Below are 60,948 nucleotides of genomic sequence, written 5' to 3' on the forward strand. Positions count from 1 at the left end.
TCCCCCTCCCCTCCTCTCCCCTGCACTCCCCCCCCCCCCCCCCAGGCTATACGTGCCATCAATGGCACCGAGTCGCAGGAGACTTCTGCAGAGGAGTTCACTAACCGAGTATTCGACAAGATCGACATCAACGGAGACGGTTTGTGTTCCCCGCCACTTTGCTCGTTCATAACGGACAAACAGCCATTTAATATTCAAAATAAAGGCCTTGCCTCGCAAACAGTGTGGAGTGAGCCACTTGCCACTTGCAATGTCTCCCCAGAAACTTTCCTCTGATTGGCCGATATTTTTCTTGTGACAGGTCAATTGCACACACAGTCTTCAATGGTATGGCTATAATGGTAGATTAAACATTTTTTGTATCTGCTCTATGGATCTCTGTTTTAACTGTCTATAGAGGCAGGGACTCTGGCTAATGCTAATCTCATATCTGACTGGCTCAAAAGGTTCAGTGTGCCAAACCGGTACTAACACTTTCAACCTCCTGTCCACTAGGGGAGCTATCACTGGAGGAGTTTGTGGAAGGGGCACGGAACGATGAGGATTTCATGGACGTGATGATGAAGAGCCTGGATCTGTCTCACATAATGGCCATGATCCACAACCGCAGGAACAGCGTTTAAACTCCCCCCCCCCCCCACACCCCCCACACCCTCCACACCCCCCACACCCTCCACACCCAAACCCCCGGCCTCAGCCTCTCCTCCACCCTGTGACTCTCTGTGCGTAACAGGAGCCCCCTGCTGGTCAGACTGTGTCCCTGTCCACAAGTGAACATATTCTGCATATGCAGAATTACTTTTAAAGCGCAATGAATCTGAAACGATCAACGTGTATCTGCCAATACAACTAATCAATTTTTGGATGTACAATAAAAATACGACGCTGAAATGAGTAGTTGTCAGTGACTTTATTTCCTACATTAGCCTTGACTCATTTCCACAAATGTAAACTGACGGTGTGCCCACATCCACAGACTGCTAAAAGACTGACACGTTAAAATAGAACATTAAGTACAACAGATGACTTCACACCAACCTGGGAGGTGATGCGGAGGGTGGGGATGAGCTGTCTGCCGTCTGTCTGTCCACACTGTAAGAGACACAGAGAAGCGGTGAGGGGATGGCTTGAGAGCCAGCTGGTGAAACAGAATAAGTATTAAACCTCCACCATAAGGAAAGCATAAGACAATTACAATTACAGCAAGCATTAGTGTTTGTACGGGTGTCTGAGTCGCACTGGTACTGTGACTATAACCTTGTCTTAGAACAGTCTGCAAATGTAATGCATTTCCCCACAGTCCCTTAATCATGACAGAGAAAAATCACACCAATTAATCATGCCCCAGAGTAATTTACCTTTACATCTGGGCCTTCAGAAAAAAAACCCTGCAAATGGATGATATATTCTCTTGATAAAGAGTAATGGCTGGGACGAGGCCAAAACCCCCAAAATCAATAAATTTAATTTTGCAGCAGGGACACGCCCACACACACCTCAGCGTGCCAGGCTGCGAGGCACTTAATGTTGCCGTGGCATCTGCCGAGCGAGAGGATTCGCTCGAGTGAATCTTGTGGAGCCGGACACTGTACAATGACTCACGCAATCGCTTCGAAGGGAAAGGAAATGATGCCGATGTGCTCGGACAATAAATACATATTCGTCAGTTCAGTGAGTCAGAAATACCGTCTGCTCAGTCGCACATTCCACAGATACACCGCTACATTTTTTTGGCTGCACACAGCCCAATTTCTCTGCGAGTAGTATCTCCTTGACAACTACAGACTGTCCTTAAGGATGAAAAATTTAAAGACCCAGACGCTGTATAACGTGCACACCAACCGCAGGAAGGCACGGCAGCATCTATAAGCCTGTTAATGCATATACAGACATGATGCTGACAACAGAATAAATTTAAGCTTTCTCAGGGTGATGATGACTGCCAAGATGGTGGTGCCAGTGATGACGACGATGATGATGATGAGGACGTGGGGGCCCTTCTCCTCATTGCAGTTTGTGATAAAGCCACGTGTCACACACGCTGATTTTTTTTTCCGATCTTAATGGTGACGTCAAACTGTCAGTAACAGCAGAGTAGGGCACGTCTGTGTAAATGAAGTCAATTAAAGGGTGAGTCGAGTGGAAGAAGCTACACTGTTAGCTGATGTGGATCAGTGGCATCACTGCATCAGTTTGGCATTCCAGTACGGAAGGCCATTTGAGTAAATAACAAGACATTAATGTCGTGTTAACAGGACGTGTTAGCACGTAATATTTTTCCATATAATGGAAGGCCAAACACAACAAAAATTGACACGTGAACGTGCATTTTCTGGTTGTGGCCAATGAGGGACCTTGAATCAAAGCCGTCATACATATTCATGAGGATGGTTGCATCGTTGATGTCGAACAACAACGCAAGGGAGCACGTCGTGCATAAATGACTGATGTGGCCGTCTACGCACATGCTAGGCACTGATGGCAAGCCGTTTTAACATTTAATCAAACCACACTCCTATCTCTAATTACATTTTAGATATCCATAATATCATTTCTCCTAGTCAAAATTGTATTCTCACTAGTCAGAATGGTAATTAGAGATATCTGCAATGCCATTCTTACTAGTAGAAACAGATATCTACAACTTTATTTCCCCTAGTCAAAATCAATTTAAGATATCTTTAAATCCTTAAAAAGTATAAGTGGCCGTTTTAACATTTAATAGCTAGACTGGATGTGTATTGCAGATATCCATAATTCAATTCTTCCTAGTCAAAATGAACATTTCAGATATCCACAATTATATATTCTAGATATCTGAAATTGCATTTTTACAGGTCATAATGCCAATTGTGGGTATCCCTAATTACATTTTTACTAGTCACAATGTATTTTGCATATTCAAAATTACATTATGGATATCTGGAACGGTTTTTTATTTTGGATACCTGAAATTGAAATTATGACTAGTGGATGGCTATGCGTAATATGCGTAATATGCATAACGTCAGTAATTTATGCACGACGTGCTCCCTTGCGTTATTGTTCGACATCAATGATGCAACCATCCTCGTGAATATGTATGACTGCCTTGATTCAAGGTCCCTCATTGGTCACAACCAGAAAATGCACGTTAATGTGTCGATTTTTGTTGTGTTAACGCGTAAAAATATTACGTGTTAACACGGCCAAACTCTACTTGTTAACACGCATTTTAATGTCATGTTAACGCGACATTAACGCCTCGTTATTTGCTCAAATGGCCTTCCATATTCCCGGATGCGCCTGACGCGAGCTTCTGTCTGTTGTCATCACTGACGCTGTGCACCGACAACGCTGTGCCATCCTCAGACAGCGCCACAAAACCTTTTTCGTTGCAGACCCATCCAACATCACAGCAACGGCTCGACCAGAGAAAGGGGTGAATATGCACATTCCTGCACGTTGAGCAAAAAGAACCATCTTTCTCATCCACTGCGGTGAAGGACACCAACGGAGGGATCTCATCTTCTGTAATGCAAAGCGCACACATTGCTGTTTTTCTCCTCTTTAATTCTACAAGTAGCTAAACCGGGATTTGCAAGAATGCAAAGAAACGCTGGTACATAAGAGAGAGTTGGATCGCCCTGAATATAGCCTTGGTGTTTACCGAGGGGGAAAATACAGGAAAGAAAAAAAAAAAACAGAAAACGGACGCTGAACGGAATATCGACCGTGGACACCATCAGACATAACCCGGTTTCATCACTTTCCACGGATCACGCCTCTCGGTCTTCTCGGCAAGACACGATCCAAATGAAGCTGAAGGTTGTTCATAAAATATCTCCGTAGCAACCACAGGACTGCGTTTGATTTCAAGGTAGATATCAGACTAGTTTATTTGTATTTATCGCTTGCGCTATTTTAGGTTAAAGGAAGGTGATGAACGCTTATTGAGACTATTTTTAGACTACAAGTTCAATGTCATTGCTCCATTCCTGGTGCTGTCTTATTCTGCAAGGGCGAAGCTAGAAGACAGACCCCTGTGTGTACAAATACAGGGCTGGACATAAGGTGATGTGTGGCGAGTTTCCCCATAGTAATCAACGGAAAGATTCAGACGCGTTAGTAGGACAGGCATAGATTGAACACTGATGTGGATTTTGCAAGCCTGCCCCAGCGAATGATGCTGGCAGACGACATGACAAATTTAGCAGGCGCATTTGAATGCACAGCTGTATTATCGACACGCATAAGCTGCCCTGCGCCAACGGTTTGAGTATCGGTAAACAAACACGCCCTTCATTGATCTGTTGATCACCTGTCCGCTTTAGGCTGCTGGAGGTCATTCCAGGTGAAAAATCACAACAAACCGTTACCAGTTGGAAAGCTTGGGGCGATGCTGCCGGCCGTCGAAGCTGCGAAGATCTATCAGACCAACTACGTGCGGAACTCCCGGGCGATCGGAGTACTGTGGGCGATATTCACCATCCTGTTCGCCATCGTCAACGTGGTGTGCTTCACCCAGCCGTACTGGATCGGGGATGGCGTGGACACGCCGCAGGCCGGCCACTTCGGCCTCTTCCACTACTGCGTCGGAAACGGACAGTCTCGGGAGCTGACGTGCCAGGGGAGCTTCACCGAGTTCAGCGCCATCCCCTCCGCCGCCTTCAAGGCCGCGTCTTTCTTCATCGGGATGGCCATGATGCTCGTCATCACCTGCATCGGCTGCTTCGCGCTCTTCTTCTTCTGCAGCACGGCCACTGTGTACAAGATCTGTGGCTGGATGCAGCTCGCGTCCGGTAAGTGACACGTCAGTTTAGCTATATATCTGGTGTATGTTGCGGGGAATTGCTGAATTGCTGAATCTCGTGGCATGCGTAATTTTGGGTTGTCGGGCCATACTCAATGCATCAGGGAAGTTAGGATGATGGGACATCTGTCCAGTTTTCTGGATGTCTCTTGAACACAATGAATATGGTAGAAACAGACCATTTTTGGAATACTCTCCTCAGGACATTGTCCTACAGCAAAATGGTCACCAAATCAAACACCCCCCAATGTCCCGGAAACTTTTTGTGTTATTTTGGTACATAATTATGCAGTTAAAACTGGAATAACATCCTCCCACAATTGCTCACAAATTCCTTGGCTGATTAGCTCGTATCTATGGAGACCGAAGCAGGTCAATACCGATTCAATAGCTGCACTGCAATTAAGTCTTATCCCGTGGCCTTCTGTTGCCAAAACCACTTCCAAACAGGAAGCTTTTCTAAAGAGGGAGGAAACTCTGTATTCTGAGTGAGTGAGTAATGGGAACGGTACCGCTCCAGTCCTGTAAGACGGGAAGATGGAGGCCGGGGCTGAGATATCTGATTAGATGCTATTACGTCCGGGGTCATGGCTCCACCTTTACGTGCCATTGGCTGGTTGATAAGACAGTCCATGATTACCCATCTGGTGATGCGTTTGCATTGCGTACCTGAGGGGAGGGGCACTGACCTGTGTTACAGCTCCTGAGTTGTTGATTGGCAGCACCTCCACGCCTCAGTGGCGGTGTGGAGCTGGTGTACACACCTGAGGAGCACGGTCAAGGCATGGCAGCGTTTAGGATGTCTGGTCTGCCGTCACACAAGCAAAAGCGCTCCTCCATTTTATAACCTCTCACAGGAACCGCGACAGAGCTCAGCATTAGCCCAGCAGAATGACCTTTTTATCTATTGTCTTTGTACTGTCACTCTCCACACTGCACTGCAGTTACCGCTAATTCAGAAATGTGGAAAACATTCAGCGCCTGCTGCTGGCGATAATCATCCCATTCCCATGCTTTTGCTACGGTTTCCGAGCTCGAAGTCGAAATACAGACGTTTCCTCCCCAGTGTAAACACACCGGTTGCTTCCATGCTGGAGGAACAGAAGGCGGTAAACTCATATCTGTCACCGAAATGGCGACTGAGCAAAAAAACGGAACCCGGAGCTGTCATAGGAAAGGGACGGGCGGGCACGAGGCCTGTGGAATGAAACGGAACGAGATGAGGGGCTGTTCGGCTGCGGAGTTCTTAATGAGGGAACAGACCGAGGGAGGGGGCGGTGGAATTTTCCGGGCCGGACTGAAGGCGTCCGTGCTGCCTGTGTGTGTGTGTGTGTGTGTGTGTGTGTGTAAGCAGGAGACAGCCCCGCGCTCATTACCGCCCGAACGGAGTCTCCGGAGTCCGAGGTCGCCATTAGAGAGAGAGGGGGGTGCGCGTAAAACACCCTCTCAGCGTATAGCGCCTTTCTGACCCCGGGAGTGCGCACAAAAGCCGCTAATGAGACACGCGCTGTCCGTTTCCTTTGCTGACAAAATGAGCGTGTGTGTGTGTGTGTGTGTGTGTGTGTGTGTGTGTGTGTGTGTGTGTGCGTGAGAGAGAGAGAGTGAGAGAGAGAGAGAGAGAGAGAGAGAGAGAGAGAGACTATCTAGTATCCAGGCTACTACAACAGATAAGTCAGCTGCAGGATTTAGTCATTGGGCCCAGGTTTGGTTGCAGCAGTGGTGTGCTAGTGCTAGTTCTGCTGCAGCTGCACCCTAGACAGGCCACTTAATCCAGCGACACTGAAGCGGAGACCGATGAGGAACTGCTGTAGCTGTTTGAGAAACATAATTAGGGAAATGAAAGAGATATGAGAGCAGGTGTATTTATTGTATAGTTGTGAGACCCACTTAAAAACCCAGAGCAGCAAGTGCAGCCCCGTGACAAGAGAAGGCAGCAGGGTGTAGTAACGGGCTCGTGTGCTGCATTTTGATATGGGCCCATGAACTGATTTCAGCACACAGTCCAGTTTCACTGCCCTCTCCCTCTATCCCTCCCCCTCGATCCCCCCCCTCCTCCCCAGGCATGTGCCTGGTCCTGGGCTGCATGATCTTCCCTGACGGCTGGGACTCGGACGAGGTGCGGCGGATGTGCGGCGAGCGGACGGACAAGTACTCGCTGGGCGCCTGCTCGGTGCGCTGGGCCTACATCCTGGCCATCATGGGCGTGCTGGACGCCCTCATCCTCTCCTTCCTGGCCTTCGTCCTGGGCAACAGGCAGGACGGCCTGATGACCGAGCAGCTGCTGGGGGACTGCAAGGGTAACGCCCCCACCCCCCCCCAAAAACCACCACACCCGCGCGCACATGCACGCGTGACGCGGTTACCACGGCAACGGGACCATTCCACACCGGGGAAATAATTACATATATGGGAAATAAACCCATATAGCGTATTCAGTTGAATAGTATTTTTTTTTGTTAATTTCAGTGTTTAAATAACGTAGATGTTAATTGGTATATTTCACCCCTGTACCATTTCCAATGCTTAGCAATATTAACAAAGTAGAACTGAAGGCAGAACAGTAGAGCAGGATTTATTGCGGACACGCTGTGTTAATTGAACCCGGGGACCGGTGGCCCGTTTGGATTAACTAATGGACAGTTACACACCTGGCCATGAACCTGTCACAGTGAATCACAGCCACAGTAAAAAATCACTCTGTCAATGCAGCAAGAGTGACAGGGAGGAGCAAACAGACTCCTGTATTCCAGACATCCACCGTACCACATAGCACTGTTTACAGCAATTGCTGTTCCATCTGCCCCCTGCTGGTTGTTACCAGTTTTGCCACTACTTTTTCTATGTCTATCACACAGCCTAATTACTGTCTCTCGTTCTCCCTCTTTCCTTCCCTCTCCTGTTGCAGACAGTGGAAACGCCTAACTCATACAGGTGGGTGCGCCCGCATGTACAAAGTTCAAAGACAAATGACTGAATGAAATGCACCCTCACGCCCTCTGGTGGTAGACTGAAACAACGCAAGGTTAACGATCCAAGAGCATACTTCAAAACACCACTGCAGTAGTGTTAATGCACACATGTTCAGGTAAAAAAGTACAGCTGTAGCAGGAAACTGAGTCTTACCTGAAGTCCAGTGCGTTCGCACAGAATGACCGAAACAAACGCTGTCCACTTTGTTTCCTGTCTGGCAGGATGTTGCGGTCCCCAGTAGGGGGCAGCTGCCCGTGGTTCAGAGGACGGCTGCCCACAGCGGTGGGTGGGGGGGGGAGAGAGGGAGTCGAGCCGGAGAGGAAAGGAGGACAGGAGAGGAGTGATGACTTCATCAGAGGACCGACAGCACCCTCTCAACCAAATGTAAAGAAATTATCTTCCAGAAACTTCTCTGCACAGTCCTTACCTCACACACACGTGCACACACACATGCGCACACACATAGGTGACCTTGTATAAAATAAAACCAAACCACCAAATACGAAAACCACAAGCATATTTATACGTGTACTTCTGAAAACACACTCATGGTCTAGTCGATAAAACACAAAATGTGTATCCCTTTGTGAAGCCAGTGTCTTGTTTATGCATTTGTGCCCATCCCATATCGTACCACAGTCGGTCTGGACTGTAGAACATCAGCCCAAATGTGGCAGTCGGTGCTGTGAGGGGGATGTGGGGTGCAGTCCCATGTCAGGTGGGGTGTGTCGAGGGGGGGGGAAGGACAAAGATTTTTCTGGCCAGGGCGAAGTACTGAGTCCTGCATGCGGGGGGCCGATCGATTGTCCCAGCATTTGACCCTGCAGCGGCCAATCGGATCTAACAGAGGATGGCAGCGCCCCCTAAAGGGTTTACTGTGTACCTGCAGGTCATGAGCCCATTTAGCAGGGCAACTGAACTGACAGCCTAGCCTGGGGGTCAAATCACAGCCAACCATAGATATTAAATTAGCTCTTCAATTATTGAGAAGAAAAAAAGTATTATTCTGCTTCTGTAAATGTCTGTGATAGTTCTGCATATTTTAAGAATCCACTTTGTATACACAGACGTAAAAGACGTCTAATCTGTGCATCGTTGTGTAAATAGTTTGTGTATTTGGCCCATATGCACTACTGGCTCACAGTAACAAGCATCTGAAGAATCCAGCCATACAAGACAATCTAGCAGACCTTTAGTTTACACAAGATACTACACAACACTTCAATAATCTATCCCACAATACATTGCGGTTCACCATTTAAAGCAGTGACAATGTTGATTAGGTATGTTGAATGTGTGTTAGTTTTTCGTCTTAATAGACCTTAATGTAAACGTGATGCAGGGTATTTGTAAAGATCGATATTTACTTGTGCAGTTACTGTATATTCGGGCCAATATCGTAGTGTTCAAAGTGCTTTTCCCTGGTTCCTACGACGGGATCGTTTCAGATATCACAGCTCAGACATCTCCTGCTTCAGAACATCCTACCTCCTCTACAAACCTCCTGTTCCTTTAGTCTGTTCTAAAAACCACCACAGGATCACATTTTAAAGCTTGTAAAACGAAGCACGTTGAATGTGTCTAAAAGTTGGGCGTTGCGAGCAGGCTGTTGGCTGTTGATCCGGCACACTCTAAAAGGAGGAGGATCACATGCTCAGCTGTGAATGACACGGGTGAGATGCTGCTAATGACGCAAAGGCACATCTGCCCTGCACGTGTGTGTGTGTGTGTGTGTGTGTGTGTGTGTGTGTGTGTGTGTGTGAGTGTGAGTGTGTGTGTCTGAGTGCATCCGTACATGTGTGTGTGTGTGTGCGTGCGTCTCTCTGTGGGCAAGCACGTGCGTCTACAAGGGCCGTCTCCATGGCAACACAGGAGAACAGCCCTTGTGACCACGCTGCCGTCTACAGGAACAGGAAACGCCTCGGGCTAGCGGCACAGAGCACCGCTCGGCCTCCGCGACACAGGTGCGCAGGCACAGGTGCGACCAGCCGGCCGAAGGGTGGGGCTCTGGAAACGCAGCGGGAAGTCAGAGAGAGAGGGAGGGAGGGAGGGAGGGAGGGAGGCGGGGCCTGTTCTGATCCGCTGCACTCCTCCTCTGCTACATCCGTTCGCTCTCCTCCGCTCCGCTTCACTGGGGGATTATTAGTCACGATCAAACGAGCCCAAACTCTGGATCAGAGTGTGTGCCGGGGAGCGGGGAAGTGACTCAGAACTGCTCAGAACACGGTCTCACACACTCTCACCCTCACACACTCTCACCCTCACTCTCACCCTCACACACTCTCACCCTCACTCTCACCCTCACACACTCTCACACACACACCCTCACCCTCACACACACTCTCACACACTCTCACCCTCACACACACACACACACACACTCACACACACACTCACACACCCTCACCCTCACACACTCACACACACACACACACTCTCACCCCCACACACTCTCACCCTCACGAACTCACACCCTCTCACACTCTCACCCTCACACACTCTCACCCTCACACACACACACACACCCTCACACACTCTCACCCTCACACACTTACACACTCACACACACTCTCACCCTCACACACTCACACCCTCACCCTCACACACTCACACACACTCACACCCTCACACACACACACACTCACACTCACACTCTCACCCTCACACACACACACACACTCTCACCCTCACACACACTCTCACCCTCACACACTCACACGGCTGCACATCATCCAGGCCAGACCGTTCTTTTTAATAAAAACCAAAATCTGAACCCTGCCACACCCTCTGTATAGCCTGGCAACTGTTGGGGTGGGGGGGGGGGGGGGGGGGGAGGGAGTGCTGGTGGTTCATAGGGATCTGTCTTAGCCCGTCTCCAGTATGTACACCAATGTGAATATTCAATATCTATACAAATCACTTGTAAATAAGAGATATGACTTAATAAAGGTTTTCATCCAATAACTGGACAGTGAGTGCTCTTATTTGGTCACTGAAGGTCCCCACTGCAGTGTTGAGTTATATTCAACATCAGTTGCTCTGTACCCCTGCTCTGTACCCCTGCCCTCAGGGTGCTGGAGAGGCCATTGGTCAGGCTCTCTGTGGAACACGCTCTGCACATCAACCAATCACAGCACAGCCGGTGTGGTATAAAACTGACATCACTGTGATTTTAATGAGCAAGGAGAACAGCAACAAGTGCGGTGCAAGTCACACTTCCACACACACGCACACACACGGACGCACACACATATGCGCACACACATGCACGTGCATGCACGCACACACACATACACACACACGCTCCCACACACAAAAACACACAATATTAATAAGGGGAAAAAAACGACAGAATAAGACAGAAAAGAAAATACAACAGTGCTACTGTCACGGAAACAGTCAGCTTTGCGTAGAGTGCTCCGATTTACAAAATGGGATGGGAGGCATGTACAAGCATAGAAAAGGAGAGAAGCCACTATTTACAGCTATGAAACCATCTATTTTACATTCATTTACACTTTCTACAAATGACCCTTCAAATCCAAAAATAAACGATTAGTTGCCCTGCCTACAGGAAAGACCTCGGCTAGGTTTCACTGACAGCCGAGTGGACATTTGCTTAGGTTCACTCTCTCCTCTCTCACTCGCTCACTCTCTCTCTCACAGACACACACACGTGCACGCACACACACACCAGGCGACAGTGATGCAATCTCCCAGAATATTTTTCTCTCTAAATCTCTGCAGAAAATGCACAGATATCGTTACAGATAGGAATAACAAAAATAATAATTCTGTATTTTCTTTTGTACAAAATACTCTCCCCCCTTTTGCTAAAATGAACCACTAAATAAACAAACGAATGTGTTCACAACCCCAATTCCAAAAAAGTTGGGACGGTAAACGAAATGCAAATAAAAACAGAAAGCAGTAATTTGTACATTTTGACTTGAATTCAAACAAAAACTGTATAAAGACAAGGTACTTCATGTTTCACCTAGTTAACTTCATTGTATTTTGAAAGAGGAAACGATAGATTGGCCTGCCTGCAGTCCTGACCTGTCTCCGATTGAGAATGTGTGGCGCATTATGAAGTGCAAAACACGGTAACGAAGGCCCCGTACAACTGTGCAGCTGAAGACCTGCACATTGGAAGAATGGGGGAAAATTCTGCTTGCTAATCTTAACCAACTGGTGTCTTCAGTGCGTAAATGCTTAATAAGTGTTATTAAAAGAAATGGTGATGTTACACAGTGGTAAACACTCGACTGTCCCAACTTTTTTGGAGCGTGTTGCAGTCATCAGATTTGAAATGAGCGTACGTTTCCAAAAAACAATGAAATTCACAAGGTAAAACATCAAATAACGTTCTGTTGTAGTGTTTTCAATATAGTACAGGGTGAATAGAATTTACATTATCGCTCCTTTTTGCTTTATTAACATTTTCCATACCGTCCCAACTTTTTTTGGAATTGGGGTTGTAAAAAAACGTCGAGGAAAGGACAGGACTATGGAATGTACGACGAAACAGAAAACTAGTAACTCAGACAGATGAACAGACAAACAGGGCTTTCAGCCACGGTCAGGAAAATTAAAAAAAAAGAAATGATAAAAATTGTCTTCAGTTGGAACAGTGCCAGAGAGAACGGGCCACAAGCACCGCCATCCGTCTGTGTTCCACAGAAAGTCTCTTTACAAGATTGTTTTAGTCTCTTCTTTTTTCCCCCTCTTTAAAGAAGTCTTTTAAAAAGCACCCTCGTTTAAGATTCCCGGGTTCCACACACCTCAACGAGCTCGGCGAGTGTTCCGCACACCTCCCCCCCCCCCAGCGAGGGACCCCTCAGCCCCCGCCCTACAGCGCCGGCTGCACTTCACCAGGTAATGTACCTGCGTGGGGGCAGGGTCTGGGTGGGAGGAGTCTGTTGTGGTGGGGGCGGGGGAGGGGGCGGGGGCGTGCCCTGCTGATGGGCCTGGAAGGTGGAGGGGGGTGCAGCGGGGGTCTGGAAGGCCCCGAGGCCGGGGAAATGGGGCGCGGCCGTGAGGGAGGGTCCGGGGGCGGGGGGTGGGGGCGGGGCTTGCTGCAGGGACAGGAGGCAGGCGCTGCTGGGCTGCTGCTGGGGGGCGTGGCTCTGAGGGGGAGGGGGCGGGGGAGGGGGGGCGGAGCCCAGCAGAACAGGGGGGGCCAGGCCGTGCAGCCGCGCGGGGGGAGGGGGCGGGGCGGCGCTCTGGAAGTGCAGGGCGTGGTGAGTCTGGGAGGTGGGGGGGAAGTGCCCGGGGTAGGGCCCCGCGGGGGCAGGGGGGGGTGGAGGGGGTGGGGGCGCGCTCTGGAAGCTGTACTGGGTGTACGCAGCGGGGCTGGTGGGGGGGGCCTGGGGATGGGGAGGGAGCAGCAGGGAGGGGCCGGGGTACAGACCCGGAGCGGCTGCTGTGGGGGGGCACTGGGCTATAGTGGGGGTCAGTGGGGCCACGCTGGGCTGCTGGACGGAGGGTAGGACACAGGGGGCGCTGTCCTCTTCTGACACTGGACCAGCATCAAGAGAGCACGGCTGAGAGAGAGAGAGAGAGAGAGAGGAGGAGAGGGGGGGAGAGGGAGAGAGATTTAATTTCATGCACATTTTCTCTCTGTATTTTCCTGACTGAGATTAAGGCAGCTGAAGTGTTTTCTATGAGGGGAGGCACCTGGAGGGCGGACGGGCTCCTGCAGGGGGAGCTGCACTGCTTCAGTCCTCCTGCCTCCCCTTCTGCGTCTCCTCTGTCTGAAACACACCAACACCAACCTCTTAGTGCGTGTGTGTGTGTGTGTGCCTGTGTGAGCGTGTGTGTGTGTGTGTGTGCCTGCCTGTGTGAGCGTGTGTGTGTGTGTGCCTGCCTGTGTGAGTGTGTATGTGAGTGTGTGTGTGTGTGTGTGTGCCTGTGTGAGTGTGTGTGTGTGTGTGAGTGTGTGTGTGTGTGTGTGTGTGTGTGTGTGTGTGTGTGTACCTGTGTCCTTGTGGTGGTCAGTAAACTGCAGGCTGCGCTGGTAGCTGCGCTCTCTCGCCTCCTCTACTGATGTGGACGATGTCCTGGGAGAGACAGCACACAGGTGAACACAGGCAGGCTAACACACACAGCCTAACACACGCAGGTGAACACAGGCAGGCTAACACACACAGCCTAACACACACAGGTGAACACAGGCAGGCTAACACACACAGCCTAACACACACAGGTAAACACAGGCAGGCTAACACACACAGCCGAACACACCGCTTTCTCCCGCAGGTGAATGGGAGTACTCACCACTGTCCCTCTCCCCCCTCTCTCTCGCCCTGCGGGGGGGTCTCTGTGACCTCACAGGGGTGGGGGGCCTCAGAGGCTGCCCTGCTTGTGTGGGCGTGGGGCTCTGGGGCAGTCTCCATGGCAACAGGGCTGTCCTCCAGAGCTGCGCTGCCCAGTCTGGCCAGAGGAGGCGCTGTGGAGATGGGAGAGCTGCACTCGGGATTGGAGCCGCTCCTCCGAGCCTCTCTCTGCCGCTTCCTGTACTCCAGCAGGGACACCTGCAGGCACGGACACACCTGTACACACCTGTATATACACCTGTACATATACCTGTATATACACACACCTGTACACACCTGTATATACACCTGTACATATACCTGTACATACACACACCTGTACTTTTACCTGTACATACACACACCTGTACTTTTACCTGTACATACACACACCTGTATATACACACACCTGTACTTTTACCTGTATATACACCTGTACATATACCTGTATATACACACACCTGTACACACCTGTATATATACCTGTACACACACACCTGTATATACACACACCTGTATATACACCTGTACTTTTACCTGTATATACACACACCTGTATACACCTGTACACACACACACAGTTGACCAATCAGAATACCCCTGCCCTACATGCTGAAATTCTGCTCACCTTCTTCTTCTGAGGGGGTGTGTGTAAGCCCCCGATGCCCCCCTCTGTCCCATCCCCTCCCAGGGCGCGGGGGTCCTCAGAGGGGGGGCAGCAGGGCAGCCCCTGGTCCAGGGTGTGGGAGGGCGTCAGGTCCCGCAGGTTGGAGTTTAGGGAGGGGCTCGTGGTCCAGGACGGGTAGGAGGGGGTGGGCGGGTCCGTGAGGGGGGCGTCGGCACCGTCGTCTGGCCCCTCCTCCCCCGCCTCATCCTCCCCGCACTCCTGGGGTTGGGGCTGGGGTGGGCGGGGACTGGGCATGCTCACCGGCCTCGTCTCCTGGGGAGGCGTGTCCAGGCCGGGCCTCTGAGCATGGGGGGAGGAGAGCAGCGCGGGGGGGCACTCGCCCTGCCCGGGGAGAGAGAGAGAGGGGTCAGAGACTAGCACACTCTCTCTCACACGCACGCACACGCACACACACGCACACGCACACACACAAGCACGCACACATACACGCAGTAATGATTCAGAGTCACTGCTCACCTCTGAGCTGTCGGGCCTGTGACTCTCCTCAGGGGAGATTTCTGGAGAGGACTCGCTCTGAGAGTGAAAATAAGATAAACAAACATGACTCCTTACAGTGAGTCACAGACCTCAACAATCCACATATAATCCATGAGTAAATGTGTGTGTGTGTGTGTGTGGGTGTGCGCGTGTGTTCTCACCTCCTGCAGGACAGCATGGAGAGGTGCCTGGGGTGTGTGTGTAGGAGTAGAGGGGGCGGGGTCAGAGCCCTGTTCCTCTGCACGGGGGCGGGGCGGGGTGGCCAGGGGGAGGGGCGTCCCGGGCGTGTCTGGCACCTCGCTGCGTGTGGGCGTGGCGCAGGGCGTGGCACAAGGCGTGGCGCAGGGCGTGGCGCAGGGCGTGGCGCAGGGCGAGCCATAGGGCGTGGAGCCCTCAGACACACAGGAGTCCAGCGGGGACAAGCGCCGCTTCTTCAGAGGGGCAGGGAGCTCTGCCACAAACACAGAGAGGAACAGAGTTACACACACACACACACTCTAACACACATACATACACTCTAACACACACGCACACACACACACACACACAGACACACACTCTAACACACACACACACACACTCTAACACACACACACGCAAACACATGCGCACACACACGCACACACACACACACATACACACACACACACACGCACACACGCACACACACGCACACGCGCACACACAGACTCACACACACACAGAAAGGCGGCAGGTACATTACCTGGTAAAGTGCAGCCTGCGCTGTAGGGCAGGGGGCTGTGTGGGTCCCCGTTCAGGCAGGGGCTGAGGGGCCCCTCGCTGGGGGAGGTCAGGCCCGGGTGCCTGGGGGAGCTCTCCTCCTCCAGAGCCTGTCTGAGCCAGCGCTGCGGAGAGAACAGCAGCGTCACACACATATACACACACACACACACACACCTGCCACATACAGACAGACAGACAGACACACACTCACACTCACACACACACACACACACACACACACTCACACACTGAGCACACACACACACACATATACATACACACACACACCTGCCACATACAGACAGACAGACAGACACTCACACACACACACACACACACTCTAGCCACATACAGACAGACACTCACACACACACACACTCACACACACACACACACATAAGCCACATACAGACAGACACACACTCACACACTGAGAACACACACACACACACACATCAGCCCCATACAGACACACACACTCTCACACACACACACACACTCACACACACACACACACACACACACTCACACACTCACACACTCACACACTCACACACACACACACACACACACACACACACACACACACTCACACACTCACACACTCACACACACACACACACACACACACACACACACACACACAGCCCTACCTTCTTGCAGGAGCCGGAGGTGGGCGGGGTCTCAGGCAGCTCGCGGGAGCGGCGGCGCCCGGTGGGCGGGGCGGGCGTGGCGGGCGTGGAGGCGGGGCCGGGGTTGCCGCGGGGACCCAGGAAGGGCGAGGAGAAGCGCACGTAGTGCTTGGGCGTGCCGTACACCTGCGGGCTGCAGCCCAGGCCCGGCAGCGCGTTCAGCTGCGTGGCCAGCACCTCGGGGTCGCTGCTCACCCGCAGGGGGCGCTCCGGAGCCGGCTCCTCCGGCCTCTCGCCCAGCCACTCGCTCACCAAGTGCTGCAGGGACACGAGCGCGCGTGAGGAGCAGGAAACAGACCCAACCTTCTACTGCACCGTCCCCAAGGACATTTAGAGTGCAGCAAGCAGCACAAAACACAACGTAGGAAACAGCACATAAAATAAACAAACACTATAAATGCTAAAATAAAATCAATAGACAAGCAAGACTGCAAGGAGGGCCTCCCAGCTGAGCCAGTATGCAGAGCTGCATTTAAAGTACTGAAGTGTACAAGCTAAAAGAGCCAGGCTATCATCCTTCTGATTGGTCAGTGTGAGGCGCGAGGCCAGGGCAGGACGGCTCCACACCTTCTTGGTTTTGGGGTATCTGTGTGCGGAGCGGCAGGGGGGCGCCGGGGACCCGCTGTGGGGCGGGGTGGCGTTGGGGTCGTGGGTGTAGGTGTGGGCGGGCGGGGCCTCGGGCTCGGGCGTGGCGGGCGGCTGGGCGTCCGGCGGCTCGGCGGGCGGGGCGGGGGCGGGGGGCGGGGTCTCCGGGCGAGGCGGGCGGCGGCTCGGAGCACACGCTCAGGCTGCGTGTGCGGCGGCGCTGCTGCCCCACGTGCGTGCGGCTCCGCGACAGGCTCTTACGCTGCCGCGCCCGGCTCACCTTCGCCGCCATGGACACCGCCACCGGCACCGGCTCCTCCTTCAGCGCCTCCAGCGCCGGCTGAGAGGGAGAGAGCACCCATGGGTCAGTGACTGAGTGAGTGAGTGAGTGAGTGAGAGAGTGAGTGAGTTAGAGGCTGTGCGAGTGAGTGAGTGAGTGAGTTAAAGGGTCAGTGAATGAGTGAGTGAGTTAGAGGGTGTAAGAGTAAGTAAGTTAGGGGTGAGTGAGTGAGTTAGAGGGTGAGTGAATGAGTGAGTAAGTGAGAGTGACTGAGTGAATGAGTGAGTGAGTGAGTAACTGAGCGGGCGGGGGGGTGTACCTGCAGCGCGGCTGGGCTCTCCATTTCGGGCGTGGCGGGGGGCTCCTCCTTCAGGTCGGTCTTGGTGCCGATCCTCTCCAGGGCCTGCTCCCGCCTCTTCTCCCTCTTCTCCATGCGAGCGAACGCCTGCAGGATGGCCTCCATCTTCCTCTCCTCCCGCGTCTGCCCAAAGCAATCACAGAGAGCCCTCGCTTAGCAACGACCAATCAGCGGGCCCAGACAGCCAGTCAACAAGCCCGGGCAGCCAATCAGGAGACCCAAACCAGCCCACCAATCAGCGGGCCCAAGCCAAGCAGCGCAACAGAGAACTCCAATAACCTGTCTGTATGTCTGTTCCAGACCGTCTGTAGTGCTTTTGTAACGATGCGAATGGATCGGGTGGGAACTGGCTAGTTGCAGGTGGTCGGGAAGCTTTGAATTTACTGTTTCAAAGTAAATGCATCTTTAGGAAATAAAGCCGTCTGTCTCAGAGAGGGGGGGGAGGGGTTAATACAGGAAAAGAAGAAACCCCCAGCAGGCTTTAGCCTTAGCTCTGTTTCCCATAGTGCCGTGTTACATGTTTCAGAAAGACACAGTTCCTCCTGTCAAAGCAATAAAGACAACACAACTCAACAGAACAGAGAGAGAGAGAGAGAGAGAGAGGGACAGCAGGACAGCGTGAAGGAGAGAATGAAAGAATGGAGGACGGAGGTGTGGAAGGATGGGTGGATCTGGACCTTCCTGGGGCGTGCGCGTTTAACAGCGCCAGACAGCGAGGGGGGCGGGGTTCAGAGGGGGGTGGGCGTGTCAGTCACCCCGAAAGGGAAGCCCAGATGGGGCACCGCCCCTTGGTGACACTTACCATCTTCCTCCTCCTCTCGGCAGCCTGCTCCTCTGACTCCATCTCTAGGTCATTGCTAATGGAGCTCTGCTCTTCCATATCCTCTATTAACTCAGGCTCCTGCAGAAAGGAAACGGGCTGCATCACTGCAGGCGGTCATGTGACCCTCTCACCAGCAGGGGGCAGGGCTCAGCTGCTTTTCAGTCGTCTGAATTTTACTCGCTCGTTTTAAAACCACAGACCGGCAAAAGCCCCTTTACCAGTCATTATACAGTAAGGCAGGTCCTCAGAAACCATCTAAAATATGCTTAATCTCAGACAAAAAACGGTCTGGGCCCCAACAAATACATCAGTATCATAACAAACACAAAACATAAATATGACCAAGAACCAGAGGCAGAGGCAAGGACCACAGGAGTGAGAAAGAGAGCGCGAGAGAGGGAGAGAGAGAAAGTGAAAGCGAGAGAGAGAGAGAGAGAAAGAGAGCGAGCGAGAGCGGGGGAAGCAAGGGCCAGTCTGTTCTCAGAAGTTCTCTGAACGTCAGCCTGTTCTCAGAAAACGCAAGCAGGGGGCACCATCGTCATCTTTGCCGAACAAGTCACCACGTAACCATGGAAACGGCACATTCTGGGATCAAAGTAACGGAAGCTCCAGCGCTCCATCCTACCACAAAAAAAAGAGTAAGAGCTCATTTTTAGCACCCAACGCACTCAGAGCACGCCGCCGCAGAATCCGCAAACACAAGTGTTCAGCTAGCGCCACTGAGCACAGCCAGAGCAGTGCTAAGCCCGCAGCGCACGTGTGGCTACGGGGGCCGTTATAATGAAGCTGGAGGCTGCATCAGGCACAGGAAGCAGGACCAGCAGGTGAGGGGGAATCGGCAGGAAACGAGTGAATCAGCGCCATCCCCGAGAGCTGCGTGATGAACCGATGAGACGGAGGAGTGAGAGATGGAGGGAGAGATGGGACAGCAGGAGAGAGATGATGAAATGACTGAGTGGGGGGGGGAGAGAGAGAGAGAGAGAGAGAAGGAGAGACAGAGAGAGAGAGACGTACCTGGTTGTTTGAGATGGACAGGCGGAGCGGGGACAGTCTCCTGTGCTTGGCGTCGGAGGGGGCCTTGCCCTTGGCGTTGCCGTTGGCGATGTCGCAGTCCAGGGTGATGTTCTGGTTCTGCGTGGCCTCGCCCTCCCGGGACGGGACCCTGTCTCTGCTGGCCCGGCGGCGCCGCGCGTCGTTCCCCGAACCCAGGTTCTCCGTGGGCTCCGCGCTCTGCCTCAGAACCGGGCAGTGCGGGCTCCCCCTCAGACACGCACAGTCCACCTGGTACTTACTGCAGGGACACACAGGGGAGAGGGGTGTACACCTGCACTGCACCTCACACACACACTCACACACACACACCTCTTATACACACAAACACACACACACACACACAGCCCATACCACTGGTTTAACTTTGACACTCACCAGTTGCCGTAGTCGTAGTCAAAGCCGATGGTGACCTCGCTGCCCTTGCCGATGTGCCTCACAGAGTAGATGTACAGGCGCAGTGTGCCGTCCTCGATCACATGACGCACCTGAGACAGACACACAGACAGACGCAGTGAGGACTGGGGCTACAGGGAGCGTTCAGCGACAGTGCCAGAGACAAGCGCTTTCTGCCGGCGTGCCACAGGGGGGCGCTCACCTCGGCGTTGGGGGTGCAGGAGCGGCGGACGAAGCGGGCCTCGTTCCCGAAGCTGCGGGCGTCCACACACACCTCCAGCCCGTGGAACTTGGAGTAGAAGAGCACGAAGGGGTACGGCCTGGGGAGAGAGGGCCAGAGGCACGGTCACTTAGAGCGGCCAATGAGGAACACACATCTACACACAGCTCTCTGAGCAGCCAATGAGGAACACGCATCTACACACAGCTCTCTGAGCAGCCAATGAGGAACACACATCTACACACAGCTCTTAGAGCAGCCAATGAGGAACACGCTTCCACACACAACACAAGAAGCAAAGAGAACGAAAGACAGAAAGTGTGTGTGTGTGTGTGTGTTTTTGTGCCACTCATGGTACAGCAATGGCCGACTACACAAAGAGGCTGCATGTGTGTGTCAGAGCGCAGTGGTGTGTGTGTGGGTGTGTGTGTGTGTGTGTGTGTGTGTGCGTGAGTGTGTGCGTGTGTGTCCTTGGTTATTTTCATGGTGCACAGTGGCACACACAGACAGATTGCCGTGCGGTCCTCACCTCTTGAAGAAACAGCCGTTGGCTTCAAACTGCTGGCGTAGCATGAACTTCCCCCGATACTCCATGATGAGGGCGTTAGGGGCCAGGTCACAGACCGCCCTCAGAATCCTCCTGTTCCTCTGCACCTGACTCTGACAGGGAGAGACAAGGAGACGTGTGCATGATTGTTACAAGCGTTCTTGTGAGGACTCACCTGTGCAGGGAGTATGAAGGCAGCAGTGTGTGTGTGTGTGTGTGTGTTACAGGTGTTTTGTGAGGACTCACCTGTGCAGGGAGTATGAAGGCGGCAGTGTGTGTGTGTGTGTGTTACAGGTGTTTTGTGAGGACTCACCTGTGCAGGGAGTATGAAGGTGGCAGTGTGTGTGTGTGTTACAGGTGTTTTGTGAGGACTCACCTGTGCAGGGAGTATGAAGGTGGCAGTGTGTGTGTGTGTTACAGGTGTTTGTGAGGACTCACCTGTGCAGGGGGCTTGAAGGCAGCAGTGTGTGTGTGTGTGTGTGTTACAGGTGTTTTGTGGGGACTCACCTGTGCAGGGGGCTTGAAGGCAGCAGTGTGTGTGTGTGTGTGTGTGTGTTACAGCTGTTTGTGGGGACTCACCTGTGCAGGGGGCTTGAAGGCAGCAGTGTGTGTGTGTGTGTGTGTTACAGCTGTTTGTGGGGACTCACCTGTGCAGGGGGCTTGAAGGCAGCAGTGTGTGTGTGTGTGTGTGTGTGTGTTACAGCTGTTTGTGGGGACTCACCTGTGCAGGGGGCTTGAAGGCGGCAGTGTGTGTGTGTGTGTGTGTTACAGGTGGTTTGTGGGGACTCACCTGTGCAGGGGGCTTGAAGGCGGCTGTGTGTGTGTGTGTGTGTGTGTGTGTGTTACAGGTGGTTTGTGGGGACTCACCTGTGCAGGGGGCTTGAAGGCAGCAGTGTGTGTGTGTGTGTGTTACAGCTGTTTGTGGGGACTCACCTGTGCAGGGGGCTTGAAGGCAGCAGTGTGTGTGTGTGTGTGTGTGTTACAGCTGTTTGTGGGGACTCACCTGTGCAGGGGGCTTGAAGGCGGCAGTGTGTGTGTGTGTGTGTGTTACAGGTGGTTTGTGGGGACTCACCTGTGCAGGGGGCTTGAAGGCAGCAGTGTGTGTGCTGCAGGTGAGGCTCTTGGCGTCTCTGGTCTCCTTGACTCTGAGGAGCAGCTGCATGTCCTCGCTGTACTGGTTGCTCTTGGCCTCCTCATATTGCTCCATCCACACCCTCATCTTACTCTCCCACGGGGAGGGGGGGTCCGTGGGGTCCAGCTCCGGAGCAGAGCCCTGCCAGAGAGAAAGAGTGAGACTGAGCGTGTGCGCAAACACACACACACACACACACACACACACACTCACACAGACACACTCACTCACTCACACACTCACACACTCACACTCCATTAAGCATGGGTTCACGCCCAAGAAAATGTCTTCAATGACTTCAGACTTCCAACAAAACCTGACTGAAGCAAAGCAATCTCGAGCAGCACACACATGGGCTGATCCAGTGTGTGTGTGTGTGTGTGTGTGTGTGTGTGTGTGTGTGTGTGTGTGCACGTTTTAAAACTAGTCACCTTGACTCTGGATGACTTCCGGGACCCCTCACGAAACGCCTGGAGGAAAACGGAAAGAGAAAGGAGTCACAAACAGGGAACGGAGGCAGGGGGGTCAGAGGTCGGGGTGAGAGTTCAGAGGTCAGACGGGGGCGCTCCACCTTCTTGGCTCGGGCGGGGCCAGGCCCGGGCTCCTTGTCGCCGCTCTTCTTGCGCTTCTTGTCGACGGGTTTGCTGGGGGTCCGCGTGGCGGTGAGGGTGATGCTGGGGGGCGCGTGCTGGAACGCTGTGTACAGCTCCAGGGGAATCTCATCCCCACTCTCTGTGGCACTGGTGTCCCCGTCTGCAGCACACACACACAGGCACACACAAACACACACACACGCACGCACGCACACACACACACACACGCACGCACACACACACACACACACACACACACACGCACACACACACAAACACAAACACACACAAACACAAACACACAGGCACACACACACACAGGCACACACACACACAGGCACACGCACGCGCGCGCACACACACACACACACACATTAATATATTTTATTTGATTAACTTAGCATCCATGCAGCTACTGACTCAATCAGAAATCCAATCTCATCTACAGACACAGCCCATGAGAGGGAGGGCAGTTGGGGTAATCAGAGTCCGGAAGATTCTAGTCTCAAACGTGCACAAGTGTTTATATTTCGACGCCCTGCTCCTGGGGCATGTAGGGACGCGTTCCCTTCCTGTGACAAGTTTTACAGCAGTTACCTGATAACAGACTACGCTTATCAAGATTACAATGACCCTGTCTCGCACTGAGATTTGAACTGCTCCAGCTTCCTGAGTCACGCCCACCCCTGTCACATGACCATGGTTGCCCTCACCGGACAGGCTCTCCCTCTTCCTGGTCTGCAGCAGGACGGCGCGTTCTCTGTCCAGGCAGCGCGGCTGGCAGCGCTCGCACAGGTACGTGTCGGGGATGTGTTGCCTGTCTATGCCCATGCAGTCTATGTGCTGCCACACACTGCGCACAGAGAGAGAGAGAGAGAGAGCACAGAGAGGGGGGGGAGAGAGAAAGAGGAATGGAGAGGGGGAGACAGGCAGAGAAAGAGGGAGAGATAGAGAGAGGGGGAAGAGAGAGAAAGAGGGATGGAGAGAAGGAGAGCAGAGTTTATATATGTACTGTATTGGTAAGCAACCTCTATGGCATGTTGTGGTAATAAAGCAGAAATGTATTGGAAGTTGAATTGGGTGTGTGGGTGTGTGTGTGTGTGGGCTGGGGTGTGCGGGGGGCGCCTCACCTGCAGCGGTCGCAGCAGATCATGTATCCGTCGTCGTGGGTGAAGCCGCAGATGCAGCGCGTGATGTCGGCCCCGTAGCTGCTGTCCTCCGAGGTGCTGAAGGAGGTGCCGCGCGACGCCTCGTCCTGATTGGCCGGCGCGAACAGCCCCTCCCCGCCCCGGAGCAGAAGGGTGGGCGGGGGCGAGGCGGGCGGCGTGGGCGGGGGCCGAGCGCCATAGTTGTGGTCCTGATGAGAGATGTGTGGGAGGTTAAAGGTCAGAGGGAGGAGCTCAGCCTGGAGATAGGCTGAAGGGGAAGGAGAGTGGGCGGTACTTACTGCATAGGGCAGGCCGATATAGTTGTGTGAGTAACTGGAGCTGCTGCTGCAGATCTGGTAGCCGGACTTCTCCACAACTACAGGGAAGGCCTCTACTGACTCAGGCCTGCTATGAGAGAGCGGAAGAGACTTAGAGAGTGACTGCAGACCTACCATGGACAAATTACACCTGTCTTTAAAAGTCAAAAAGTAAGGCAGAAAACTTCTTATATGGAGCTCCCTCTCCCTCTCACACACGCACACACACGCACACACACACACACAGAGCGATGATACAACAGGCCAAACACGTGAAGCCTGTTTGTAGTTAATCCGATGCCCTGTCGAAGGCATTCTGCCGAGAAGTAACCCACACATTCTCTCCAGAAAAGGACCGGGACTCACAGGCTAAATAGAACAGAGCTTAAAATAAAAGACACACACCACACACACAGAGACAGAGAGAGAGAGAGGGAGGGGGGAGAGAGAGAGACGGGGGGGGGAGACAGAGAGAGAGAGAGAGAGAGAGAGAGTGAGAGACAGACAGAGAGAGAGAGAGGGGGAGAGAGAGAGAGAGGGAGAGAGAGAGAGAGAGGGAGAGAGGGAGGGAGAGAGAGAGAGAGGAAGAGAGAGTGAGAGAGGAGGAGAGAGAGAGAGAGGGAGAGAGAGAGAGAGAGAGAGAGAGGAAGAGAGAGTGAGAGAGGAGGGGAGAGAGAGAGAGAGAGGGAGAGAGAGGGAGAGAGGGGGAGAGAGGGGGAGAGGGGGAGAGGGGGAGAGAGGGAGAGAGAGAGAGAGGGAGGGAGAGAGAGAGAGAGGAAGAGAGAGTGAGAGAGAGGGGGAGATAGAGGGAGAGAGAGAGAGAGAGAGGGAGGGAGGGAGAGAGAGAGGAAGAGAGAGTGAGAGAGGAGGAGAGAGAGAGAGAGAGAGACTCACTCTGAGCCCGCAGCCATGTCCAGAGACGAGGTGTCCGTGGAGCGCACCCCTCCTGGGACGGCCGTGCTCATCACGTTCTCCTACGGAGTGCAGAGCGGGGGGATCCGAAACACCGGGGCGCGCCAGCCACAGCACTCATTGCACACATCTAAGTGCATCCACCAAGCCTGCAGCACAGACACACGCAGAGAGACAGCGAGTCACCCGGGATTCAGCACTCAGAGGAGTCAACACTCAGGATTCAACACGCAGAGGAGTCAACACTCAGAGGATTCAACACTCAGGATTCAACACTCAGAGGAGTCAACACTCAGAAGAGTCAACACTCAGAGGATTCAACAATCACAGGAATCAACAATCACAGGATTCAACACTCAGAGGAGTCAACACTCAGGATTCAACACTCAGGATTCAACACTCAGAGGAGTCAACACTCACAGGATTCAACACTCAGAGGAGTCAACACTCACAGGATTCAACACTCAGAGGATTCAACACGCAGAGGAGTCAACACTCAGAGGATTCAAACCACCGCCATTAGCCAGGCTTACCGAAGGTTAAAAAATTCCTACTGAAAGTCTTGGAACACAAACTGCACAAAGGTGGCCTCTTCAGACACAGAAATCAGATGATACAATAACACATTGTGTCCAGTGGAGGGCGACAAACAGCAGCAGAGCATGGGTCAGAAAAAAACTGCTCTTAAGAGGGCACAAAGACACTAAACACAAACCCGGCAGCATGCCCGCTGTTTCTCAGTGTGAGTCTGAGCAGCACAGCCACCTCACTAACACAAACTGCGCACGCACACCCACACAACTGCATGTTTATGTGTGTGCTTGCGCAAGAGCGTGTGTAATTATGTGTGAATCCTGGTGCGCGTATGATTATGTGCAACTGTGTGTGGACAGTAGCACTCCTCTCTATATACGTTTATAAATGTCCTGGTACCTCGGACAGGAATGTTGCAACGTGTGAAGTCCCACACACCTCTTTCTCCCGAAGTTAATCTCCACACACACACACACACACACACACACACAGAGAGAGAAGCACCCAAGACATACTTGTCTTGAGCGCAGACAGCCAAAACCACGTCAACCAAAACATTCCTTCGGCGAGAGCGCCGCACACACTGAAACGCAGCCAGAAACGCGCTGAATGCTGGAACAAAAAAGGCTACAGTGAAAAACGGTGGAGAGAAACCCGACTCCCCCGCTCGACAGGCCCCGCCCACTTCCACCAGCAAAAAGCTCCAGAGTGTGACAAACTTTTCCAGGAGCTCGCTGCAAGAGCTATGCCACTGCGGCCCCTCCCCAAACTCTCTCCCCACTCCTGTCCTTAATACCGTCTGGACCTCAGAAGAGAAAGGGGGGGGAGCGAGCGGATCCTTGTTAAAAGAAGGCTACACATTGATATTAAACAAAACCACCGCTGTGTTCTCACTTTCAAATCTGAATAACGTTTCAGCATGAAATAAAAATGTAGGAAAATCACTGTTGGAAGCCCCTTCCTGCTATACTTGAACAGCAGAGAGCACCTCACAAGTTCAACCCCTGCTGGGAGGGGGGGGGGGGGGCACTTCTAAAGGGGATCAGACTGGACTCTGGGACCCAGCCAGCTTTCAAAACCCTGGATGACAAAAGCATTTGGAGGTCAAAGGTCGCACACTCAAACTGCACTAAACAGTCTGCCTTTCAGCGAGACTGTGGTCTGTGTGTCCGTCGGTGAGAGAGGCTGGAACAAGCAGACAGACGCAGGGCAAAACTCCCTGCAGATCAGACACGCCCTCTGAGCAGAGCGACTCTATTCCTGCAGAGCTGGTGGCACAGGATCTCTGGAAAGCCAGCCCGAATGCTCCTCAAGTATCACTTCTCCACATGCCCGCCAAGCAATCCCATAATCCTTCACTCCTGGGGACAGTCACTTCTCCATGCTGGAGTCTCCCCCCTCTGCATTGCAAAGTCTTGCATCAAGCTCCACCCACCACCACAGGGTTGCGGGTTCCAATTCTGGCTCAGCCACAGCTGACGCAACCTCAAGAAAGGTATTTAACCTGCATTTGAGAAACATCCAAATGCATAAATAAGCAGAGTGTGGTCGGCAAATCACCTCAGATGGAGCCTCTGGCACAGCAAATCATTTATTACACCTGTGTGGGGCAAAAGTGTCTGGCTGCACAGAGGTACAGAAATGAACAGAAGGAAATTGATACGTTTTATTTTTTGACTGCTTGTTAATCTCCCCCCCCGTGATTTGCAATCTCTCTTCGAGAAAGTACTGTGCTTTTTTGCTTTTTGTATATGCTTCGTAAGTGGGCCCTACATTGTACGTTTGTCACACTGACAAAAACAATGGCGACTGAAAATTGAACGTTGAAACTGAAACCGAGAGAGAGAGCAAGCAGGAGGCCCTGTCACTGCTGGACACCTGCAGCAGCACACACACACACACACACACACACACACACTCACTCACACGCAAACAAATGCACACACAGGCGTACACACACACACACACACACAAACACGCACCTGTGTGCAACGTTACAGCCGAATACGCACTGTCCCGGATTTGATACCACACCGTGGGGCCCGTCACTGTCAAAGGACGAGCTACCCAGCAGACTGGCTGCTGAAAGCCAAAGCAAGGTTCAGCCGGCAGTGCTTCAGCACATAACTAACTCTTCGTCAAAAAATGCCCTTACACCCAAAAGCGTGGCCTGCCATCCAGGTTGTCTGGTCACTTGCACGCCCTTTGGAAACACCAATCAGATGCTTACGAGCTCAGGAAGTCACTGTCTGGTTCATCCCCTGCCCTGCGATACCAGTGCCATTCAGTCGCATCGCTGATCGTGAATATGAGCAATTAAACAGTCCTGGGAAGACGACTGACTCAAAGCCAGGACAGGACCCTGCTGCAGCCGATGCCTGAATCAACGGCTTCAGCTCCATCTCCCACCTGTCATGCATTTCGCTCGTCAGTCAGACTGCCAGTTCAGACCAAGTCCATCAGCTTGTCAATCACGACATCCTCGTTAACTGTGCCAAAGGGCCTCATTCCTGAACACACAGATGTCACTGAATGCCCTTTAATGAGCCAACAGAGCCACAGTCATATTATCATTCTTACTGTTACTGGCATTATTAAAAAGAAGCAGAAAAAGAGCAGCAAGAACAATAAGTCGCAGAGAAGACATCTGACATGAAGAGGTTATTTTGGTCTCCAGGGTGACAGTTTCCCTGGGTCTTATAACATAATGGTAAATGATGCAGCCCCAACTAATTAATGTAGAGACACGGTTCTGCTCACTCCAACATCAACAGCAGGACTGAAATTAACCTTTTCCAAAAAAGCACTACCCTCATTCCTGTTTGAGGGAGGATGCCCAAAGTAACTACACAACGGACACAAGCTGCAGTGTTCTACAACCAACTTTGGCAAGACGGTGTCATTTCGTAAGTATTTCGGTATTTCTACAAAACACTATATTTTAATGTGACTGGACTTGTGCTTTCCAGGGCAACAGCGTTATGCAGACAAGTTGCGTGTTTGGTCCGTGGGCGCTGCAGTAAGCTCGACCGGTAGGGGTGTGGGGATTGAACTCGTTCAGTTATCTTACCATGAAGCCAGGGCGCCATTTTTACAGCACTAAACTAGCTAAAGACAGCAAGAAAATCGTCTGACCGGGAGACCTCCATGCAAGAATAGCCCTCTGAAAACTGTCCACCGCTTGCTTCGGAGGTCGCAATTTAAGTATCTTATAGTAACGTGAGATTTGAGTGCTTATTTTGACGTGAAAACAAGACAACCTTAAGTTTTCGGGGGCAGTTGCAGCATTGGGCATCGTTAACTAGCTAGCTAGCCACGTTAGCTAACGATAGCACCGGAGCTGAAAAGGTCGAAATAGTCATTTAAGGCAGGCGGAAATGCGTTTTGAAGAACACATTAACTATGTAGCTAGTTAACATAACATACTATACTTTATAGCTACGCTTTTTGGAAAGAAACAATCAAGTCAGCTACAGTGGAAACAAAGAAAAACTATCAAATGTATCATAGCTAGTCAACGTATCCTAGGCCAACCAGCCAGCCAACATGACCGTCTCACAAGCTAAATATCCACACAGACACACATTTATATTTAGTACAAAGGTTTAACTGATAGAAAAGCTAATATTAGTTACATAAATACCGAGATAAAGAACTAAAAGTACTTTATGTTCTCATGTCAGTGAAAATCTTCAATAATGTTACCATTGCATGTGGACAGCCGGCTAGCTTGATACATCACATCAATGTATAGCCACACGGCAATACGCTGACAATGCAGGTAAAAGCAACAGTGTTACCCAGTTTCTTTCAACTCCAAACCCCACTCCCTGTCTGAATTAGTATGAATACCTTCTGGATCTAAATTAAGGACTGGAAACGTGGACTAACTTGCTTTTGGTAAACTCCAGCGGGGAAACCCTCGGACCCGAACGCACCGTAAGAATGCCTCCTTTATGTAGCTGTGCAAAAGAACTAGTCTAATACTAAGATAAAGTTAGCTGATGACAACTCTGGTGATATCGTTTTTAATAATCGTTTAAAAAAAACAAACGAACCAGTTCAATGGGCGTACCTAACTGAAAACAGCTAACTAACGTTGACGATTAATCGTTTAAAATACATTCGGATTACGTTATTTAGACGTGTGTGTCGGTGGAGACAGCTAGCTACGTGTTTGAGTTACTCGAATACAGTTAATGTTACTGAAATAGCTAACGCTAGCTAAGCTATGTAAACAAAAGCCCCGTTGTGCTGACTGCAATTTTATCATCTGCACGTTTAACCCGAAATACAGCGTGTGGCCACCTGTACGGTCGCCGGAGCAAAAAAGTTAAAAGTGAGAGGCTAACGTTACTTATATTTGTAGCATACCGCATAGGTAATTAAAATAAATGGTGTACACTTTGCTTTGGTAGATGGCTAACATTAGCGACTCACCAGTCTGCTACGTCAAACACTCGGGTGATCTGAAGAAAGCGGGATTCCGTTTCAAATGTCATATGCTAAAGCAAAACACAGTGTATTTACTATTAATATCACAACAAGTGTAGCTTATATGATCTTTCTCTTGTAAATACTGGCTACCTACGTCCTCTGTTGCCTGAGAAGATGCGGGACAACGTAAATTCGAGTGCAACGTTAGACGAACGCACTGCTGCTCTTCTGGGGTTACGTTAACTCAACGTTGGCGCTTTCCCACTGCCTGTGCAACACATTAGCGGTCAGCATGCATAATGGCAACCTACATAAAAGGTAAACTTATGGGAACAGCAACACCGCGGTAACCAAACCCACTAGCTACAACATAACATTACTTCCAAATCTCAAAGAGCTTCCACAACATGGATTGCCATTCTCCACTTGCTTAGCTAGAGACGGCATTACACCCAGGTTGTAATTTCATTTGATTCTCTTATAAAACCCCTTTTACTCACCTTTAATGTCCACAGTAGATAGTGTATGTAAAGGAACAGGGGACCCGGGTGAGACCCCCGCCGTCCGTGCCTCCACACAACCAAAACAATACTACTGTCTTCACTGCGTGTCCTCAACAAAGGGGAAATGTGAACTTTAACACTGTCCTCCCCCTAGAAAATCTACCCTACTACTTCTCCTAATTCCTAGCACTATCCTGACTCCAGTATTTGCAGTTTTAGCCTGTTTCAAAGGCTTTAATCCTCTGTCCTGTCTGTGGTGACTGTTGGAAACTAGATCCGCTCTTTCCTGTCTCTTTCCCTTTGCAAAAATGGCGGCTCTGGTAGGACTGCCGTGACTCCGCCTCCCCCCTCGCTAGCCCCCCCCTCTCTCAGTCTGAGCCCGACCCAAAACCCTGCGGGGTTCACCCGCCCACGACCACAGGGGCGCAACGGATCACAGTTCGCCAGCGGAAAGCGCGTTCACAAATATCTATCGCTGATTTGTAGTCCAAGCTCCATGTTTGCAACTGAGAATTTCCCCTCACGCCAGAATACGTCCGACATTTTTGTGTGGGGCATTTTATTTAGAGGAGCGGAGGTCTGATTCGAGCGAGGAACGTTATTTTTTGCTGAACAAATAGTAAACATTTGCCCTTAAAAAGTTTTCCATAAATTTATTTGAATGAACATGTAGCTTGGCTTAGTAAATATGATAAATACAATTTACTTATTGTGAAAGGTGTTTTTTCCATTTGTAAACTGAAACTATAGCTATAAAAAGGATAAAATAACTTAATAGATAAAACGCTTTTACAAGCCTGCAATGTACATTCATGAAAACAGAAACCAAAAAAGTTTATGGTAAGCTGTTAGAAGTTACAAATGGCAAACCAGTTAAATGTTCCTGAAGGCAGCATATGCCATTATTGGACTTTCAATCATAATGATTTGTTGTAATATTCATCATGCTTCGTGGCATGAAACCTTGGCCCCCAGCCTTTTCTCTCAGAGATGTTATGTCACGCTTAAAATGGTTAGACAATACAAACGCCGCGCTTCCTGTGGTTTTAAGTGAAACCGAGGGCAGAACTTGACTAGCGTCCCTGTGTTCATTATCGTTGTGAGCTGGTGTATCTCACGCGAGCTGAGGAAGTCAGGTTGCCATGGGACCACAAGATGAATAGAAACAGTGCATGCAACAGACGTCACCCAAGTCAAACAAACACATCCTACAGTCATATCTTTGTTCCAATAGGGCAGGTTTGCTTAAAGGCTGCTCGGCTAAACAAAGAGTTTCTAAGATATAGGTCAGACATGTTAACTACCAAAGACAAACATCTCGCCCCAAAGGACCCGCAGAGCACTAAATACTGCAGTAAAGTTGTCATGTAACCTTCTGCCATTGAATAATCTGTGAAAGCAAAATAATTAAAACTGGTTTAAAGAGTGGCGTGTGGTTAAAGCTTACATACCTGTGGGCCTCTTTAAATTTCACTTGCATGCAGAGGCCTCTGTGTTAAGATTTGTTGGTGAATGTAGTGTTCTGTTTATAATGCTCATCAGTATTCAGAAATGTTAAGCTGAAAACCTGTATTTGATGTATGGTGGCCTAGAAGTGCTAATGTTTTCAGCAGCGCACAAGGGTTACAGTCTGTCTGTTTGGGACATGACCTCTAGTGGAGGAAGTTGTTTATTTGCTTCGTTTCCTGTGTCTCCTTTCCTTCTCATTGTTCCTTTGTGGTGGTGGTTTTACAGCAGCATATAAAGTTGAGTCACTAGCATTGCTGATCAGTTAAGCCTAAATTATGTATTTAAAAAATCCAGTTCCTATCATGCTGTTCCTCTGAACCTGACAAATTTACTTCACAATTTCCAGATTCTCCTTCAGCAAAACTTACTGACTTTATTGGTACAAGAAATGGGACAGTAAGTAATTTACATTTGGTTATAGGCTACAAGTCATTTGGAATTTAAAGTTGTTATACAAGTCATTTGGAATTTTGAATATTGTCGGCTGCATTTATTTTGATGTAATTTAGCAAGAGGCTCCAGAGAGTTGCCTGGACTTGGCACCGTGGAACATCGCAGTCGTATGTTGATTGACCAAGTGACTGACTACAGTCTACTGACTACAAGCGGGATGCAGATTCTGCAGTTTGGAGAGCTGAATACAAGCAGTGCTGCTCCCCCTCCTTCACAGTCCTTGGAGTGCTAGAGAGAGAATATTTATTGCATAACCCCCCCCCCCCCCCCACACACACACACACACACGCACACACACTTTGCAGGATTGAAAATAGAAACTGACAAGCATACACACAAACATATAGATACTGTTCACCTGTAACAACTACAAAAAGAAAAAAAAAATCGGAGCAATATTTTTATTACATTTTTATTTAACCAAGAAGTTCCACATATTAAAATCGGTTTTGCAAAGGATAATAGGGACATCAACTTAACTGTAGACACACATACAATTTTCACATCATATAATTACCTTTTCCCTTAAAAACAGGAGCAGTTTGGGGTTTCCTCTGGAATTGCAGTACAGTAGATAAACGAGGAAGAGGCACTCCAGTTATACCATTTTAAATATTTAATTAGAATGTGACCCCTGAGATATTCACGGGTAAACTGTCTATTGAAAGGTAAAGGGATAATCGCTAGATATTTTAATTATTTTCAGTGCATTTTCTGTAATTACGATTTGGATGTAAAAAGTTAATTTAATTATTTACATTTTCCACGACAAATTTCCTACTATTTCCACATCAGTCTCTGTCCCGTCAGAGTATTGCTATGGTAGTTATCAGCAGAGATCGCATTCAGTACTTTTAAATCTTCATATTCAGGATTACCATCCCTTCCCTGCAGCCTCTTGCGCACGCGTTCTGAGCAGTAAGAAGACAACTCATCCATCGGCTTCTTCTCTCTTCGATTGCAATACAAATCGTTAAGGAAAAGTCGTCGTCCGCCGATGATCTGCAATACGAATCCCATTTCGCCAGAAATGTAGATCTGTATTGAGAAGACAAAGGAGAACACCACCTGCTACGTCCGTTAGAATTTGAGCAACTTGGTGCAAAGGATGTCGCATTATCCCGCAGATCGCGAGATTCCAATTTTGTATTTATAATAATCGTACTGACTCTGACGTGTCGTCGGCATGTTATTTAATAATATATACTAATTACTGGTTAAAATCATTTTAGTTGAGAGTAGAGCTTTTATTTCTTTTTCCAAATAGCGCGTCATCATACTCTGCAGAGACCCCTCCCTTCGCTGCAAAGCTAAGAACTGGTTGGCTTTTGATGACATCACCAGATAGTGAAATGTGGGCGGGTTCTGAGCTGCGAGGGGACAGGGGTGCTAGCGGAGATCATTCTGGATGTTATTCTGGGGAAACACTAAAGAGTGCTCAGTACTAAAGCCGGACCGAATACCTTTCCTTAATGGGAGTTTAACATCAGTTTTGTATATGTATATGTTTCATAACGTATTGTGTTGTTTCAAGTGAAATCTTCCTAACGTGTTTAGTTTCTGATTAGATGTGGCCGTTTCGGGTTCAGTGCTACCACGAAGGAAGGGTGGATCGGCGCGCTCCCGAGAGGAGTACGGAGGAAAGCCAGCACTGAAGGGACACTTCCTGTTTTGGCGATTCGGTGGGGAAGGAAGACAAAGGGCCCTTAAACAGATGATAATTCGCTTCTGCATTTCACTTTCCCAGCACAACCGTGCATAGTTTTTTTTCATTCACAGGTTTTGCTAAATTGACTTAGTTGTTCATGTCCCTTTTTAGATAAGGACTTGGAGTAGCGTTGCCTTTCAAGCTGGGTAAAGTAATTTATGAAGGCCATCTCACTGAATCTGAATGAATATCTGCCTCCTATTCACTTACTTGGTAAAACCTAAAGCATGCCAAGTCCATGCATAACAGTGCACGCTAAGCAGAAGACCTCTCCGTTCTTAAAACATTTATATATGCAAGCAGATACTGTTCCCATAAAATGCAGTTAACCACTATTGTAAAATCTCGCGTCTGGTACATAATTAACTGGCAAATGAGTGAAATCAGTTGTATCGTTACTCCAAGTGTAATAACTGACTGCAATCTTGCTTCAAATACAAGTAACGGTTTCCCACAGATGACTAAGACCTAGCGCTACAATTTCGCAGTGGAATGCAAAACGGATGCCGATGGCCAACGCCCAAATTGAGGTTTAAAGGAGAATTAAAACTTAGTCATATAGCCTACCCCTCCTGCTCTCTGAAGCAAAGGCAATTTATGCGCAGAGCAGTTCTCTGTGGATCTATGTCGCGTGGGCTGCTCAATTCTGGGACTTCCTTTTCAAGCGCCTCCTGGTGTGTGCTAGAGGAAATCAAATACAGGTTGCATTTATGAAATCCCCATTGACGTCATATTTATCCGTAGGTAGATGTTTCGACGAATGTAATCATTTCCAGTTGGAATTTAGGCCAACCTAACTGCTTTTCTGCTGCTTTGGAACAATTGTCCATTAACGAAATCACGAGAAAACCAGGGAAGAATCTTAAACCAAGAAAGACCTGTGTCAATGTGAATGACACACTGGGACACTGTGGTCGGTTTGGTGAAGGTTAACAATTACATTGACTTAAAAACTAATGTCAGCCACATAATTTCTTGGATGATCAAAGCAGTAGCTCTAACAGCCATTCTGAATTGACAGGCTGTCAGTACACTTGAATAATGTCAGAGTTATGTGAAGTTATGCTTTTAACGAAGTTGCCACTTACATAGGAGACTTAACTGTCCCAGGGCCAGGTTTTTACCTTGTTTAGATATGACAGTTGTTCATGTCCTGTGTCCCACGTTATTCAGTGTGAAAAGTGGCAAATCTGAATGACTGTCGCGTAAAGCATGGTTTTAGTGCAGACCTTCAATGGATATTGAGCCATGTTAAATATTAGAATATTCGCAGTACCTGTAGTGAATGTATTTAAAATGGAAACGGATACATGGATCAAACAAATTCAAGGTCTGCATATTGTGCACCCATGTGCTGTGCCAGGATCAAACTATGCCCTTCAGTTGAGGGAGTTTTAGAGCACGCCAAATTTAACTTCAGTGAGAAATTAACACAAATACACACAACTCCCAAGTCATAGTAGACTCATTTCCATAATCGCTATAGGCTACAATAACACAGGCTAATTCACAGGGTACCTTCTGCATTTCTCTAAATATACCTTGTAGTCTTCATTTAGCAAAGTTAGTTATCCGAAAGAAGAAAAAAAAACATCAAATTCATTGGTGGTTACAAGTCTGATTCGAAATTAGCAGAGGTTTATAAATCAAGACGGAAGTGGAATGCTGTTAATGACACAATTGGCATGTTGTTAACTCCTTAAACCAAAAGGTGGCGTCAGTACACAACAAATGTTGCAATTCTCCAATTATTTATGTCAACTTCACTTTATTTACATTAAGTAGTTTGTTATTGATCCCTCAAAACTTAATAAAAACATTTTCCAGGACGATTTTGCATATTGTTTCTTTGCATTTCTTTTTGCATGTTTTTTAAAAATATATATTGTGCAAGAGCGATAAATGCATTTTACCTTTACATGATCATTTCTAAATTCTCAAATATGATATACCTCATAATTGTATTGATGTGGTATTCTTCTATTTTCTGATAAGGCTTGGTTTGGCGTTTCTTACAGGGAAAGATTTCGTCCTTAATATACAAAGAAACGCTCATGACAAAGTCGTGGCAAACCCGAGATGGCATTCTTGACACCCAGGCAATTCATTCAAATGTTTTCCTTTAATGGCGGTGTCTTCATTTGCACTAACACATATACACTCACGCGCTCTGGCCACTCGCTTTTGGTTTAGGCTCATGTTTTTCGGATTTAGCAGATTTGTACTTATATGGGGATGGTCGTAACGAACAGTAAACATGTATGGCAGTATGTAGCCTATTGCTCCAGCATTTTGCTACCTTAAGTTGTGAAATAACGTTTTTCTTCGCCAACGGTTATTTTGCGCGGATGGCCATTGCCATCCATTATTTGCACTCCGTGTGTATTTCATCCTGGCCAGAGTGCGACCTCTTACCAGTCATCCTGCATAATAAGAGACCCTGTTTACGTCACATACATGTTCTGTAGCTCGAGGAAAGCTAACATGCGGCGCAAACTTTGAGAGACGTCCACAAGCGGCAGAACCTAGCGGCGCAGCCTTGCTTGGCCTACATGTTTCCAAATAATTTTACCGACAGATATATTTGTAGATTTCTCTACTGTAACTGTGCATTCTGAAACCCGAGTGTATTTGAAAAGGACGGGACCAAAGCAGACATGGAACTCTCATGCCTGGAAAAGTACACCGTGAAAAATACCGTGATTACATCTCGGCTAGACCCGAACCTCCTGCAAGATGACAGGGTTTTGGAGAGCTTGCTCAGCTTCGAGGAACACTTTCTTCCTCGGGTTTCTTATTTTAAGTGCGTCCAAACCGAAGTTAAACCATATATGCGGAGTATGCTTACAAATTGGATGCTGGAGGTTTGTATCCTTAGCTGCAGATAAGGTTGCACTTCCGCGGAGGACAGTTCGTTTTAGACTAGCAAAACTGAAAGTGCGCTCTCATCCTGTCAAATTTTATTTCAAATGGAGACTGTTCATTTGGTGTATCTGTATAGGCTATTTAATCAGAAGTTTCAAAGCTGTTTAAGCATGGGAGCTTTATTATGCAGAAGCCTGGCTGAACGCAGTGAGAAATTTCGCTTGCCCACTGGAACATAAAGTGGCCACGGGAAAAGCTTATCGTGCAATTGCGTAGCCGACGAGAGCTTTAAAAACATAACCTACTTTAATACTATTTCATAGATATAGCCTACTTCCTTGCCCACGTATGCGCTATCTTAAAAATCGTATCCCTGCACGAAGATATGACCACAACGCCATGTTGGGATTAAACCAAATCATTGCATTTCGTTAGGCACGACTTGGTAGTTGCACAAATCAAGTCTTAAAAGTCGACCATGCATGCTATTGATTAGTCTTTACGATTCGTTTTTACAGTGTTCTTTATTTCTAAAAATAGGCCTTGTTCGGATATTTTCTAAGAAATAGGCTAGCTAGCCTGTTCCAGGAAGAGACGTGACACTCGTTCATGCTGTCACTTCTGTACAGGAACTCATTTTGTAGTTCCTAATATTGCCTAAAATGTTATTAGATGATTAATGTTTTTATTGTTGTTATTTTTCCTTAATGCACAATTGCCGACAATTGGCAAGCTTGAAAATTAGCGCGAAATACTTTAAAAACGCCTAAATTTACTGTGGCATGTGGAAAGCGTCAAAGCCAATAGCAACAAAAAAAGCCTTTTTAAAATAACTTGTCCACAAACGAAAACGACACTGAAATCATGCAACTATTGTCGTTCTATTCCAAACATTCACGAAAGCAATCTCAGAATTGGTTTTTACATTTGGGCTATTTCATTGGTCAACAAACATTTTGGGATGCTGGTGGTGGTGACTGAATTAGACTATAGGAAACTATTAAAAGTTTCAGTGACAAAACATAAATATTTATTCTCCTAAATAAATAACACAAAACAAGCAATTACTCGTATATAAAATATCCATATCTTTTTACTTTATGTTGATGTCACATTCTCATATTTGCAATGAATGGGGCAAAGTAAATAACTAGTCATATTTTAGAATTACTCATAAAAAATAAAAAAAATCAGCCGTAGGTTTTTATGGGATTAAAGGGAATAAGCTTGAATAACATTGCATTGCAGCTGGAATCGAGATACTGACAGGTGATCACGTCTCTTGTGGGGGTGAGGGATGGACTGAGGGGGCCTTGGGGGGCGAAAAGGTGGAGGACCGCTGTTTTTCACCAAGCCGGAGTCAATTGACGTCTCTCTGTTGCAGGTCTGCGAGCGTAAATGCGAAGACGGCGTGTTCACGTTAGCTGTGAACTACCTGGACAGGTTTTTAGCCGTGGTGCCCACTAGGAAGGGTCACCTGCAGCTGCTTGGTGCGGTGTGCCTGTTCCTGGCATCCAAGCTAAAGGAGGCGCGGCGGCTAGCCCCGGTGGAACTCTGCGCCTTTACCGACAATGCCATTAAACCGGATGCGCTGCTGGTAAGAAACCGTCGGCTTCCGCTGTGGGCAGTGTGAAGCCTGCTGTCCCAACCAACTTGAATCAGCTTGTTATAGAGCACCTACAATGGGATTATCCACCTTGATTGATGTTACCTGTGTGACATTTCAATTTGATGCATGATGCCTTCCAGTTACAGCTGTTGCCCACCATCAAATTATGCTATTGGATAAAATAATTTCAAGCTGATTAATGATCTATATTATGGTACTAATGAAAAGTATACGTAGATGTGGAACATAATGCACAACTTGCGTCATTCTTTCAGAACTGTAAGCACTTTTCCTGTAAAGGTCTGATTAGGGTACATTTTATCTTGTTTTACAAAAGTGCATCGCTTTAAAGTAAATTACTGCACTCCAGTAATGGACTGTGAGCTACTTAAGACCGAGGTGTCAAACAGTCCCCGAAGGTCGCGCGCGGTCTGCAGGTTTTTGCCTTGTTTCAATCCGATGCCAATTTAGGTCTTGGAAACAAGGCGTGTGGGCTGTTTAACCAATCATTGACTTAAGTGGATCACGTACATGCTGAGACACACTGAAAACCGGCAGATAGTTTGGCTCAGGACACCCTACTACACCCCTGACTTCAGATGATTCTAGTCTGAATCATCATCTAGTGGCAGGTAAGCGTTTACTTGCCGTGAGGTCGTGTCTGAGCGGTGGCTTACCCCATCGACGGAGGGCCAGCGGGTCTACGGGTTTAGTTATCCTCATGCAGCCATTCATTGTGGTTGATATTCGTCTGTGTCCTCCTGAACATTGTAGCACTTGTTAACAATGGCGAAACGCACAAATGCTATTTGAGTTTTTGGCGTTTTTATATTTCCGCGGCGCGAAAGCGCTTTTCTGCAGTTTCAGTCGTCAGCCACGTTAAAACACGTCGGTCTGTCACGGGGCAGGCTTCCCCTTTTCCGCGTTACGTAAGCAGGTTCCTGCCGCTCTGCCCGCCGGGGGCTCGTCTGTGTGAGGGCAGCGGAATGCAGTTTGCCTGCCGAAGCTCTGTGTAGCCGTGCTGTTGGGCGCAGATGTGGGCGGGGCTATATCTGTAAGTGTCAGTGGACACCTGGGGTGTAAGCAGCTGGCCTGGCCTGGTACCTGGACCCCCCATACCTCTGCTGTGCCTGTCCATTGCGTCATGGCCACCAACTGTTCTGGACATCTACCAGGAAGCAGGAAGCTCTGCCCCTCTGGTCCTCTCCTCCAGTCTGATCTGGACGAGGGGACGGGACTTCCTCTGATGAGGGCGGGGCTACTGGAGAATATTCCTGACTGACACCTCTGGGAAAAGCAGGACATACAGTATGGATGGAGGAGGAGGAGGAGGAGGAGGAGGAGGGAGGTGTGCGAATGCCTCCCGGTGCTTGAATGGGTTCCTACAGCCTCGTGCGTATGGTCTCTGCATGTCTGCCTTCCTGGTTGACAAATTGAAACAGGAAACTGGCGGCCACTTGAACCAGAATCGTCTTTTAGCTTTTTTCTCCCCCCTTTTCTGGTGAGGATTTCCTGTAAAGATGGGCCTGAGGACGTGTGGTCAGGGACCAGTGGCTTACAGGAATACGCAGATGTGGTTCACTGGGCAGGGAAAGAAGGTGTTCCGGTCCCCTGGCCACAGGAATGCAAGAGCAGGATCTATCCCAGATTAGTCACTCAGCATAGCTTACTCATTGCTTTTCCTGAGGAAGAAAACAGGACATTTCTTTTCTTCCAGCACTGACGCCAGGGTAGTTTTTCTTTGACAGTGCTCGGGTGTGTTGATGATGATAGCAGTAGACGGCGGTAGTCAGTTTTGGCAGTTGGTGTTAGCAGTAGCTGTTGGTAGTAGATTTTGGGTGTAGATGATGGAGGTAAATGCTGGTGGTAGATGTTGGTTGTAGATGATGAAGGTTGATGCTGGTGGTAGATGTTGGTAGTAGATGATGGAAGTAGATGTTAGTAGATGATGGAGGTAGATGCTGGTGGTAGATGCTGTTAGTAGATGATGGAGGTGGGAGGTGGTGGTAGATGTTGGTAGTAGATGATGGAGGTAGATGCTGGTGGTAGATGTTGGTAGCAGATCATGGAGGTAGATGCTGGTGGGAGGTGGTGGGGGAAGATGGTGGCGCCCTGGCTCTCAGGGTGTTATGCGCTCTCTCTCCAGCAGTGGGAGCTGCTGGTCGTGGATAAGCTGAATTGGGATCTGGCTGCCGTCGTGCCGAATGACTTCATCGAGCCCATTGTGGCGAAGCTCCCGCTGCCCGGTGACAAGCTGCCGTTGATCCGCAAGCACGTGCAGGCCCTCGTGGCTCTCTGTGCCACAGGTACTCTCCTGGATTTATCTTCCTAAAGGGATATGTGTCATAACCCACACAAATATATACAGTGTGAATATAGGACACGAAGCAGAAACTGAAACAAATGCCCACTGCTCATAATGCTCCAATGTGACATTAGTATCTGTGTGGGGGTCGGTAGGGGCATTAGTATCTGTGTGGGGGTCAGTAGGGGCATTAGTATCTGTGTGGGGGTCAGTAGGGGCATTAGTACCTGTGTGGGGGATGGTAAAGGGTTAATAGTGTGTGCTGGTTGATTGGCGGTTTGGTGATCAGTGATCAGTAAGTGCTGCTCCTGGGTGTGCTGTGCTGTGTTCTCAGAGTTCAGCTTCACTGCGTACCCCCCCTCCATGATGGCCGCCGCCACCATAGGGGCGGTCATCCGCAAGCTGCAGCTGGACAGCACTGACCCGGCGCGGTCCGCCGACAACCTGCTGGCCAAAATGATCCACGCGGAGACGGTGAGTGAGCCGAGCCAGGCCGGGCCAGGCCGGGCCGGGCCGAGCCGAGCCGAGCCGAGCCGAGCCGAGCCGAGCCGAGCCGCCTGCGTTTGCGGAGGAGGGGAGAGCGGGAAACCGCTGAGCGGCCTCCTGCTGCGGAGACGAGTAAGACAGGATCGCTGTGAACCCACCGGCTCCAGCGGCTCCTGTTCCCCAGAGTAGCAGAGCGCTCGGTCAGTCAGTGACTCGAGCCGGCTTTTTGAAACGAAGCCAATGTTCACCATGGGAGCCCAGCCACCCGGCCCGGTACTTCTAACCCCTGAAGGAAGCACTGGGGTTGCCTATCAGACAGAGACTAGCCGGGTATTTTTCTGTAGCTTGACTGAGACCTGGTGTGTGTGTGTGTGTGCGTGCGTGTGCGTGTGCATGTGTTTCTGAGATGGCATGAGGAAAACTATGCGCGCAGTGTCACTGGCTGTGCTGTTTTTAGCAGAATGCTCTTTCATACCAGCCCTATGTCAGCTCTCTCTGTGACCCCGTCCCAACACTTTGACCCATCCCTCTGTGTCCCTGTCCCAACACCCTTTTCCAGACACCCCCTCCCCCACCTGCCCAGGATCCCAGATTGGGTGGGATCAGTATTTGTGTTTTGGTGCAGAGCTGGCACCTCACTGTGAGGACCGCTGGAGAGGGAGCCTCCCTACACGGGCCTGCATTCCTGTGGCGGGACACGGGCTGTTCCAGTACATTTTCCATGGTTTCGTTTTCGGGGAAGAGAATCTGCACTCTGTGGTCAAGGGTCGGGTCTCGGGGGATGTGGAAAACAGGAGGACCGGACCCTCGCTGTTAAGGCAGGGAATCTTCACTCGGAAGAGTCTGAACAGCCAGCTGGCCCTTCTCCGCCGCAACGTTTATCTGGCTTTGCGTTCGCGTCTTTATTTCTTTAACGAAGTGCTTCCTGTCAGTCAAGGACAGCAGGGCGGGGTCCACCGGCTCGCTTCAGCTAAGCACAACCTGCTCGTTGCTGCCCTCTTCTGTCAGCCGGTGTTGTGTACAGCTGCCTCAAGAAACAGAGCTACACTGAAGGGCCACCCTGTTTCAATTAACAGTGAGTTTCAGGAGGTCTCTGTCTGGCCTGTTCCACTCGCCAAAGTGCGTTCTTTAATGCGCAGTGAGACCTCACACCACAGTCTGGTGCTGGTGCTGCTGAGAGAGGGATGGAGGGAGGGAGAGGGAATTACAGTTTAATGTATATTCTCTAAATCTTTGGCGACATATCTGCTTATACTACAGAGAGAGAGAGAGTGTGTGTGTGTGTGTGTATGAGAGAGAGAGAGAGAGTGTTTGTGAGAGAGAGGGGGGTTCAGGGCAGGGGGCACGCAGTTCTACAGAGTTTTTATCCCGTTTGACTTTAGTCAGAGTATAGAATGCCCGGTTGTAATTGTAGGCCACCCTCTTCAGTACCACATCGTTTTCAGTCTGCCCAGCTGCTGAGAAGGGGCACTGTGCAGCTGAGGCAGCTGGAGCAGCTGGAGGAGGCAGGTGGCCACCTAACTGATGAACACTGGGGAAGTGCAGCTGCACCCTGATTTTAAAAAAAACCGTGATCATGTAATCGATATACCGCGGCGTCGTTATAATTAAGCGTCTCTCCCTCTCTCACAGGACCGCCTGAAGGCCTGCCAGGAGCAGATTGAGCGTTTCCTGGTGACCGGTCTGCAGGAGGGGCGGTGGTCACTCAAACGGGCCGAAGAGGGGGCCGACGCCGAGGGGCCGGACCCCCCTGCACCTGTCCTGTGCCCCCACTGATGTTCGGGATGTTCACCTTTGATTCATGTTCAAATTATTATTATTATTTTTTTTTTTTAATTGGTATTTTGTTTACTCACTGTTGTTATTGTATGTGCTTAATATAGTTATACATTATAAGCAGAAGAAGGCTACCCTGAAAGCTTTTGAGCTTGCAATTGCACTGGCTTAGGATTGGTTGTATGGAGTTAGTATTCAGTCTTTTATTATTATTATTATTATTATTATTATTATTTCAGGGATTTGTGAGATAGAGGGAAGGGCATGGGGTAGAATGCTTCATTTGTCTGAGTTACAGTACAGCTGTACTGCTGCTTACTATTAATAGTCATCCACAATTTGGCGAGGGCTGGACCTAGCCAATCAGGAGGAGGGGGTCATGGGGGGGTAGAGGGCATTGCCCCCGACTAAGACCCAATCAGAGAGGCATGGATTTCCTATGCTGTTACTAGGGCACTTAGGAGCATCACATTTCATTCCTAAAGATAGCGCATTCGTTGCTCAAGCTACTGAGCTGGAAATGACCAGGAATATTGCTGCAGATGGATAGACAGACAGTGTTTTAGTATTTAATTTGTGTTCATTTCTTTTTGTTTTCATAATGTTTTGTGGGTTAGTAGGAAGTGCCAGAATGTGTGGTGGTGTGGTGTAGAAAGCTAAAACTGTAGGTGGCGCTAGAGTAGTTCGGTGAGTGAAGGTGCATAGAGAAGGGAGACTGAGTGGCTCCAGGTGGTATGAGACGTGATCAAAGCACTTAGAAAACAACTACTTCCACCAAAAAGTTTAAATTATAGTTTTGTTTTTTTTTTCCTTTTTCAGTCATGTTTTGGAGCTGGTTTCCTCCGGGTGTTTAGGTGTTTCCTTGGTAACGGCTAACTATGAACATTCCAAGGGAAAAGTAGTCAACAGTGGAATGTCAGTCCATTAATGTCAGTCCATTTCACAAGATACTTGAAAATGAGAGTGAATTAATCAGTCAATTCAAATGGGGAAACATACCTCAGTAAATATAGAGACCACAGACACAGTTTACCCTTTTGATTTTGGGTTTTTTGTTTTTGTTGATTTGTTTGATTTGTTGTTAGCTTTAGTTTGGTTCTTCTTACTTGAATTTTGAATGTCTTGCCCCCCCCTACCCCACCCCCGTTTCTGCACTTTAATCCTGAGACGGTCCTCGTCTGGCTGAAGATATGCCGTCCACATTGTGTGGGCTAGCATCAGCTGTTACTGTCCTTGAGCCCAGAGCACTCTGAAAGAGGGTACGTCATGGAATGATGGGGGAGTGGGGGCTTGATTGGTTCATTGTCTGGGACTAGGACTCATACGGTAAGGCACTGGAAAGTTTGAGGCTCAGCTGGGTGTAATGTTTTCATTCCTGCCTTATGAATAAGTGGATTTCCTGGAAAAATGCAGTGTAAAAATACACTGTTTAACCAGGCCACCTTGAATGTCCTCTGTGGCATCGACCCCCCCCCCCCCCCTCCCCAACCCAACCATCACACCCTTAAACTCCTCCATCTTTAAACAAAATGTTGGTCTTTAAAGGCCTGTCAGCTCTTGAACAGCTCTTGAAAACCTCTTGAAATGTTGGAGTCGTCGACTTTGATAACTCCTTGACTTGATTATAGCAACGAATCGTCAATAAATGCAATCTTTTTTTTTTCTTTTTTTTTTGTTGAGGATAGTGGGTCTGGATAGAGTCTGGGTTTAATTTGGCCACTTTGGATCTGTGTTCCAAAGTGACGAAATGATTAGAGCAGGGAGGAGTGAGGAATCCTCGTATCACTTTTTTTTTTCTGCTGCTGCTAAGAAAGAGTGTTTCATTCTCGCACACTGATAACTTTCCTGAGCTGTGACAGGTACATGGAGTGTGCTGCTGCTTAACAGAGTTTTGGGTGATAGCACATTTATATCACCGCCGTATACAACAGGGAACTTGGAGGCCACTTGCTTTCCTGCCTTTGCATTGCCTTGCCGGTTCACTGGGCTGAAAAAATGGCCATGGTGTGGGAAAATGCTGAAACCCCAATTGAACGCGATTGGTCAATGCCTGGGCGTGACAGCGTTAGAGCGGGGTGCTTAAACTGGCTGCTGACCGAAAAAAAAAACTACAAATACCTGCAGACACTGCGGCTCTCCAGGAATTGAGTTTGCCACGCCTGCAGTGGAGCGTTCGGGATCAGTCATATTGCAGATGGCATTGCATATATAAATATATATGTGAGACTGCATTATTTTTGACCAAAACTAATAAAAACAGCGTAATGACGGTATGTAAACTTTTTTCCCTTTTGTACAAAAGTTGAGTCATGCTGAAATTCACTGACCAATGGGATTGGAGCTGTTTCACTCTGTTATATCAATAAGATGTTTTTCCACAGTGAAAATGACACGTGTATATGGTTTTGTGGGTCTGTTTGCTGGGATGCTTTGCTGCTACGATTGCTTCAGGCCAATGCGTTTTTGTTTTTGTCGTCACAATGCGTTTCTGCAGCGTGAGTTTGGTGGCTTGACGGAGTCAGACGTTCCACCAGTTTCAAACGTTAGCACAAGACAGCACTGTTTGTGATTGATCTGTTCTTTATTCATTTATTTCACATATTGCAAATGATATCTATAAATGGTGTTCGGTCAACACATGCACAAAACCACTTATTTTGTTGTTCTACTTCATTTCATTTGATGGTTATTTTTTCTTATTTTTTGTAAAAATAGCAGAGGAGTTTTTTTCCTGTCTGTCACCCCTCTTCTGTGTTGTGGGAGGCACGTGCTGCCCTTAATAAAGAAGCTGCAGTGGCTGCCTTATTTATTTTTAGTTATTTTTTTATTGGTTTTCACACATTACGACGCATGAACAACACCGGCACCCACCCACTTCCCCCCCCACACACACTGCACCTCCTCCAAACCCACCCCGCTACACCCCACTCTAATACCTACACAAAATCACAGTCATGTCAAAAAAAAAGCTCTTCCTGCTGACCAAATAGTGAGCAGAAATGAACGTACCTGTCCAGTGTACATGGTCAATTGGGCTGAAGACTGGGCAACACTGTTGAAATAAGATTACAAGATTGTGGGAGAGTGCCACTGTTAACACATTTAGCGCTGTTACCTTTCTGAACAATCTTGAAATGTCAGCTGGTTCTATTTTAATAGCACTTTCCAGTATCATTTGAAATAGGTAATGAATTAACCTTTAGATCATAACAAGTGGTTCTGGCACGAAAAAAAAACGAATGTCAGCTCGTTTCATATAGGGGAAAAATGCAAGAAACATATTCCACACACAGCCGTTGTCTCACCAGATTTCTCTCGTTGTACATTTTTTAATGTGCCATGAAGTGAATGGCATTTGTTTCGAGATTGATCGGCAGATTTCTGAGTTTATTTTACGCTGACTCGTGTTGTGAGTGGAGACTCTTGTAGGTGTGCACAATCTTTGGTTGCATCACAAACGGAAGTGGCGGACGCATGCTCGCTCGCACGCTGAACGGATGAGAGTCTCTGGACTGATCACAGCGGGACTGAAATCTGCATGGGGCTAATGTGAAGGTGTTCATCGTTAATACATCAAGTGAACAATCATGCCAGCGAGCGCGGACACACAAAACAAGGAAGTGCTTACCTTTGGTTTAACCATGGTCCGACAGTGAGTATCGCGTATTGCGTAATCTTGTATTCTGTGTGCTTTCTGTGGTCGGCAGTTGTTGGGGTTTCAAGTTTCCTTGGGTGTCCTGTCCGAATCGTGGGCAAGTCAAGGGCAACAAGGCAATGCACTTAAATGAAACGTGTATACACTTCCGTTTAAACGGCGAGTAGGCAAACGTGAGCGTTTTTTTGCAAGCTGTTCCATTACACTTCTGAATAAACGCGGGGCTTTCTGGAATATTTGTGGGGATAGCATTTGCAAACTGGCAACAGCGACCGGTTATTGTACGTGATTCTGCTAGGGGTTGCTCTGGCTAATGTTACATTTCGCCTTTGGAGTGTATTCATTCACACAGGTTAAAAAAAAAACTGCAGTCTATCATTGCAGTATCCTGCCTTTGCCGGTGTGGATGTAATACCACGTGAGCCACGCCCACTTACATAGTCAGGGAAGCGTATGTAACCACAGCGCCGCTCCCTGTCCTGCGATTTCCACGCCAAATATGGACTGAATATCCATGCATGTGCATTAAAAATGTGATGTGAAAACGCCTTTCAGCGTTTTAAAGCCATCTGCGCTAAAATGTGATTTTAGGGTCAAAATGATGAATATCATGGTCGATGGGCATAAAACGTCTAATAGCTCCCCTTTTGCTTTTCTAGTGGGGAAACCCAGTACAACAAGGACAAACTGCTGCAAGGTAAATGCATTCTATGCTTATTTACACGATGTCCAGTGATGCCTGACATTCCATCCATTGCCATTGGCCGCTGCAGAGCGGAAGGGAGTGCAGTGTTCTGTCTGCTAACACAGTTACTGAACACAGTCTTAATCAGGTATTCAGAGTAGTGACTGGTGGGCTACTGTGCCCCTCTCCCCCCCCCCCCAGGTCAGGGAATAGACACCCCCTTGTCTGAGACCGGGCGGCAGCAGGCGGGGGCAGCCGGCCTGTACCTCCGGGACCTGAAGTTCACCAACGTGTTCGCCAGCAGCATGCTACGCGCTCGGCAGGTGGGTGCGTCTGCGTGCTGTGTCACAGACTCAGGCTCTGTGGCTGAAAGCGTGCTGTGTCTGGGTTCACCGCTGAGCGGTAGGCGATCCCGGGTCCGAACGGCGGCCATTTTGATGGACACAGTCCATTTTGCCGCTGTGTTTCAGACGGCGGACATCATCGTGAAGAGCAACGCTCACTGCTCGGGCCTGGAGATCGTTTTGGACCCCCTGCTGGTTGAGAGGGTGAGTTTGGGCTGTGTGAAGGGGTGAGTTTGGGCTGTGTGAAGGGGTGAGTTTGAGCTGTGTGAAGGGGTGAGTTTGAACTGTGTGAAGGGGTGAGTTTGGGCTGTGTGTGAGGGATAGTTTTGGCCTGTGTGAGAGAGTTTGTGTGTGAGCTGTTTGTGTATGTGTGTAAGCGTGTGTGTGTGTGTATGTGTATGTGTATGTGAATACTTCAAATAAAGATCTTAAATGGGTGTGTTACTCTCACTGAAGCTGAGCGGGTGTCATTTGGTGCAGAGTTTCGGGATTGCTGAAGGGGGGCCTGTGCAGTGCATGAAGGACATGGCCAAAGCGGCCGGACAGTCCTGTCCCGACTTCACCCCCCCACAGGGGGAGACCCCCGAGCAGGTGAGGCTCTGGGTGCTGCTCTGTGCCCAGTCACCGCACGCACCGCACCTCTGCTCGCTGTGACGAGTCAGTTCCATTTTAATGAAGTCACTCCGGGAGATTAATTGATCTCATAACCTGTAATGTCCGCATAGAATATTATGGATGTTTTCTTTATTCATGTATTTAATTTTAATTCATTTCCTGGATTGACTGAATTAAAATGGGTCCATCACCAACCAGGCTGTTAGTTAGTGTTCCTTTTGGTGCACATTCAACCTGTATTACTGCACAGTACATGTGTCTCATTGTTTACACAGTCTATGGGCACAGCCTGTGTCAGCATAAAATTGAGTGTTTGTGCTCTGAACTTCATGAAGACATTCTACTTTACTGTACACTGTACAGTGGGCTCTCACTTTAATGTGTGCTGCAAACCTCTCCATATGATGAAATGTGAGCACAGATACTGCAGGCGGTATCCAAAAATAAAAACCCCTAGGTGGCAGCATTGGACCTGCATTCAAGTGTGTCTGGATAGAACATAATATACCAAATCTTTAAAGTTTTATTAGTGCATTCAATCCATAATGAATTCATGTGAAAGGGAGGGAGGACATTATTGAGTCTGTTAAAGTGGAGGATGATAAGGTGGCTGGCAGAGAGAGGCAGGCTGGGAATTTCCCCAGGATAACGGGGGGGGGGGGGGGGGGGGGGGGGTACTCTGGCGTGTCTTGCCCAAAGACATCATCATACTGAACAAGCATTAAGTCCTACACACACACACACACACACACACGCACACACAGTTCTTTAACCTGCAGCCATTGGCTCTGAGTGTGTTTGTGCGTATGCTTCGCCCAGGTGAGAGAGCGAATCAGAGGCTTCTTGAAGTCCATGTTCCAGCGAATGGTGGCCGACCACTACGGCGACGGACAGCCTGAGCCCGGGGAGAGAATCCGGGCGCCGCCCGACGGAGACGAGCCCCCTGCCGGTCGCCCCGACGACGGGGTCCGCGGCCTGGCCGCCCACGCGCTGGTGGTGGGGCACGGGGCGTACCTGCGCGTGGCGGTGCGCCACCTGGTGGAGGAGCTGCAGAGCTCGGTGCCCTGCGGCCTCAAGCCGTCCCACCTGTTCTCCTCCTGGCCCAACACGGGCATATCCCGCTTCGTCCTCACCCTGCGCCGCGGGGAGGGGGGGGGTGGGCCGGCGCCCGCCGACGTCCGCTGCGTCTTCGTCAACCGCAAGGACCACCTGAAGAGCATGAGTGAGAGAGGGAGAGGAAGCGTGGAGGACGCTGCCCTGTGAGCCACAGGGCTGCCCTTCTGAGTATTACTATTCCTTATTTATTCATTCATTCATGCGCTCGTTTATTTACGTGTTTATTTATTTCACCTGTGCCTATATCCGGGTGCATTAGCACATTAGACCTTTGGAAATACAAGTGCAATACAGGGTACTGGTGCAGGACTGTGAGGTAAGAATTCAGTAACGGTGTCGATGCGCAAATGTGACACGCGCAAGGTTCGGCTTGCCCCTTTGGCCGAGCTGCGATTGGACAGGACGTTCGCTGATCCTTTTGCGGGATCGGACATCCCAAACAAGCAAACAGTCAGTGGACGTCCTGTCCGGTCACAGCGGGGAGGGAATTTCCAGAGCTGCTGAACAGCAATAACGTGTGATTGGCCGAAAACCGGTCAATCCCGTCATGTGACCTCCGGTCTTATTCTTTAAAATGATCTTTAGTCCTTGTGTCCTGCCGCAAGCCCGTAGTGTTGCTGAATACTGAACTCATCTGCTGGCAGTAAATATTAATTTTAGTACTGATATTAGTGGCAATATTAAAATGAATGTCTGTTGAACAGGGTTATAAAGCGCTTTTTAAGGAATATCCACGTGTAGGTGTAAAATGCTGTGTGTTTTAGTGACTGATTGAATGTAGAGTTTAGCTTCACAATGGGCCAGTGTCAGTGTCTTCCTAACACTGGTTGGATAACAGATACTCATTACCTCATGCTTATTAAGCAAGCTTTGTCAGCCCCATTGGAGTACTTTACGGTATGTGCTGCCCCTATTCTAGTATTTATTTACTGAGTTGATTCCCTTTTCCTGAGAAGACCACCATGGACACGGTTTACATGTGATCAGCTGGGTATTGGCTGGAGCACTTTGGGCTGAGTACTGGTGGAATCTGGCCACCTAAGTGACTCACTCACTGTCTCTCGGTCCCAAGTCTCTTACAACTGAAAGCTGCTGGAGAAATGCCTCACTAAACCAGGAGGGATGGAGGCGATCCTGATGGCGTCCATTTTATATGCCATAGTTTTCTGAAGGACAGGGTGTTGTGTGTGCGGTTTTTGTTCTGTCATTGATAATTTAGGAACATAAACAGTTTTTTGTTTGTTTGTTGTTTTGTTTCCTGGCATGGTGTACTGAGTGTCATACTTAGTAAAGCTATTCTGCAACACGCACAGTGAATTAAATGAGCTTGAAGGAGCATTTGTTTTGCTTTGAGTGTGTCAATGTCTAGAGTCTCATGGTCACATTCTGGTATCGAATGCATTTGCGACGGACATTTGGATATTTATTGGGAAATAAATATTTATTGTTCCCTGTACTTGGACCGGTACTTCTCTCTAGGGGTTTCGTCATACTTGTTCCTGGTTATGGTTATACACTTTGTTGTACGTCGCTCTGGATAAGAGCGTCTGCCAAATGCCTGTAATGTAATGTAATGTAATGAAATATTTTGAAATATTCTGCACCCTACCGGTCACAACGTTATTATAACAGTCAGTGAAACTATTTTAAAAAAATTTTATGTGCATCTGGTACCATCCCTGAACATGCAAAACTCTCCAGCATTTCTTCATTAAGAAAACACCAGCATCTTATTTTGAAAAGCATTTATTAGAAACAACACAAATCTCACAAATGGTCTGGCCATACTCTCACTGTACACTAGTCCAGACCACCTGGAACGATTTGCTGTGTCTTATGGTCAACACAATGGCAAATGCAACAATATGTAACTACAAGTTCAAATATTGCAATTCTTTCATGCTGGGGAAAAACGCATGGCTAGTAGTCACTTTGATATCAATCGACCTTCTGTTATGCAGCCTTTGTGACTGTTTAAAGTTTAACCTGAAGGTAGTTATGGGGGAAAGGACAGAAGCGTGTAAGTTCAACATCTTTGCTTTCCATCTGGAGGGGGGTTAGTGGGGGAGGAGGTAAACCATTACACAGTTTTTTTTTTCATACATCAGTACACCATTTCGTTTCTTTGCCATTCCCGAAGGAGCTTTGTCCTGGAAAGAGACTGTGACAGAGTCTGATTGGGCCCGGCACACCCTTGCCATTATGACATCACGACGATTCCTTCATCCTTTCTCTTAGCTCACTGGTCGATATTAAGTTCCTCTGACAGGACTTTAATCCCTGAATTTGGGATGGAACACAGTAAAAAAAAAAAGAACGACCGTGTCCTGCTCCTGCAGTGCAAATATATCAAAGTGCACAGGGGCCAGGGGGCCTTGCACAACCCCGGCCCACCGGGGCACGTGCTTCTTCGTGGGAAATGCGGCTTTTTGCAAACAAAAAAAACTGCCCCCTTCCCTCTGCTGGGCCCGCCCCAGGCCGGGGCCAATGAGGGACAGGATTCTCCCAGGCTGGCCCCGCTGTGTGCTCTGAGGGTCACCAGCCGTCCCACGGAAGGGACCATTCCCTCAGGATGGGTCTACTTGATTCTCTCAGCCGTCTCAGTTTGTTAAAAGACACAGCAAAGCTGAGGAGGAATCCGTGGACCAAGCAGATAATCTCTTTTCTCAGATTGTGGAGTTTATGGGCTCAAACTCACCCTGCTCCTCTTGGCTTTAGATAGTTTGTGTCAGGTCTGACTCTACTGTAAGTCGAATGGCAGACAGAGTGTGGTTGCCAGGTAGACAAATCCACCGTTTTGCAGAGATGCGGTCTGTAGGCTCCATCCCACGCTGTTCAGCTTTGATTCTTCCTTCCAAGGCCACAAGCAGGAAGTACAGTGCCCATCATCGTAGACCCCCGAACCCCGTAGGAGCTACGCCTGTTCCTCCTCCCCCGCGGCTGTCCTCTTTTTGGTCAGGGCCTTATCTGTCCCCACGCTGCGGGGGCTCCCCGGCCCCTCTGGGGGCTGCACCACGTTGAAGGGGTCGTCGGAGGTGGAGGTGATGGTCTCTTTCGAAATGGCGTGACTCTGCTCCGTCTCTGGCTCCTGCGTCTGCTCCTGCGTCTGCTCCTCCTTCTGCTCCTCCTTCTGGCTGTGGGAGCACCTCCCCCTCTGGCCGTGGAGGCACAGCGGGTCGGAGGAGTCCACCTCCTGGTTCCTCCTCCTCCTCTTGCGCCGCTGCCTTTCTGAAGGTGTGCCGTCTCTCTTTGGAGGGAAGAGGGAGGGGGCGGGCGGGCCTTGTCCCGAAACGTCCGGGACCTCTGCCCCCTCTAGGCTAAGCTGCAGCCCGCCCCTGCGGGACAGGGTGGGGCGATGGAGAAAAGGACTGCCCTCCCTGTCAAATGCCTGCAGGCAGAAAAGCGCAGAGTCGTCTATGAAACACAATTAAACCTCCAGTGTTCATTAAACTCTCACAGAGTACATAGCTGTCCAATAGGGGCTTAAGTGAACACAGCATATTTAAATTGTGTAAGGTCCACAAACGCTATCCGTAATCAGTCATGTTTATGATGTGAAAAAGCACATTTCTGACAATGACACTCTGGTATTGACTTGGTTAAATACGCATGTGACAAATTCTGTTCATATAGAGAGAAAGTAGTTTGATTCAAAGAGAACAGAACGTAGGCTGTCTCCCTAGTTGCCGAAAAGCAGATGAAAAACTGACATGCATGTGGTCTTAACATGCTCAGTAAACCCGCGTCACATTTGGGTCCAGATTCAAAACCAACTGTCCTTGGACTTTGAGTAAAAATTTTTAACTAGTGTAGCCTTCAGTGAAATAGTATATAACATGAGTTTGATGGTCATTTTAATGAGTGAAAAATGTTCTACAGGAAATGGGGGGGAGGGGGGGGTGTGTAAAATTGTACACTACTCAAAATTTAGGACAAAGGTGTACTTACAGAGCTGAGGCCGTTTCTGTTGCTCGTTGTTCTCCTAACCTGGCTGTCAGACGCTGTTTCCAGGTGGACGCGGTCTGTGTCCGAGGACGTCAGCGGGATTAGGGACGGGCGCACGGGCCCCAGCCCCAGGAGGGCAGCCAGGAGGAGCGCGGGGAAAGAGGAGCTCGCCTTCGGGCCGGCCGCCGCGGCGTTCAACACCACCATCCTCCTCCACAACCCGTTGAAAAAAATAAAATAAATAAATAAATCTTCCAAAGAAAGTTTTTTTTATCCAAAAGGAATCGACCAAAGGAGCCAAAGTATCCAGGCGAGTCTGTTATTATTTTCCCCAGGTGAAAAGTCTCACATATTTATGGTTCCGCGCCGCTCGTGGTTAGCCCGTTGCCGCGTCCTGCGTAGCCTGCCGTACGCGGAGCAGGAGTGCGCCGCGCGGACCCGGGGAAGCAGAGGCACCGGGGAGAGCCATGTCAGCCGACCTGCCGCTCTGTTTACTCTCAAGGCAGTTGGCCAATTTTGCACATAGTGGCGGTCTGTTGAGTCATCCGGCGTTTCGAAAATGACCTCACTCTTTCCACGTTTCCGCTGCACTGTAGCCCGACAACAAGTCAAGCTGCGCCCGGCGACCCGGCGGGGGGGAAAACTTGCGCAAAAACGTACATTTTAACACTGAGGTCATGTAATTAATGGAAGGTTCCGCCGAATTTCGCCCTTGCGTCACGGCCATCATTGCCTCATACCTCATTTCTAAGAGATGAGATGTTTGGATCAATGGCCCAACCGCAGTTTGTGTTAACAGGCTGTGGAAGATCAGAACTCTAAACAGCCTACCAACACAAGGCCCTGAGTTTGGGGCGCTAGGAGCGTTGGATTGCTTTCTTCACAGGCATCACGCTGACAAAATATGTAAGGGGAGGCACATGAAAAAAAAATGAGAGGGGGTGTGGGTGTACACCAGAACTCTGAACACATTTATCTGTGATCAGCCGTGTATTCTATCTCCAAAACAGGATAAAGAACAAGCTCTATGTGCACTGTCGTCATGGATTTGCCCTTCATGAATAAAATATAGCGCATAGGCTGCTTGATGTCAGTTGGTGCCTCATGTCTCTGAGCCTGTTTGTGCTTGGATACGTCACACCCCGAATCCTGAGGAGCCTTCAAAAATGAGACCGTAAATTTAACAGGCAGTGCAAAATACAAGAAATTTCTCTACAACACTTTTTCTTTCTTAAACTGTTATTTAATCCAGTTTTAACAAGTCAACAATGTAATTATGCAAAAATACATTTGATTTGATTTAAAACATTATGGACTTTGTTCAGGGTCAGTATTTCTGGGCTTCTCTTTTAAAACCCTTTTGTGCTTGGGTATAACAGTTCATCAAAACCCGTTCTACTGTAAGTGCTTTAATTCTTCCGAGGAGATTCCCTCAGAAACAGGTCACAGACTCTTTGCTCTGAAATTAATTTGGGTACAGTGGCGCAAATGCATTTCCTAATTGCACACCATGGAGATTCTGTATCAGTTCACTTCATGATCCCAGGTTGTGGGCCTGTCCATGACCATAAAAACTACATTACCCATAAGCACACGGTAAAGGCACGGTTAATTAGATGCTTTTTCACTGCCACGGTGAAAGGAGGGTGAACTGTGTCCACTGAGCCACATTCTGCTAGCTGCTGCGTCTTTTTTATTCAGTAGTACACCAGTGGTCATCTTCTCCTGTGCATCTGTGGCTCAGGTGTGCAAGCATTCCTTTTTTAACCTGTAGCAGATCTGCAGGCACTGAAAAGTGATGTGAGTTAGGGTATCTTATTAGTCAGTTAAAATAACATTACAAAAACAGCTACTGGAGGAGGTGTTTGTGTGTCTCTCTGCCTTTCTCTGCTCTTTGGATTGAGGCCTTCCCAGTGTGTTCCTGGCCCAGTTTGATCTTTGGCTTTTGATCTTGTGAGACGAAGCCGCCACCCTCAGCGCTGCCTCAGCTGCAGGCACAGCAGGCGGGTTTGGGGGCGCAGTCCGGGGTGCAGCAGGGCTCCAGGGCGGGGTCGATCCCTTTCCCCACCTGGCTCTCCCCGAACGCCATGCCCGCCTCGAACTCCGCCTTCGCGGCCTGGATCATCTGGAGCACGGCCTGCGACTCGGGGTGCTCGGGCGTGGCCAGGTTGTAGTTCTCGGAGGGGTCGGCCTCCAGGTCGAAGAGCAGCGGCGGGTCGTGGTGCTTGAGGAAGGCGACCATGTGACAGTCCTGGTCTGGGGTCGTGTCACTGTGAGCAGCCCCTGGAACAGCACAAAGACGCAAGACTGAGCCAGGAGAGACCACATACACCAACAACCCTGACACCCAGCAAATGAACTGAGAGCCACATTCAGTGAACCACCAGATACTTAGAAACTGCATTTCTTACAATTTAAAGTTCCTTCTCCCAATTTGATTTGTCTTCTGAGAAGTCATCAAGGGCCTTGACCAAGTACAATATTGTAGTAATGGATGCCCTGTGCTGTAATGTATCACCCTGAGCATCTGTATTTAAGAAGCACGGAGGACAGAAGGAGTGGAGGATCTGGTGAGCCTATAGAATCTGCGGTAACAGATTCCCGATTGTGATGTCATACATGCAACATAGTAACACTGCATATCACATCTGTGCACCACTTAAAGAAACACTTGGGATTTGGAAAACCTAATGAAAATATCAATTGTGACCCATGTGAAAGTGCCAGTGTGACCCCCTCACTGGGTGAAGAGCTCACCTCTGGTGTAGTAGTGAGCCTTATATTTCCCCACCCGGACTGCAAAGAGTCCGTACTTCTCGCTGGGGTCTGTCGGGTAGTAGAACATGGCCTTTCTCTTACTCTGGAACAAAGGAGACATGGCACAAGCACTTCTCAATACACTGCTCTTTTTTTGGCTGTGAATTGCCGTCCTTCACCATGGAAGTAAATGTTTTTTTAACCAATTTTAATTGGACGTATTAACTTTATTTAAACACCACCCTAGAACATCTGGCACCTGCTCTTTGACCAATATTGATTTTTACTGTTAAACTTATTACAAATGCATATCCGGATGCATGCTATACAGTGCCTGTAGTTGAACTCACATAACAACTGTAATACCGTGTTAATTACAACCGATCAAAATCTAACAAACCCATCGAAGAAACAGGCTGCTTTTGATCTTACAAACGGGCACTGCTTACCAGTCCATGACTAAATAAGATATCTCTCATGTCAACCCCGTCCAGTTGCACACTGGGTAGTTTTGCCCCTGCCAGTGCCGCGACGGTCGGCAAAATGTCCAGGGTGCTGGCCAGCTCATGGGTGACCCCTGAAGGACAGGAGAGGAACTCAGATAAACACTGCAAGGCTATGTTTATCTTTGCTAAATGTTGTTACTAACACAAACCATACAAAAGCAGAGAATAATTTCTGAGAACTGGTGAAAATGGATACTTCCTCTTAAATTCTCAGTAACGTGCAGTCAGTTTTCCAGTGTGTAAAGGGTTGGAGTATCTCAAACATTAAAAAAGGAAATAGAGCCTTGTGCACAGCACGTTTTCCTCAGGTTCACTCCTTGAGTGTGCGATACAAAAATGATCAGCTATTTTCGGCCTTTGGGTTTGATTTGAGTCTGAAGTATGAGCTTGTGCAGCCAGCACCCCTGTGCTGTGTGCTGCTATCCCAGGTGAACAGGCCGGAGGGCGTACCTGGCCTGATTCTCCCGGGCCAGTGCGCGATCGCAGGCTCCCGCAAGCCCCCGTCGTAAGTGGTCCCCTTCCCGCACTTCAGCAGTCCGGAGTTCCCCCCCCGGGCCCTGCGCATGAGCTCCGGCCTGGCAGGGGGGACACAGAAAGGAGGCTCACTGGTTGGCATGGCGACGCCCTGTGGCCCACTGGACATTTTACTGGAGCATCTCCAGCTGTGCATCTTCTCCAGGGCCCATTTTTAAACAGTCAAAAAACCTACAACTGTCCTCCATTAAAAATAATAACTGTAAGCACAACCACAAGTTTTCAAAGCAAAACTCGAAATGCACTGCTGTTCCCAACAGGCACGGAGCTAAGGATGCCTGGAGCCCCATACGGAGGTGTTGCAGGTGAGTGGCGGGGACACACTAACCCGTTGTCAGCGGTGAAGAAGACGAAGGTGTTGTTGTAGACGCCGCTCTTATGCAGGGCCTGAATAAGGTTCCCCACCGTGTTGTCGAACTCCATCAGGGCGTCCCCAAACGGACCCCTGGGGGACTTCCCCGCGGCCCCCTTTCCTGCATACTGGGGGTAGTGGGTGTGCTGTAGGGACAGGAGCTCCACGTCAGTTTCCAAACCACATGCACTTGGCCTACGTGTAAACATACACAACTAACGACCTACTTATGGACTTCAGTCAAGATTTCAGTGCTGGATTATGAAAAAACCTCCACCCTTTAACTTTAGGGACCTGCACCAACACACTCTTCAATTGGTCTTTAATTGTTTACTGTAAGTGGAAGCGTTCCTTTGACTGCTTGCCAGTGATTACTGCAGTTAGAATGCCTACAGTGACAACCTGTGGATAAGGACCGAAAAGCAGGCTAAATGTTTCCCAGGTTAACGTGTTCAGGGAGAAACTCATGCTTGCAATGCAAGGGCCCACCCTTCGCAGCAGCGGGCGGAAAAACCAGCAACGAAACTGGACAACCGCGTATGCCGACGGGCTCTGCGCACAACCGCGCGTGACGACGGGCTCTGCGCACAAACCCACATGCGAGGGGTAGTAGAGGAAGAAGGGCTGGTTCCTGCGGGCGGACGACGAGACGAACGCCGTGGCGAAGTCGCTGTAAGCCGTCTCCAGGTCGGGGAAGCTGACCGGCTGCCGCTTGATGGTCTCGTTAGCCACCAGCGGCACCGTGACCACGCCGACGTCGCAGAAGCCGAAACACTTAACGTCCGGGGGAAAGCAGGTCAGGTTCTGGCAGGGCCCCTACACAGGCAACGATAAGAGAATGGCACCGTCACTTCTACAATATGCGTCATGTGAGAACAAAGTAATGGGGAGGCTTATATGCTTATCTATGACCTTTGCACATGTAGCCAGTGCTTGGGTGCACTCAAGGTGAACACAAGAATGGCCCTGACAGTAAAACCCACTCCTGAAGCCTACCTGGTCGTGAGAGTAAGGAATCCCCAGGTAGTGGTCGAATCCCTGGCGGGTTGGGAGGAACTTTCTATCTGGGCCCAACCCAAGGTGCCATTTGCCAACAATTGCCGTGGCGTAGCCCAGCGGCTTCAGGACCTCTGCTATGGTGGTCTCGTTTAAGGGGAGGCCACCCCTCGAGCCGGGGTAGAAGACCCCCGGATACACTCCCGAGCGAGTCTGGTAGCGCCCGGTGAGCAGCGCTGCTCTGTGAACACAAAATTCACAGATTGAAATGAAATGCAATGGGTTTTAGTGACATTTCCTCTAAGAATTACGCACGTTATAGCTATGCGTAATTGAGAAAGGAAACGTGACATTTCCAAAAAAAAAAAAAAAGTTCCTGAGATGTGGACTTGTTGATTTGCACTCATAAGACAATGATATATTAAGAATAAAACGGACAGATGCAGATTTTAGGTAGGTACGTTCTGTGTAATTTAACTTTTATCATCACTGTAATTAGTTCACTCCAGCAGTAAATAGATCATAAGCAAAACGAACCACGTCTTCTGCAATAAATCGGAATATGTAGTATTTAATAAACATTAAGGAATGTTTTTTTTCTTTCTCCAATACTGAAGAAAACGTAAGGCATTCACAAATACAACGTAGCCTCACAGAAACTGTTGACGGATACAGCAGAGAAATCTCAATACCTGGAAGGACTGCAAACGGGACTGGTAGCGTAAAAGTCTGTAAAACGAAGCCCCTCGGCAGCTAATTTGTCCAGGTTGGGAGTAAGTGAACTCGGGTGTCCGTAAGAGCCCAAATCGCCGAACCCCAAGTCATCCGCGAAGAGAAGAATGAAATTTGGCAGCTGAGAACCCAGTGACTCCGGTGCGAGGAGAATCACCGAAATAAAAATAACGATTTTTAAATAATTCATCACTGGAATAAAAAAAACGGGCGGCATGCAAAGAAATAGTAACTTGACAAAAACAGGAAAATGTCATTCCCTTATTTCCATATTGTCCTGGCTAGATAGATTGTACAGTAGCCATTCGGAAAGTGACGATTGCTAGCTTTTTATCTACGCGAGAGAGGTTTATTTTCACAGACAGCAATGCAAATAAGGATTTCTTTATGTCTGTCTTCGCAGATCATCGGTATTTCTAATTATAATTTATCTCAAACACCTGCTAAGCGTTCCAGTACTAGATGGATGAAACGATCGTACAAAACGATACAAGTTAAGCGCCTGTATCACATGACAGCAGTGCAAATGTCACCTGATACACTGCTACGCGTCACGCCACTGTTCCATGATTTCTGGGAAATGATGTTCGTTCTCTGTGCTCTGTGTGCAGTGTGTGTGTGGTGTGTCTGTGTGTGTGTGGTCTTTGTGGTATGTGTGCTGTGTGAGGTGTGTGTGTGTGCGTGTGTGTTATTTGGAATCAGCAGACAAGGCATTATCCCTTAGGTGACAGGCAGAGCCACTGAATGCGTACATTCATCGTAACGCCGACCCAGTTTTGTGTTGTATTTTGTAGATAATAAATGTGAGCCTTCTCCTTTCAGAAATGAAAAGATGTGCAGTCAGAATGGCCCTCTTTCTTACCCCTGTAGCGTCTCTTCAGCTGAAACGGGTGAAGCAGGGATAAGGTAGGCAATGGTGATGTAAACCACAGAAAGAATAAAATACAGTGCATTGTGTGCCATTTCAGTATGGGATTTTATTTATTTATTTATTTTTTGCATTATACCATTATATCATGCCAGTGGGAAGTTTATTTATTTATTTTGTAAAGAGACTGCATAAGAAGAATGAGCTTGGCTGTGTCGCCTCATTATCTGGAGCAAACCTCTGCGTCGTCGGGTCTTTTGGAAACAGTGCCGTGAATAGATTGTGTGCCTGTGTGCTGATCTACGGCTCGCTGTACAGGAGGACTCGAGGAGCCGCGTGTGACGCTGCGAGAACAGGTGACTGGAGAGAATATTGATAACCGATCATCGTTTTCCCGAAGCATTGTGCCTGTCAAGGCTGGGATGAATAATTTAGGCGGGAGCGGGTAAGGAAGAGGAGCAGTAAACAGCCCGCTCCGACGAAGGGCCCGGTGAATTATTCATCGGCGCCGTTAGGTCCGTGGGCCGCCAGATTTGTTCCCCATCCTCGCGCTCGGTGGCTTCGGAGACTCGGACAGCGACGAGCCGCCTGCGTCCCCCGCGAGCCCTGATACTGGA

The 60,948-nt window shown here is 49.1% G+C and overlaps 6 protein-coding genes and 1 pseudogene across 6 annotated transcripts in view; 4 read left to right on the top strand and 3 right to left on the bottom strand.

Annotated features, from left to right (window-relative positions):
• LOC118218667 (guanylyl cyclase-activating protein 1-like) overlaps positions 1–894 on the top strand; it is a 3,547-nt gene extending 2,653 nt beyond the window's left edge. The window contains exons 3-4 of the mRNA XM_035401247.1: positions 46–139; positions 496–894. Of these exons, the coding sequence (XP_035257138.1) occupies positions 46–139; positions 496–623 (222 nt within the window). The 3' untranslated portion in view covers positions 624–894. The remainder of the gene's footprint in view (positions 1–45; positions 140–495) is intronic.
• Positions 895–3,123: 2,229 nt separating this feature from the next.
• LOC118218666 (LHFPL tetraspan subfamily member 3 protein-like) lies at positions 3,124–8,610 on the top strand. Its single transcript, XM_035401246.1, has 5 exons — positions 3,124–3,859; positions 4,314–4,781; positions 6,853–7,089; positions 7,698–7,723; positions 7,984–8,610. The coding sequence occupies exons 2-4, from the start codon at positions 4,379–4,381 to the stop codon at positions 7,712–7,714; spliced, it is 657 nt and encodes a 218-aa protein (XP_035257137.1). The 5' UTR covers positions 3,124–3,859; positions 4,314–4,378; the 3' UTR covers positions 7,715–7,723; positions 7,984–8,610.
• Positions 8,611–13,200: 4,590 nt separating this feature from the next.
• On the bottom strand, positions 13,201–30,829 carry LOC118218848 (inactive histone-lysine N-methyltransferase 2E-like). Its single transcript, XM_035401584.1, is given in 24 exon segments — positions 13,201–13,308; positions 13,742–13,824; positions 14,042–14,298; positions 14,708–15,088; positions 15,224–15,280; positions 15,406–15,695; positions 15,969–16,110; positions 16,642–16,938; positions 17,248–17,401; positions 17,403–17,605; positions 17,865–18,026; positions 18,706–18,804; positions 19,741–20,017; positions 20,155–20,264; positions 20,375–20,492; positions 20,922–21,052; positions 22,012–22,212; positions 22,503–22,541; positions 22,643–22,824; positions 23,378–23,517; positions 23,795–24,021; positions 24,112–24,220; positions 25,024–25,190; positions 30,513–30,829. Coding segments are annotated over 23 exon segments (3,744 nt in total). The 5' UTR covers positions 25,095–25,190; positions 30,513–30,829; the 3' UTR covers positions 13,201–13,294.
• Positions 30,830–36,123: 5,294 nt separating this feature from the next.
• Positions 36,124–46,035, top strand: LOC118218849 (annotated as a pseudogene).
• Positions 46,036–46,622: 587 nt separating this feature from the next.
• Positions 46,623–50,981, top strand: LOC118218740 (fructose-2,6-bisphosphatase TIGAR B-like). Its single transcript, XM_035401384.1, has 6 exons — positions 46,623–46,878; positions 47,541–47,578; positions 47,768–47,889; positions 48,037–48,114; positions 48,391–48,501; positions 49,345–50,981. Exons 1-6 carry the CDS (start codon positions 46,814–46,816, stop codon positions 49,786–49,788), a joined length of 858 nt encoding a protein of 285 aa, XP_035257275.1. The 5' UTR covers positions 46,623–46,813; the 3' UTR covers positions 49,789–50,981.
• Positions 50,982–51,369: 388 nt separating this feature from the next.
• Positions 51,370–54,361, bottom strand: LOC118219395 (fibroblast growth factor 23-like). Its single transcript, XM_035402545.1, has 2 exons — positions 53,590–54,361; positions 51,370–53,029 (listed from the first exon to the last, which is right to left on the bottom strand). The coding sequence occupies exons 1-2, from the start codon at positions 53,791–53,793 to the stop codon at positions 52,556–52,558; spliced, it is 678 nt and encodes a 225-aa protein (XP_035258436.1). The 5' UTR covers positions 53,794–54,361; the 3' UTR covers positions 51,370–52,555.
• Positions 54,362–54,813: 452 nt separating this feature from the next.
• On the bottom strand, positions 54,814–59,973 carry LOC118219394 (arylsulfatase A-like). Its single transcript, XM_035402544.1, has 8 exons — positions 59,424–59,973; positions 58,732–58,972; positions 58,333–58,551; positions 57,712–57,881; positions 57,300–57,424; positions 56,793–56,920; positions 56,344–56,446; positions 54,814–55,869 (listed from the first exon to the last, which is right to left on the bottom strand). The coding sequence occupies exons 1-8, from the start codon at positions 59,678–59,680 to the stop codon at positions 55,571–55,573; spliced, it is 1,542 nt and encodes a 513-aa protein (XP_035258435.1). The 5' UTR covers positions 59,681–59,973; the 3' UTR covers positions 54,814–55,570.
• Between the last annotated feature and the right edge of the window lie 975 nt (positions 59,974–60,948).

This window comes from Anguilla anguilla, chromosome 19 (assembly GCF_013347855.1).
Source record: "Anguilla anguilla isolate fAngAng1 chromosome 19, fAngAng1.pri, whole genome shotgun sequence".
Taxonomy (NCBI): Eukaryota; Metazoa; Chordata; class Actinopteri; order Anguilliformes; family Anguillidae; genus Anguilla; species Anguilla anguilla.

What these genes read in the sequence shown, in the direction of transcription:
- LOC118219394 (XM_035402544.1), bottom strand. Translation starts at nt 59,680, where the DNA reads ATGCCGCCCGTTTTTTTTATTCCAGTGATGAATTATTTAAAAATCGTT. An exon ending in CCCGTTTGCAGTCCTTCCAG is followed by an intron (nt 58,973 to 59,423) that starts GTATTGAGATTT and finishes TTGTGTTCACAG; the next exon opens with AGCAGCGCTGCTCACCGGGC. An exon ending in TCTTATTTAGTCATGGACTG is followed by an intron (nt 56,447 to 56,792) that starts GTAAGCAGTGCC and finishes CCTTTGTTCCAG; the next exon opens with AGTAAGAGAAAGGCCATGTT.
- LOC118219395 (XM_035402545.1), bottom strand. Translation starts at nt 53,793, where the DNA reads ATGGTGGTGTTGAACGCCGCGGCGGCCGGCCCGAAGGCGAGCTCCTCT. An exon ending in ACAGAAACGGCCTCAGCTCT is followed by an intron (nt 53,030 to 53,589) that starts GTAAGTACACCT and finishes TTCTGCCTGCAG; the next exon opens with GCATTTGACAGGGAGGGCAG.
- LOC118218666 (XM_035401246.1), top strand. Translation starts at nt 4,379, where the DNA reads ATGCTGCCGGCCGTCGAAGCTGCGAAGATCTATCAGACCAACTACGTG. An exon ending in CTGGATGCAGCTCGCGTCCG is followed by an intron (nt 4,782 to 6,852) that starts GTAAGTGACACG and finishes CCTCCTCCCCAG; the next exon opens with GCATGTGCCTGGTCCTGGGC.
- LOC118218740 (XM_035401384.1), top strand. Translation starts at nt 46,814, where the DNA reads ATGCCAGCGAGCGCGGACACACAAAACAAGGAAGTGCTTACCTTTGGT. An exon ending in CAAGGACAAACTGCTGCAAG is followed by an intron (nt 47,579 to 47,767) that starts GTAAATGCATTC and finishes CCCCCCCCCCAG; the next exon opens with GTCAGGGAATAGACACCCCC. An exon ending in ACCCCCTGCTGGTTGAGAGG is followed by an intron (nt 48,115 to 48,390) that starts GTGAGTTTGGGC and finishes CATTTGGTGCAG; the next exon opens with AGTTTCGGGATTGCTGAAGG.